A 72,089-nucleotide genomic window follows, 5' to 3' on the forward strand; every position below is an offset into this window, starting at 1 on the left:
AGGAAAGGAAGATGATCACGAGACGAGTGATCAAGAAACCAGCACCAGCTTCCCCAAGTCCATCAGAGCCCAGCACCAACCAGGTAACTCATCATTCTAAAACTTCTTCTTTATTGCGTACACATGTACTTCTGGTTGAACTGTAATTCTATTTTCAGGATGCAGCTGAAGACATCTCCAATGCAGAAAGCCCAGTACAGCATGAGATGACTGCAACCCGTAATGCACTGATGGAGGCAAACGAGGAACAAGCCGATACAGTCGATGTTCTTGACGTCAACACTAGCTCTAACAGGACAGTTGCTCTTGAACCGCCCAACGCTTCTTCTTCAGAACAGGTAACATCACAAAACCAATTCTGAACCAGCCGATAGCTCCATAAATGCATCTTGCTCTAACTCCAGATATGTCCATAGGGCTTTGATATTTCATGTTTACATTCCTTTGACCCGGCATCAATGGGTCTTACTATCCCTGGAGCAGAAACACCATCTTCGCAGCAATCGGCTAATTTGGCACATCAGCTTCAACTCATCAAGGATCTTCTATCTGCTCCGATTACTGCTCTGGTTGATGATTCCAGCAAGATAAAGAACATCTTCGAGCAAATAGAATCCCAACTCCCGGAGCCATTGCAAATCAAGCTCTGGCTAGCCAGCAACCTTCCATTCTTTCGGATAGAAGTGAGTAAAGCACAACAAAGGATGGAAGCACGTCGCTCTCAAGCTTCTCTGAAAGCTGACATTACCCAGAAGTGCAAGGCCCTCAACCAGAAGAAGGCAACTCTAGATATCAAAGCTGACGTGTCTGCCAACATGAACCGACTCGGCCTCCTGAAGAAAGAACTGGCGGAACTCGAAGAAAAGGTCCGCACCACCAAGGAACTCATCCATGCCGAGGAAGCTTCCATTGCAAACTCCAAACAAGAAACCCAGGAAATAGCCGAGTAGATACAAGTAGAGTTTGCAGAGATCAGCACCTTGAGTCGGCAGATAGTTACAGGCGATGACAAGGATGACGAAGCGATTGTAGCATGAGCAGACGCCGTCCATACTGAAGCCATCCATGCCATAGAAGAATTCCTGAACCAGTAGATAGGCTCAAGAGAAAATTAGTACTGCCTGTTAACCTAAAACTTGCAACTGTTTTAAAAACATCTTAAGTCGATGGTTACACATCGGCTATCTTACTTCTCATATGTATCTTTCTAGCCAACTCAACGTGTTGGCCTTTCATTCATTTTTTTTACTGGCCAACTCAACATTTTGGCCTGTCATGATTTTTTTTTATTTTCTTTTCTCTGGCCAACTCAACGTGTTGGTCTTTCTCAGTATAGCCAGATGGATTACATCGGCTCTTGTTACTCACTCTCCCACATGCTCGGAAAGTACTTCTTGAGGTGCTGACCATTGACAGCAACAGGAAACTTGACACCGTCCAATTCCTCGAGCATGTACGCATTCCCAGGCAAAACCTGATCAACCTTGTACGGCCCATGCCAAGTTGGAGACCATTTACCAAACTTTTTATCTTTAGTTCCCAATGGCAATACTGCCTCCCAAACCAAGTCTCCAACCTGGAAATCCTTAGGTTTGACCTTCTTGTTGTACGCACGAGCAACTTTAGCCTTATTTTCTTTGATCTTCTCTAGCGACCAAAGCCTTAGCTCTGTCAGGTCCTCCACATTATCGTTCATCAAGGCTGCATACTGTTCAGCAGATAGATCATTCTGAAACTCAACACGCCTTGATCCGGCCGTGATCTCCCATGGTAGCACAGCATCCTGGCCATAGACTAAATGGTACGGCGATGTCTTGGTGGACCCGTGACATGAAATACGATATGCCCACAAAGCTTCTAACAACACCTCATGCCAGCGCCTAGGATATTCATCGATCTTTCTCTTTATGAGCTTGATGAGGCTCTGGTTAGATGCTTCAGCCTGTCCATTAGCTTGGGCATAATATGGAGATGATCTGATCAGCTTAATCCCCATGTCATCGGCAAACTTTCTGAATTCCTCTGATATAAAGACCGATCCTCCATCGGTCGTAATGGTCTGAGGGATCCCAAATTTGTGAATGATGTGTTCTTTGACAAAGCTGATCACATCTCTTGACGCTACTGACCTCATGGGCACTGCCTCTACCCACTTTGTAAAATAATCTGTAGCAGCTAAGACCCATTGGTGACCTTTGCTAGATGACGGGTTGATCTGACCAATCATGTCCATGCCCCATCCTCTGAATGGCCACGGCTTGATGATAGGATTCATTACTGATGCTGGCACTATCTGAATTTTGCCAAACCTCTGACATGCCTGACATCCTTTATAATATTTGAAACAATCTTCAAGCATAATGGGCTAGTAATAACCCAATCGCCTAATTAGCCACTTCATCTTTTGAGCCGATTGGTGAGTACCGCAGGCTCCTTCATGAACCTCATGCAAGAGCCAATTTGACTCTGAAGGTCCCAGACATTTAAGCAGTAGTCCTTCCATGGTCATGTAGAACATGTCATCCCCTATCAGAACATACTTCATGGCCTTGAGTCTTATCCTTTTGGGTGCCCCCCGAGCCGAATCCTTCAAGTAATTGAAGATATCGGCTCTCCAATCTCCAGGTTCCAGAAACTGAACCCCTACATCGACTCCATCGGCTGTTTCCCTGTACCCGGAAGCCATCTGTGCCAAATCATTGGCTTCATTGTTCAGAGTCCTGCGTATCCAGTGGAAATTGATGTTGCTGAATCGTGACATCAACTCACGGCACTGCACCCAAATCGGGAAAAGAGCCTCGCTCTCACATCTATATTGTTCCATGAGCTGAGAAATCACCAACTTCGAATCTCCAAAAATTTCCACCGCTTCTGCTCTAGCTTCGAGGAGTAGTTCCATCCCTTTGCGAACGGCTTCATATTCCACCAAATTATTGGTGCATGGGGCAGTCATCCTGATGGAAAAGGAGTAAGTCGCTCCATGAGGCGATACCAATAGAATTCCCACACCGCACCCATCATCACAAGCCGATCCGTCAAAGAACATAGCCCAAGCACGAATAAATAATGCAGCAATATCAGTGCTGATCCTGTCTGCAACAAGATCCGCCAGTGCTTGTCCTTTTACTGCTTTTGCAGGTTGGTATCGGATATCGAACTCTGACAATGCAAACATCCAATTTCCAAGTCGGCCTTTCAGGACAGGAGCCGACAGCAAGTGCTTTATGACATCCGATTTGCATATGACAATTGTTTCCACCGAGAGCAAAATATGACGAAGCTTCGTACATGTAAAGTATAAGCAAAGGCAAAGCTTCTCGATTTCAGGATACCTGGTCTCGGCATCTAACATGCGTCACCCACGGATAGGTACATGTAAAACGGCCTATCATGCTGAGGAGGAACCAACACTGGAAGCTTTGACAAATATTCTTTAATTTCATCGAAAGCTTGCTGCTGTTCTGCCCCCCAGCGAAACTCATCATCGGATTTGATCTTCACCAAACCCATGAACGGCTCAATGCGTCTAGACAGATTAGAAATAAATCGTCTGACAAAGTTAATTTTACCAATGAGCTTCTGCAACTCTTTCTTTGTAGTAGGTGGCTTCATCGTCTTCACAGCTTCTTGACTCTTTAGGCCGATCTCGATTCCCCGTTCATGCACCAGGAATCCCAGAAATTGACCGGACGATACACTGAAAGCGCACTTCTTTGGGTTCATTTTGAGCCCAAACCTTCGAGTCCGCTCCAAAACTTGACGCAGATCTTCTAGATGCCCCCCAGCTGATTTGGACTTGACCACAACATCATCAATATAAATTTCTACCAGTTTGTTGATGAGATCATGAAAAATGTAATTCATGGTACGTTGGTATGTTGCACCGGCATTTTTCAGTCCAAAGGTCATAACCAAGTACTCGAACAAGCTGACTGCGCCTGGTACTCTGAATGCGGTCTTGTTCACGTCTTCCGGGGCCATGAAGATCTGGTTGTAGCCGGCATTGCCGTCCATAAAACTCATCATTTTGTGGCCAGCAGCTGCGTTGATCAATGTCTCTGCAATAGGCATCGGGTATTCGTCCTTTGGCGTCGCTCTGTTGAGATCTCTAAAATCGACGCAGACACGCCATCGGCCATCCTTCTTTTGTACCGGTACCATGCTAGAGATCCATTCTGCATACCGGCACGGCCTGATGAACCCAGCATCCAACATCTTCTCCACCTCTTTCTTGACTTCTTCTAGAACTTCGGCCTTCATCTGACGAGCTCGTTGCTGAAACGGCCGAAACCCTTTCTTGAGCGGGAGCCGATGCTCGATAATGCTTCTATCCAGACCGGGAATCTCAGTGTAGTCCCATGCGAAACAATCCCGGTACTCTTTCAGCAGTGCAATCATCTCCTCTCGCAAGACTGGATCCAACTTTTTTCTAATAAATGTTGGCCGTGGCTTATCCCCAGGACCGATGTCAACTTCTTCCAAATCGTCAGCTGACGTGAACCCGTATCCTAGCTTGCCGTCGTCTGAAAAACCAGCTGCGAACGCAGGCGAGTCTTCGTTATCCACAAGATCAGCGACAAACACAGGGAGATGATAAGAAAAATTATTTGGCCAACCGCACGGGCTGGCCGCTTCTATACTTCCATCATCATTCGAAACCAAATAATCGATGAGTGGCCAACTGCCAGAGCAGGCCATCGTATGTTCATGAAGTAACAATTCTGAACACAGACATGATTTTTCTATTTTTTGGGGCCGGTCGCTGGGACCAGCCTCTCTATTTCTACTACATCCCGCAGCATGCCAGGATGCGTCTACTCTGTGAGGCCAGTGGATAAGACCAGCCTCAGTCCGTTTTTTGTCGCTTCGATCCGATCACAATCTTCCAGGGCGATCCCTGAGATCGGCTCTTGCCCATCCGCATCCCAAGCGTTCATGTCTGCGAGCGAGACCTCGCTGGAATCATCTGCACGGACTACCTCCACTTCATCGCTATCCCATTGAACGAGATACTGATGCATTGTGGAAGGGATACAATAGTTGGTGTGGATCCAATCCCTCCCAAGCAATACCGTATATGTACTCTTGCTGTTGACGATGAAGAACGAAGTCGGGATCGTCTTGCGGCCAACTGTCAGCTCCACATTAAGAACCCCCATTGCCTCCGATGGTTGTCCATTGAAGTCATTGAGCATAACATTGGTCTTGATCAGGTCAGCAGAAAAACGACCCAGTCGGCGCAGCACAGAGTATGGCATCAGATTGACTGCGGCACCAGTGTTGACCAACATCCTGTTTACAGGCTTGCCATCGATGAAGCCCTTGAGATACAATCCCTTCAGGTGCTTGTAGCTTTTCTCCTTGGGCTTCTCGAAGATGATTGGCCGTGGGCCGAGATCCAGCTGCGCGATGGCCAATTCTTCCGGTTGGGGTGCCCGAAACTCCGATGGGAGCACGAACACCATGTTCACGTCAGCCGATGGCTTCTCATCGGCTTTTGTCTGCTTGGGGTGCCACTCTTTTCTTGGAGGGCGCCTCTCCTCCCTTCGCAGTCGCCTGACTTGCTCCGCGAGATCCGGACGCGCCTTCCTCAACACGTCGAGGTATTTTGTTTCTGCCTCTTCCAGATTGCGCAAGCGCTGCACTTTGCGTTTCTGCGAGCGATTAAGCCCGTCAGGACACCACCGTGGACGATGGTACCTGTCTTCTTCTTCTGGCTCGGAATCACCCCTGGATGGGCGCCTCACATGGTCATCTTGACGTGTTCTGGGCCCTAAGCGCCGGAACACCGATGTCTCGTCCTGCTGGCGTCCTCGAGGCCTGCACTCCAAGCAATCATCTATAGTAGGCAATCAGCTCATGCCGGAGTTCCAGCAATACCTGAAGAACGGGCAATGCAAGTGGTCGTGTATAGCCTGGCATCTCCCTAGTGTCCTCCCTGTGCGGCGCTCATACTCATCTTCTTCCGACTCGTACCGGCGGCGCAACTTGTACTGGTACTGGTACTTTTCCTGAAGCCGATTAGAAGCTGGAAGCTGGTTGCGGATGTGACGCACTTGCTCTTCAGTCACATGTCACTGTTCCAGCTTGTGTTCATCCTGTGGCCGTTTGCCAGAAGCGGCCTCTCTCCTCTGCTTGTCATGGCGGTGCATGGGTCTAACCATGTTGATCTGGAATGCTAGATCCTGGCCCTCGGATCCGACGTCTGACAGCTCCACAACATTAGCTTGCGGGAAGGGCTTTGTGTCAACCTTCATTGTGTGTTGAGCCAGGATTAATCGGCCTTGCTCGATAGCCGATTGGATCTAATGACGTAGCTCCTTGCATTCTCCCGTGGCATGAGTGAACGAGTGGCGCCATTTGCAGTACAGCCTCCCCTGCAGCTCTTGTGTCGTCGGTAGCTTGTGATTCTCTGGGAGCTTCAGCTGTTTTTCTTTAAGGAGCAGATCAAATATCTGCTCTGCTTTGGTCACGTCGAAGTCGAAGCCCTTCACAAGCCCCTGCTGTTTGATCCACTTGCACGGGACGGGGTTTGCCCCCCGAGTCCACTCTGCCACGGCCACTTCTTGCTCCTCGCCAGAGTCGTCAGATTCATCCGCCTGGGCCATGTTTACATGGCGCTTGAACTTATCTTGGTACAGCTCAGGATGGTAGTGTTCATATGCTGTAAGCTTCTGCACCAGGTGCGCCAGAGACGTGAACTCCAACTGAAAAGCCAGATCCTTGATCGGCTTAGCGAGTCCCAGAACAGCCAAATCGACTGCCTCCTTCTCTGTGATGCGCGATGAGTAGCATCGGTTCTTGACTTCTCTGAAGCGCTATATGTACTCCGACACAGTCTCTCCTCGCTTTTGCCTAACCTGGGCGAGGTCGGCAATTCTAGCTTCAGCAGCCTTTGAGTGGTACTGGGTATGGAATTGATCTTCAAGCTACCTCCAAGTTCGAATCGAATCCGGAGCCAATGACGCGTACCATCCAAAAGCTGGGCCTGTAAGGGACTGGCCGAAGAAGCGGACCCTCAGAGGATCCGATACTGAGATCATCCCAAGCTGTGTTAAGTATCGGCTTATGTGCTCTATAGAGCTGGCTCCTTCTGACCCGTTGAATTTGGTGAACTCAGGGAGCTGATACTTAGGTGGCAATGGGATCAAGTCATAATCACTTGGATACGGCTTGGAATAGCCGATCGCTTTCCTCTTGGGCAGGATGCCAAACTAGTCTCTCAGTATTGCACTGACCTGCTCCACGCTAAGAACTCCTGGGGTCGATGGCTCAGCACTCAGCCCAGTAGCGTACTTTGCCAGCCACGCTTTTTTCTCCGCGTCTGCTCCAGAAGCTCCTGGATTTACCATCTACACCGAGCATGTTGGATTGACGCTGTCAGGGATGTATGCGCACGTGTAGCCATGCGGGGTCTCCTTGGGTGGCTCGGTGAGGAATTGGCCTTCTCCAGGATCGCCGCCGATCTTGTGGATGATGTACATCAGCGAATTTTGTGGTCTTGGGGCCGCAAATGAGAACGGCACTTGCGGCCTAGAATGCAGTGCGGCTTCCTCTGTGTGACTTCCCAGGGTTGGTCCCGATGGAGAGTACTGGTTCTTGATTATCTCCTGGATGACGCGATGCGCCATGCGCTCGAGCTCGTTCATCAGGCTCTGAGAGTGCCGATGAAGCGAATGGGCCACCATGTAGTTCATCTCCTGACGCAGGGCCCTGGTGCGCTCCTCTGATGGTACAAACAAATCCACGTTTTCGAGAGCGCCTTCAGGCGAGAACCCCTTCCACTTAATGCCATGGTTGCGGGTCCTCTCAAAAGAGCCGATGAGATCGGCTTCCAACAGAGCTTTGATCTCATCATACTTCTTCTTGTGTTCAGGAGGGAGCTCTTCGTACGTGACAGGCTTGGGAGCGGGTTCTTGATCTTGAGCTCCAGATATTGTTGCCGAGAAGTGTCCCACCGGGCGTGCCAGAATGTGTTGTCGGTCGAAACCCACCGGCGAGCAGCGACAGGAAACACGAAGAGTCGGGAGGTCGCCGGGGCGCTGGCAGGCACTGCTCCCTCGTCGACGGCCCGCAATTCTGTCACGCGCCCGGAGGTTCTATGGAAAACTGGGCGTGCCACCTGACCTATACCCGATCAGGAGGGTGCGAACGTGCTCCAAACAGTTTCATGCGTACAAAGACACGTGTAAACATAAGTCCGAGCCGTGGTCGGCTCCCAGGGACGACTCTTGCATCGGCTTTAAAGAGCCAATCGAGTCCCGGTGTTAGATTGGATCTGATTGTATCCAGATATGATAAAACAAGCAAATAACTGTAAAGCTGCTTCAATTAAATCTAGTCAATCCAATCCACGATGGTAAAAGGCTTCACTGCTAGATCGGAACATCCTACACGTGATTGGGCCTAATGAACGTAACAGATAACTAAACCAAAACCCAAAACAGAGGCTTAAGAACTAGCAAGAGCCGATTCCCGGAACAATCCCTATTAAGGCTAAGATAAAGCATCTAATACGCCACCAGATCATCCAACCCATTTGCAAGGCCTAACCTAGCAGATATTACGCCAACTCTTAAAGATAAGAGCAAACCATAACAGATTAGATCTACTAGACATAAAAGAAGCAGGGTGTTGTCTCTGTGCGACTAATTCTATGCGACAAGTTTTAGCATAAGATTGACACGTGACTGCACAGAAACAACGTGATATTCGTAGATGATAAGCAACGAAGCACAATGGATCTACTAAAAGCCATGCTACGAACATCAGGATAACTAGCATTACTCGCCATAAAAAATGCTTCAGTACGAGTAATACCAAGGTAAAAGCAAGAACAATGCTACCCTGATCGCGAGAAGCGATCAGGGCAGCATGGCGCTTACTTGGATGAATCCCTAGGATTAGGGGTGGCGATGCGCCGAGAGTTGTTGTTTGCGATATGTGATGACGCTCTCCCTTCATGAATAACAAAGGGTACATATTTATAGTCCGGAGACTTGGGAAACAATCTAAGCTAATCTTGTCCCGATTGGACTCTATCTCTAATCTTGAACTAAATCTAAGATACATGGCCTATGTGGCCCAAATGCTCACGCAGGAGCCGATTTACAAGCCTTCTTCAATCTTCTGCTTTAAGCCCATCTTGCTTTCGGCCCATAAATTAATCCTGTTAATTTATGGCGATAACAATATTTTTTTACGCTTCCGCTGTATCAGACATTTTATCATTAATGTAATAAACAACTTTCGTACTCGCTTTATTATATCTTTTTACGTGATATGTGCTGTGACATACTATTCATTCTGTTGTATATATGTGTGACTTGATCCTGGCACGTATATGATTGCTCGGTTTATGTCCTTTTATAAACCGGGTGTTACAGTGCTGATATTAACTTAGACCTTGTACTCAGGATATAGTCTTTACTCTTTCAGGCTAATGTCACTTTATGTCTTCTTTTATTTTTGATTTGAAAGAAGACAGGGGTAGCGTATGACTGGTTTCTCCCTGCCGGAAAACTACACAGACAATCCAGAGAGGCTCATGAGAAGGGCATGACCTCGCGTCATTCCTCCTCTCGCTATCCTCCCGGCACAGGAACCCATTTCGGAACCACCACTCGTTCTTGAGGCTATGGCTAAAAAGACTCTCCGCGAGTTCTTCGTCCCCTCCACCGACAATGTGGCCACTGCCCCAACATCAACGTCGGGGACGTGAACTTCGAGCTGAAATCAAGCCTTATCAACATGGTGCAGGCTAGCCCATTCTGTGGCAAGCCGAATGAGGACACAAATGCACATTTACAGAACTTTCTGGAGTTCTGCGACACTGTTGTCATACGGGGTGTCGCCGCTGATGTTATCAAGCTTCGTCTGTTTCCTTTCTCCCTGCTGGGGATGGCGAAACAGTGGTTTTACAAGGAAGAGGACATTGACACCTGGGCCAAATGCTCCAAGGCGTTCCTCGCAAAATTCTTCCCGTTGGGCAAAACAAATGCCCTGCGTGGAAGAATATCAAGTTTCCAGCAGACAGGGATGGAATCCATCCCAGAAGCTTGGGAGAGGCTGCAGGAATATATCCTGGCCAATCCTCACCATGGCATGGATGAGTGGCTCGTCCTGCAAAGCTTCTACAGCGGGCTCACAATGACATCTCGAGCCAATATTGATGCCGCTGCTGGAGGAGCCTTCCTCGACCTGACCATAGCCAAATCCAAAGCATTGGCCGAGAAGATGGCCTCCAATCAGGGATAGAGCGATGAAAGACTCCAACCCCATATGAAGGGCACGCATACCGTCAATGAAATAGATATGATCGTTGCCAGGCTGGACCTCCTACTGAAGCATCTTGGCGAAAGGGCCGAATTCAAGAAGCACAAAGAAAACTATGCTCATGCCATGGAATCGCACTTCATGTGCGAAGTCTGTGGCAATGAAGGACATTCGGGGAACGACTGCCCCGAAACCTGTGAAGATTGTGCCTACCTCAACAACAACAACAACGGGTACCGTCCACCACAAGGAGGCTAGGGGTGGAACCAGCCACGTCCACCTTTTCAGGGAGGTAACAACTACAATCCTTCTTACAATTCGAATTTCAATTCAAACCAACCTCCCTTGAGAGATCTTGTTCTTGGCCAAGTTAAAATCAACAAAAATATAAATAAAAAAGCTTTTGGCCAATGACAAATCCCTGGAAAGTTTAAATGTTAAGTTCGAAACTTTGTCTTCAACTCTTAAAAATTAGTTAAGTTTCAACAAAATGATCGAAATCCAGCTTGCACAAATTGCTGCTTCGTTACCTGTTGTTGAGAACGGGAAGATCTCGGGGCAACCCGAGTCTCCCATTGAAAATGTTAGCATGGTGTCTACCGGACGGGATAACTCGTCCCGGAGGCTACCACGCAATAACCATGCAGGTAGGTACAATCCCCCAAGGAACAACATCTGGGATGGCATGGTGGCAGCCGTGCATGAAGATCCAGGGGTCCCCATGATCAGCTGCTCGATCTACATCAAACGCTTCGAGCGATGCCTTTGCGATCTAGGGGCAAGCGTAAACATAATGCCCAAGGTAATATATGAAGCGCTTGAATACTCTGCTCTTTCCCCAACAACTATGCTCGTACAACTTGCAGATTCAACTATCCGGTATCTAGAAGGGATAGCCGAACACATTTTCATACGAGTACGAGACTCCTTCGTCCTTGCCGACTTTGTGGTAACGGATATGGAGGTCGACCTCGTACTTGGGCGACCTTTTCTAAGGTCCGCCAAGGCAAGGATCGATGTTGGAAAGGGAGAGATCTGTTTCCGTGCCGGACGAGAGGACATGTTTTTCAGGTTTAAGAAGAGGGAAGAGCAGCGCTTCATGATCCAACAAGACAGTGAAGGGCAAGCACTCTGGGGTGCACCAGAACCCCAGCCAGAACACCGACCCTCCATACCTAGAAGAAAGAAGAAAGCAAACAAGGTGTGGCGGAAGGTCGAGAGTTCGGCCTCGTCCAGTTCTCCAGGATGAGCCGACCAATGGTAAGAATAGTGGAGAAAATTCGTGCACGTCGGACTTAAAACAACGCACCCTTGCCAAAGGTAAATTAGTATTTATCTCATATTTGCTTTTCCAAATTTTCTTTTCATTTCTTTTGATTTCTCCATTGCATGTTTGAGATTTTCAAAATTGTTTTATGCATGCTGGAATTTTTCTAGCACTTTTTCCTTTTCACAAAAAAAAATATACCAAAAATATTTTCTGAGTTTTAAAATCCTTTGGGAGAAAAAATTTGGACATCTTTTCGATCAAACTTTTGGCCGTGCACCATATTTTAAAAGTTTATAACCATTGAGGAAGCAACAGGACAAAGGGGGCACCAGGGGGCCCACCCTGGGGCCGGCCGACCCAGAGCCAATGGCTCCTAGGCCCCACCTTTTCCAACGGCTTCCTGACCGTTGTGGCTGGCCCCTCCTCGGGTGCACTCGCCCAGATTCTTTAAATAGAGGCCGAGAGAGGGGTGATGAGCTCTCATGCTCACTCTCTTCACTCTCACTCCCTCTCACACATTATTTCTTGGGTTTCCTTTGGATTTTGGCTCAAGTTTGAGTGCAAGAACACTCTCTCTCTCATTTCATTGCTGCAAGATTGTCTACGCATTTGGAAGAACAACTTTCGGGTAAGAGTTTCATTTTCTTTTCACTAACGTAACCTGAATCGAGTTGTTCTCGTTCGTTCTTGTTGCAAGCATGAGAGGTGCAGGACGTAAGATCTCCGGAGCTCTCAAGAGAATGATGGGGTTAGGCTCGTCCTGTTCACGAGGTGAGTCAAGCTCTCATCATTCCTCTGAACCTGCACCAACACCGACCACGATGGACTATGAGCAAGACGAACAAGAAGAACAGTTCGAGAAGCAAGCTGCAGAACCGCAAGCCGAGGACATGGAGATAGATGAGGATGATGTACCATACCTCGACTTGCGAGATGACCGCGAGTCTCAAGCCTACGCCATGATCAAGAATCGAAGCTTTGGTCATACCAGAGCCTTTGATTAGGACCTCCTCGAGAAAACAGGTATGGACGTTGACTTTCCTCGTGTTTGGCATGCGGTTGGATGGGATGGTTTTGTGCCCATTGAGGAGAATGGTTCTCGTCTCCTCACCATCCAGTTTCTTTGCACTCTTTGGGAGGTGGATGATGGTGTTTCTTTCCGACTTTTTGGAGTTGAACGCTATTTTAATTGGAGAAATTTCAGTCAGCTCCTTGGTAGCGCGCGCTTGCCGGTTTCCCTTGCAAAAGCTTGCCACGGTTTTGATCGACATGAGTTTTGGGGTTTGATTTCGGGTCAAGTTGTTCATGGCAAGTTTGCACCTCGGTGCAATGACATACAAAATCTGACTCTTCGTTTGATGCACAAGTGGGTGGCTATCACTCTCTTTCCAAGAGATGATCCACGACCAGTGCGTAACGATGAGATGATCATATTATACGCCATGGTCAACAAGATCCGAATCTCCCCCGCAAAAGCAATGGTTAAGCAATGGCTCACAAATTTTCGGATGACGGGTCCTATTGAATGCACTTTTTTGGTTACCCGCATCGCATCAAACATGGGAATCTTAGATGGGAACCCCGTTCCCTTCATTGAGGAGCCCCATGTTATGATCGATGAGGCGTACCTGGTTCAAGGCCACACACTCAAGGAAGGCCCGGATGATTCCTTAATTTTCTTTTCGCTTGGTTATGCAAATGAAATCCCGTTGCCAAATGCGGGGTATCATTTGTATAATTGCCATTCGCTAACCACCCCTCTTGTTCCACAAGAGGAGAGCCGCAGGCATAGTGTTTCTAGTCTTTCTGGCAGGGTTACAAGAAGCAGGGCCAGAAGGGAGGAGTTCATGCAGCAGCAACCTCAGCCTCAACCACAGCAATATGAGGCTGGAGGTTCGTCATGGCAGAGTGCCAGCTCCACTGAGTGGGCACGGCAGGGCTCAGGGCACCAGTCCACCAGTTCTAGCTCCAGTGGTCCCCCGCGACGTACAGCTTCGTCCAGAGGCTTCGCCACTCTGACTCGACAGATGGGCGAGCTGAACATGCGCACCACCAACATCGACGAGTCACTGAGCCAGCACATTGAGTCAACTCAGAACTGGCAGCGATACACATGCGAGAGGATCCGCAACCTGGAGCAGCAACAGCAGCAATCCCAGGAGGAGTGGAGGACCTACTACGATTGGGCTGGGTTTAATCCCAACCAGCAGCAGTGAACCTAAAGCTAGCTTGGGGGAGGACCCCCATGAGAGGTACCTTGTATCAAACACTATCTTTACTGCTTTCAAAACCTTGCATGAAACCAAACAAAAATTTGCAAAATTATGAAAATCCATAAAAACTTGCATAACTAAAATCAAATAAAAATTAGCAAAACCCATAAAAACCCAAAAATATTTACTTGCTTTCCAGTATGTGTAGTAAGCATGTGTAGTTTTTCCTTGTTGAGATGATGAATAGTTGCCCTGCTAGTTCCTTTCTTATGTCTAGTTACAACCTTGTGCTCTCCCTAAGTTCTGAGTTTGGTGGCTAGATGTTCAAACCTTAAGTTTGAAACTTGTGGGTAGCAAAAAGCAGAATTCGAATCTAGGTTGTTGTGGGTTATGATATGGCTGCAAAGAGTTGCTATGATCTTCTCCTACGTGATGCTTGATAACCGAAGTATTTCTTTTCAAATATACAAAAAAAATAAAGTTCCTCGGTAATATGCAATTCCTATCCAGAGCCATATGAGTTACAAGATTGAAAAGCCTTTTCTACATATGCAACTTGTCTTCTCATTGAGTTTTGTCAAATTGTTGAGACCCTTTGAGAGAATCACTTCATACGCCCATGATCAAGATCACGTACACATCCATTCACATGCTATACTTCTACACTTGGAAGATAGCAAGTACATCCATCCACCCATAAATAAAACTCCACTTTGTACCATGTCTATCTCTCTCCAAAGTTATCGTTATAATGTATGGGCTATACAAAAAGAAATAAAAGATGCATACCCAAAGAAGGTATGCCACATGTCCACAAGGCATGTCAAAAAAAGAAGAAGAAGAAAAGATGCATACCCAAAGAAGGTATGCCACATGCCCACAAGGCATGTCAAAAAAAAAGGGGAATATAGCCCATACCAAAAAAAAAATATATACAAGGGAGTGGGAATTCATATACAGGAGTTTCATCCACCATCCACCAAAAATATAAACACACTTGCACTTCTTGATTAAGGCTTATGACTTGTTTCTCCTTTGGATCCGGTCTTTGACTTTGCAAAACATGAGAAGCAGGTTGCCTTTACATCCTCCATACCTACAGATCCACCAAAAAGAGCCATTAGAAGTAGGATGGAAAAGAAAGGCACATAAAAAGGCCTTGGTGAGGAATGAAGCACATTTGAGCAATCCAAGAGATCACCCGAGGAACATACAAAATTTCTTTTCAAAAATTATATAAAACCTCCGGATTGATGGTTGAACAAAGGAGTGGTAAATGGTACTCTATAAAGCCATCTGACCTTCAACTGCCAATGATGAGGATGATGCTATAAGCCCCACAAAAGTAAGGTAAAAGGTGCGAATAAGGCCAACTTATTCAAAATGAAGGTAAGAACACTCGGTTGTACCTTGGGTATAAGTCAGGAATGCGACATTGTAGCAACTCCTGATCAACAACCTAAGTCTAAAACTTTGCTCGGGACGAGAAAAGGGCTAGCTTGGGGGAGTTGTTGATGGTGCTTAAGTGCCATTTTCACCGGTCAACTATACTCAATAATAAAGGAAAATGGCATATCTTACTCGCATATTTGTATCACTAACCTCGCTCCACAGTTGTTTTCAAGTTTTGTACATTTCAGATGAGCAAGAGCGGAACAAGACGAAAACACGCAGTAGACGCCATACAACTATGCAGAATATCGCATCCAGCATCACCCACTTACAAAGAGAGCCCATCTGGCAGAGCAAACGGGCGCGCCACGCATAATGCATACAAGGAAAGATATCAGGGCCCACATGTCAGCCTGCCAGCGAAGGATAAGGACGAGAGGCGGCCAGGTGGGGCCGGCCGACCCCCAGGGTCGGCCGAACCTGGCCGGCCTCCCGTCCAGGTGCATTTCGAGGAGGAGTCGCCCCCAAGTCTCCTGATCACCTTCCATACGTGCATTTGGCGGGAACCGACCTCCACTAGTATAAATAGGGCCCCCTGTCACCCCTCTCAACACACACACACACACTTCATTCCATTCTCTCCAAGAAGGCTCTCCTCTCTCTTGCTCTCTTAGCTAGGTAGTGGAGCTAGGCTAGTTCTCTTTAGTGAGCAAGTCGTCCTCGGGGTCGTTGAGCAATCCTTGGCTCCTGATATGGCTTTGTATCCGACTTGTCATACTTCTATTCATAATATAGAGTTTTGCCATGGTTGCTTTCTGTTGGCGCTCCTTAAGTACCCATTTTATCCTTTGTTTATCCTTGATAATGGCATGAATTTAATATCAAAATCACTAACTGTCCTAACCCCGGCCTAATTATTGGTCATTTTCACATTTGCACATATATTTTGGAGGAACTTCGTTTTTGCAGGTTTTTGGCCTATTTTGGAGCATGAAATGACGAGGCCCGTGATCGAGCGCTAACACGGAGAAAGACGAAGGCCAAACCCCAAAGGAAGGACCAAAGACCATGTTGATTCGAAGCCCATTCATGCACATCCATCCTCCAAGAGAGCCCAAAGGACCAAGCCCATAAAGATGAGATTAAGATACTTCGGGATTAAGCAAAGCAAATGAAGATTTAAGGAAGGATTCCCTATCCTATCCTTTCCTTGAGGATATCTCCAAGATAACTGTAACACCCGGTTTATAAAAGGACATAAACCGAGCAATCATATACGTGCCAGGATCAAGTCACACGTATATACAACAGAATGAACAGTATATCATAGCACATATCACGTAAAAAGATATAATAAAGCGAATACGAATGTTATTTATTACATTAATGACAAAAGTGTCTGATACAGCGGAAGCGAAGTACAAATACGATAAAACTCTCCGAAGCTGAGCAGGGCGCCACAGGGACGTCGACTAGGAGACGAATGCCTAGAAGTCCTCGTAGTCCTGGTAGCGCTGAGCGAACTCCCTCGCGTCGGCAGGAACTGAGCAGCAGTAGCGTATCCAAGATGAAAAAGTAGAGAAGAGGCAAGAGTGAGTACACAACTTGTACTCAACAAGTATAACACAAACTATGTGGCTCTAAGGTTGGCTGACTCAACTGCATTAGCTTTTAAGTCTTGGCAAAATTTTATTAAAGCTAATTACTACGAGTTGGTGAATTACCATAAACCCAGTTACATAGTAATTAATCAGAATTAATCATGTTACTACTGAGAACCAAACCGAAACCACCAAGGTAACCCCGAGAGGCACCTCCCTCGTCGGAAGGAGATAACCCCACTAATCAAAAGGAGGATCTGGGCCGCTCATGACCGTGAGCACGGCTAGTATACCAGTTTTACACTCTGCAGATGTTGCACATCTTTACCCACAAGTCGTGAGCTACGCTAGAGGTCCATCACGCTTCCTTAGGTGAGATGACTAGCAAACTCACTACGAGGCCGTTACAAAGGACACGTTTGTAAGGTGTAACCGCTAAGGAATCAGGCTCCGCAACGATGGTAACCACCTCGAGGGGTACGCACACCAAGCCTCGTAGCCTGGCCACCATTGAAGCTCACCACCCCCCATGCCCCGTCGGTAAGTTACTCCCGAACCAAAATGACCTAATTAGTAAGCCAAGACCGTCCCATTCCAGTCTTGTGGTAGCGCTGTTGTCCCAGGTTGTCGCTCTATGAACCGGTCCTTATGGAGAGTGGCCAACCAGGCAGTAAGCACCATGCCGGCCCCCTAAACCATGTTTCTAACAAAACCAATTTTAATGAGAAGTAAGCCACTCAAGCCACACAGAGGGCCACTCTCAGAATTAAGTTGCATATACCATTAATCAAATTAATTAAAAAGGACCATCATGTGTTGTAGCGCGGCACCTAGCACAACTAACCAAAATGCAACCCAAGGGATATATATAAAGGATATAAAGTGGCTAGGAAAGTCCTTATAGGCATACAATATTAAAATGCAGTATGAAATTGTATTTAAAAGTGATAGGTTGTTCCTGTTATACTTGCCTTCCTTGTACTGCTCCGGCTGTTGCTCAAACTGCTCAGAAGACAGCTGCTCCGGGTACTAGTACTGGGGCTCCTCCGGTAGCTCAACGTCTACTCACGAACACATGGCCAAAACAAGGCAACAACATAAACATACATGCAAACAAAGGCTAACACTAAGAAACAGTACATCAATACATAAAAACAGCACACTAAACTAGCCTAAAACTATTCTACACATTACAACGATCGCGTGGACATAAAGAGCGCCTAAAACAGAGCTAAAACGCAAAATCTAGGCCTAAAACAAGTTCTAGGGGCTTATCTGCGAGAAAAACTAAGTTCCAGGGGGTTTTCTGCAAAAACCAAGGGCCTAAACATAATTAAACTAAAACTCTGGGGTCTAACTCGCAAAAAGACTAAGCCTGGATGGCGGGTTCAATTCTGAGAAAACTCAGGGGTTAAAACGCTAAAAACTGGGCTCACATGCAAATACTTTTGCAAGTGACTGGACGGCGGGTTAAAAACCAAGAAACTGAGGGGCTCTTATGAAAAAGTAGCAGCGCTGACCGTTATTTCCTCAGTTGACTCGGGATCGGGTGTTTTCTAGGCCGTTGGATCAAAATCAGTCGGTTCATACGCGCTCCGAGCGCGGGGTTGGGGACGCGCGGCCGCCAGCGACCAAACTCGCGGCGGCGTGGCTCCGGTCTCACCGGAGTTGAGCAAGGTGGGCCGCCCGGGGCTGGTTTGGCTTGGTTTTTGGCCGGGAAGCACAAGCGCGGGATGCGCAACCCACTGGGGTGGATAGCGGGGTGTTGCGGGGCTGGGAGAGGGGGTCTCGCCGACATGGGCGGCTCGGCGGCGGTGGAACGGCGCCGGCGAGCGTGTTCGTGCCGCGAAGGTGGCCTACGGGCTAAACCGTCTAACGCAACAGAGAGGGGAGGTGGGGGTGTGGCTCACCGAGGCTCGAATCGAGCGTGGGGGTCGTGCAGGGGGTCCGGCGGCGAAGACCGGTGGCGAGGTAGATGCGGGCTCGTGGAGGAGGCGATGCAGAGGATCCTCGGGAGTCCCGGGCTTCACGGATCGATGTGCGGGGTTCCTGCAGAGATACTACAGGGGTCAGTGCGGGATGTGGTCTACCGGCGGCGAGCAATCGCGCAGGCGGCGCGTCTAACCGGCGGCGGCTCTGGTCGAAAATTCGGCGCGTGCAGGCTGGAGATCGAGGGCAGCAAGCTCGGGGAAAACTCCTGGCAGCCCGGCGGAGCTCCTGCGGTGCTCGGCGAAGGCGGGGAGGTGGTGAAGCGGCGTGGCCGCGGCGCCGCGGAGCTATGGCGCGGCGGAGCAACGTGGAGGCGGCGGCTAGGGTTCTGGGGTGGCGCTAGTGCGTGGGATAAGGAGCAGGGGTTCCGTGGGGGCCAATTAAAGGCCGGGCGGGATCTCGGCGTGCGGGTCTGGCGCGGGGGTTGCCGGGAATCTCGGCCGGACATCACGGCGGGGCGTTACACGCGCGCGGAGGGTGCGGGAGGAGGGAGAAGGAGGAGCTGACCAGCGGGCCCGGGCTGGCAGCGAGAGGAGAGGGACGCGGGCGATGCGGGGGAAAACGCTGCGCCGACAGGTGGGGCCGGGCAGTCGGGGCGGGCGACGCGAGCTGGGCTGGGCGCGCGGCTGCGCTGGCTGGCGAGCGGGGCCGGCGGGTCAGATGCTGAGGGGGAAGGCGTCGCGCGAGCGGGAGGGAGCGTGCGGGCTGGGCCGCCGGGGAAGGAAGGGAGTGGGCCGGGGAAGGCTGGGCCGCAGGGTTGGGTTGTTGGGCTGGGTTAGATTCTGGTTTTCTATTTTCCTGGGTTTTCTCTTCTATTCTATTTCCTCTCTCTTTTCTATTTCTAAATCAAACAAAGTTTGAATTCAAATACAAATTTGAATTCAAACCACACTCAATTAATTAAAACTATGCACCAGTATGAATGCAACACCAAAATTTAAACCTATGATAAAATTTTAATTACTTAAGGAACAAAATTTTAGATTAAATGCAAGTCTAACACAATAAACCTTAGAAATTTAAATAAAGCCAATTAAATTTATTATAAATTGCTGAAATTCAAATTAGGGTGTTACAATAACGATGTCCAAAGGGGTGCAATCGTGAAGGACATAAACTCTAGAAGATGTGAGGAGTCTACACGCGAAAAAGAAGACCGAGGCGGTCCCAAAAGTGGGTAGGCCGGCCAGCCTAGGCCCATGAGGCCGGCCGGCCTAGACCGTTTCCAAGGTGGTTCAGCCTCCCCTTCGACCGGTGGCTTCCTCGGCTTATAAATAGCTCGCACCGTATTCAACTCGGGGAATCAATCCACCCAGAACTCGACGAAAACCTAGGGCCAAGGCTGGAGGGAGACGACGACCGCCGCAAGTCTTTGAAGGTACCTAGGAGATGGCTTAGGCCACCCCTAGCTGCCATGGCCTCCCTGCGAGGTTGTGCCATGGTGGAGTTCAGGAGTCATCCCCAACATTCATCGGGGTATGTACACACACGATGGTGATATCAATCTACTCTTTATTCTAGTTGTCTCGACTTTGGTCTACTTCAATGCATGCTTTATTTCTCATATGTGATGCATCCATATGTTCATAGTAAGATTAGATCTATTCGTGGTGATTAGTCTATATCTTGCGGATATGTTGGGGTAGCGTGTTTTAGCTAGTTGGTTGATTACCCCGGTGTGGTGACAGCATGGCGGAGGAAAAAGTTCTAGCGACGACATGATGTGGAATAGGATCGATGGCGAGTACCATGGGAGTCGTTGCGCGGCCACCAAGAGGAGGAGCTTCGAGTAAGAGCACTTGGTGGGCGTTTGGGGTAAAGCTTTGGGAAACCTTAGGCGTCGACACGCACCTTGCACCGGTGACCTTGGGAAAGTAGGCCGCTTGCGAGCCGCCTTTCTGAGAGATGATTTCGTGTACCTTTAGTTGAGATGCAATCTATGTTTTGATCACCTTTTTGACTAGAACTGTACCTAGAGATGATAGGCCCTAGCTCCTTAGTTGTGTTATCTCATCTACGGTTGTGGGTGCGATGAACACATATGCTTCATTCATATCTATCAAATGTTCAGTTTATATGCAATCTTCGCTTCATGTTTAGGATAGGTTCGATAGATTAGATGGTAAACTCTAGTCAGTTCACTTTCGATCCACGGATTGATAAACCTTGGGGGAGTACTCTAAGGGAAAAGCTACCACGATCCATGCGCTTGCGGTACGTAAATTGGGGCTCTAAGGAGTGTCAACACTTTACTATCTTGATAGTTTATCAATCCATGCTTAGTTCGTTCATAAGTTATGCTACGGTCTTGGTTAGGCCAGATGATCCGGGTATGGATAGAGGTTCGTTGTGCTTTCGGGCTTGCTCTAGTGTTTTACTCGTCCATCCGAAGGGTGGGAGACCTGGGGGCACTTGAGTAGTGACTTCATACACGAGCGTGGTGCTCGGGTATGCGGGATCCTTCGGATATGACCTTGCTCCACGGTGTGACTGGGGTAGACGGCAGGTGGTGACAATCCTGTCTATCCAGCGTAACAGAAGTGTTGCGTTTAGCGTACTCCCCGACGTTCGAGTTCGGTGTAGGAGTTCATGCAAAGAGGTAACGGGACTGGATGTACTTCGGTGCGGGACCTTTTCCCCGCTATCCCATTTTCCTGGCACCTGTAGTCCTAACCATGTCCTAATGTGACACCCTAGGTGTCTGCACAGTAGAACTGTATTTATTTTATGCATCATGTGCTTAATTGCTTGAACAAGAGTCTTATTTTAAAAATATAAGGTTAATTGTGTAAATATGATTTAATGCAAGGTCCTTTCTATAACTTAATTTGAATAGGGAGAGCAAATATTGCTTTTGTGGAGGGTTTATTTGTAAAATTTAGTGTAATCATTACATGGCAGAAAATTTTACTTTTTAGTCTGAATTTGAGGTGAATTTGCAATGGAAAAGACAAAAGTCCATTAAACTCAAAATCCTTCCAATGTTTTCAAAATAACTCTTTAACCTTTGGTCAAATCAATTTTTGCACAACATCAAAATTATAGATCTTGAAAATTTGAACAACTTTCATGTTGGGCACTTTTTCATTTGAGCCCTAGTTTAGAAGTTATTTTAGTTTTACAGTGGGACCCTTGAACTTTTCAGAATTTGCAAACCAGTCCAGCCTCCTTCTTCCTCCTCTCTCCCTCTCTGCTTCTCTGCGCGCCGGCACTGAGCGGCGCTGCCCGCCGCTGAGGAGGGCCGCAGGACACCTCCTGCTTAGCCCACCGCCCCACGCGGCACCACAGCGACCTCCTGGACCCACTCCCCCTCGCGCTGGACCCCTCCTCCCCTTGCCATGCCATCCCGATCGAGCTCCGCGGCCGCCACCTCGCCGTCGCCGTGGCCTACTCGCTGCAGTGCCCCGGACCCCCATCTCTCGCGTGCCTCAGCAAGCAGAGCACCCCCGCATCCTATTCCGCTCACTCTTTCGCCAGCTCCCTACCCCAAACCTCCAGAACACCGCCGCCACCCACCCGAGCTCCGACGAGCTCAACCTCACCGTCGACCAGCCACTCTAGCCCTCCTCCGCCCACGCAGACCCTACCTCTAGCTCTGCCTCATCCTCACGCAGCTCGCAGACCTCTCCTCCTCGCCCAGTACCCACCAGAGCACCCTCGCCGCCATTCCCCGTGCTCCGACCGCCGCTGCTCGCCGTCGACAACCCACCTCCGGCCGCCTCCTCCTCGACCTGACCCCACCAGAAGGAAGCGCTTGCGCCCTGAAGCTCCCACGCCTCTCCACCCTCGCCGCCGGCGACCAGAGCCGCTGGAATGGGCCGGTCAACACCCCCCCCCTCTCTCTGACTCCGGCCAGGGACCTTTTTGCTAGGATTTGAAATCTTCTAGGGGCCTGGATGCAAGTCTTCAGTTCTTTTCCTTTTGTTTTTAAGCTGAACTTTGAAAATGCCTAGAAATTCGTAGAAAAATCAGAAAAATGCAAATCCAAATGTTTTGGAATCTTTGTTACAAGAACTAAAAGTTTTGTTACATGCACATCTTCAGTTTTGGTCTGTATTTTAATCCAAGAAAAAGAATTGAGTAATTAGGCTTTATTTGTTCTATGAGTTCTACTCAGTAACTATATGTGGTTTTTGGCTAGCTTGTATCTTGCAGTGTTACTCGTGCTTGGTAAAAATTTGAAATATTTTTGACATCATTAACTAGGTCAAAGTTTCAAGATTCCTAAATCTACTAGTTCTGCTAATGTATTTGTGCTAATAAAAATATTAAAGTCCTGAGTGTGAAACTTTTCCCACGCATGCATGTTACTAAAACCTTGTGTTGCCCAAGTTTGGAAAATTGTAGAGCTGTCTAACTATATCTTTGATTTAATGCTCGTTAAGTAGGCTTTAATTGTGATAAATAGTTTCCTTGCTTAGAAAAATCTGAGAAAATTTGAGGAATTCTATTTTGGTCATATGTTCATGTCTGTAAAATTTAGGATCCAGAAATGTTATAGAAATTTATGTGCTAATTAGTTTTACCATATGTGGACAAAGTGAAAGTTATCCAAACAAATCTTAAGGCAGCTCAATCCAGACAGAAAAGCTATGCAGATAAGAGGAGAAAGTCGTTGCAATTCGAAGTTGGGGATCACGTATATTTGCGAGTATGTCCAACTAAGGGTGTTCAACGGTTCGGCTTAAAAGGAAAGCTAGCGCCTCGCTATTTTGGACCTTTTGAGATTATCGAAACATGTGGACTAGTGGCTTACCGAATTCGACTTCCTTCTCGGTTAGCAGCTGTCCATAATGTCTTCCACGTCTCTCAGCTCAAGACATGTGTGAAAATCCCTGAAGAGATTATTGAGCAACAAAACCTAGAAGTAGAGCTAGATCTATCATACGTGGAGTACCCAATGAAAATCCTCGCCAGCAAGGAAAGAAATACCAGAAGGGAGAAAGTTAGAATGTACAAGATCCAATGGAACCATCACACCGAGGAAGAAGCTACTTGGGAAACCGAACACTATCTTCAACAAAATTTTCCCAACTTCCTTAGGGTGAATCCAGGTACCTAACATCCCTGTCCATTCCTAATCTGGAATCTCGGGCGACATTCTTTTAGGGGGGAAGGTTGTGACACTTCAGGTGTGTAGTAATGTAACACCCTAATTTAAATTCCAGCATTTGTTAATAAATTTAATTGGCTTTATTAAATTTTTGAAGGTTTATTGTGTTTAGACTTGCATTTAAATTAATTTTCTCTCATAAGTAATTACAATTTTTCTAGGTTTAAATTTGTTGTTGCATTCATGCTGGTGCATTGTTCTTTTGTTTGAGTGTTAGAGTGAATTCAAATTTGAATTTGAATTCAAATAGGTTTGAGTTGACTAGAATAGAAATAGAAAAGGGGTAGAAAAACCAGAAAATAGGAAACCCAGCCCAGCACCAAACCGGCCCAGCCCTTCTCCCTCTCCCTTTCCCGCGCTCGGGCCGACCCAGCCTTTCCCCGCGAGGCCCAGCCAGTGCCCCGCGCCCGCGCCCAGGCCCACACGTCGGCGCCGTTCACCTTTCCTTCTCTGTCACTGACTAGCCTGGCCCACCTGTCGGCTTCATCTTCTCCACCTTCCTTCCTCCCAGCGCCCGGACTCCTCTGCTCGCTGGACCACCGCAGCCCCACCTCCCTGCTGCGCCGTGGACCGCCCCGGTCCTGCAGGACCCACCAAACAGCCGCCCCGTGCTCGCCCGCCTTCTAGAAGCTGCCCGCCGAGCCCGGGATCTCGCAGGGCAGCGGCTCGATCCGCTATCCCTGCATGGCACCAATCCCGGCCGCGATTCTCGCCGGCCTTCCGTTCGTGGCACGCATGCCCAAACCCCTGCACGGCCTCCTTTATTTTAGCAAGCAGCCCCCTGAGCTTTTTAAATATAGAACCTGCCATCCTAGCTTGGTAATTTCGCGAGTTAGACCCCAGATCTAATCCTTAATTATGTTTAGGCTATAAATATGTACACTCGTCCATTGTAAAAGATTTATCACACGATCAATCAAACAAACCCTACTTTTTACCAGCAACTTACTTTTCAGCCACTTCGCCACTTTTCTTTTCTTTTCGACGGGTTCTTTCGAGTTGATCAAGGATGCCTCACATTCGAGCGACTTGATCTGCAGGAAAGTTTTCGTTTACCGAGTAAATCTGAGCTTTAGCTTCTGGGCGCATCGCTGTGGCTTCGTTCAGATCTATTCAAAAGTTATCGAATTATATTTAGGCTTTGACTTCCGGGCGTATTGTTGTCGTCTCGTCTAGATTAATTCACAATTTATCGATATTTGCTAGTTCTATAGGTTTTACCTGTAGTTTCAGCTTTTATCGATATCTATCCAGCTTGGAATACGTTTGATCGGCCGCTTATCGTGTTATCTTATTCAAAACATCATATAGCCGATTAGATCTATTCCAGGTGATTGTCTGATAGCGTTGTTTAGGTTACACATTCATAGCCTTTACATTGCTCCCCGCGCGCATCGGCTGATCTAGCCGATCGTTTATTTCAAATCGGCTCACCGAAGCCGATTTTGTCGCTTTTTGTATCGGCAATCGCCTGCCAATACGACCTGTGAGGGATATTCGGAACCCCAACCGATACACCCTCGAATTTAACATTTACTCTGTCTCCTTGTCAATCAACAGGTCAGATTGACTGGCATGCTTGGTCTACTTTCTGACGCTTGACGAACACTTGCCATCGGATTCCAGTGTGTTGATTTTTGCATCAACAGATTGAATCCGGGCCATTTTTTTTGGGGGGGGAGCAGGTCGAACCGGCCCGTTTCCAATCTAGGCCACCCAAAACGAATGGTGCTTCCGGGCCGGACCTGGTTTCAAATTGGGCCAATTTGATCCGGCTGGAATGGTGACCGTTCCGGGCCTTGCCGAACAGGCCTAAACGATTTCGCAATTAACTAGGATGATCCTTCCTATGCCGAGTTGTCGATTGGCGTTGGATACGGTACGATGACGAGTACAGTTGCATTTGGTCATCTTTCCGATTGACGTAGCACGCATAGGGTAGGTCCTACACATGACAAAGAGTGGCGGAGCGAACGGTATGGTGTGGCGAGGTATGGCTCTAGGTATGGCGAGATATGACCGATGAACACTCCGGCCGCCCAAGTACCCGCCATACCTCACGACCGAAGAACACTCCGGCCACACAAGTATAATTAATTAGTTAGAATACAGTAGATAGTTGGTTCATTATAGGTAAATTTTAATTCTGGCTCCTAGCTCTGCCCTTCAAGGACATGGGCTATTGATTAAAATTTCTACTTAAAATATTGATGAATATTGCATACTTTTGTTTATAACAAGTTAACAACAGTAGTTGAATACAATGATTTGTTATTATGGCAATTGGCAAGGCAGTGTCCATGGGATATCGCTCTCTATTTGTATCAAAATTGTCCACCTCATTCGACCTTCGGGTGAAGCCACCATTGCTAAGAGCTCCACCGAGCCTGCGCCATCGCTAGACACGCCGTCGCCTGACACCTCGCGCGCCCAAACAACCTGGCAGCCGGATCCCTAAACCCTTTAACCTATGCCTTTCCTGACAATGGCGCCAAAAATGTTTGTTTGCATTTACCAATGTCACTGCTAGGTAGGTGTTCCTAGGCAGTGACGCCCGCAAAGCCAATTTGGGTATTTCGTATATCACAAATAAATCCACAAGCGCACGGAATACCATTGTAGCATTTCACCCGGGAGTATTCCAGGGTGTCATTTATATTTTCGCAGGGAAGGCGGCCGTGTAAAGAATTTATTAAGTTAGGGAAAATATTATGAATTAATATCGAAGTCTGAGCAGGGATAATTGATGAAATGATAGGGAGGTAGTGTGAGACAAGACAATCCAGCTCAGATATAACTATTTAGGACAGCAGAGAGATGGGAGAGCATTCAAGGGTAACCTGAGTTACATACATTATTTAGCAAGCATGACTTGTACTTGAATATATTCACACACATGCATAGACTTGGGTTCTAGTTTCCATGACATCAGGTAGACCGCGTATGACCGACAGATGAGACTAGCGATTATTATGGTACTTTATGAACCTCCTATAGCCTTACCTGAATGTGGAGGATTTTGATGGCACTAACAGGACTGTTACCACCTACAAGCTACCTCTAGAAACTGTGGGATAAAGCCACATTCAAATGTAACCTTTAATCCAAACACCACATCTGCATTATTGATTGCCACTCTATCCTTGTGCAAGGTTATCCATCTCTATCAAGAGCTTTAGTTCTAGAGTGCCCCGTTAAGGGGGATGAAACAGAAGACATGGCACTAGAAGCTCTACTAAACATGCAAGATAAACAACTCAAACACACGTCATGAAAGGATCACACATTGCCACAAGCATATGAACCAAACATGCTAAATTAAATAAACTCTAGTACAAACTTAAGGCATTGCACAAAGAGAAGATACAAGACCATACGAACTCTTCATGAAGACTCTAAGACCTTGAAGAACTACTCCACACCTAAAGTCTGCTGGTCCTAAGACCTTTATAAGTGAAAGTGAGGTTACATGTTGGTGTCTTAGTGTGTCTTGAATTGGAGCCGGATCCACTGTTGGCAGTCGTTTTCAGTGATTTCTACCGCCAACATTCCTTCGGATTTCATGCTTTCAGGATCATAATACATCAATTTTCACTAACATTAATGAGTTTCACAAGTTTTGGTGATTATTTGATTTCAGGAACAAAATATACAAAATTGAGAAAAAATGGGAGAAATCCCATGCCGGCCGGCCTACCCCTATGTAATTTCATCGTGCAACTCCTTGGAGATGGTCCAGAACACAAGATCAAGCAAATATCAAGTGCTCTACACAAGTGCTACGAGTTAAGACCGAAAGGCGTACACCAAGTCCAATTGGGCCACTTTCAGTGACAAGACGATCAGTCAAGACCCAAACCAACTTGAGAACAAACGTGCAACTCGTGGTCAGCATGACAGAACAATGGGCAGCCGAGGCGAGCCAGAGCCAGGCCGGCCGGCCTAGGTAAGGCCGGCCGGCCCTAACTGTCTGCGTTGAAGCCAAGCAACTGCCATCGACTTTAGGAGGTTATCAGGAGCATCCATGAGAAGGCGGTGCGGGATCAGAGCCACTCCCAGGCCGGCCGGCCTAGGGGAGGATGGCCGGCCCCACCTGTCAGCCTCTGGTGCTCCCCCTTGGCGTGGAAATTAAGCACAATCGTCTTACCTGCTTGCAACTGACGCCAAGCTCTGAACTGACCCTGAAGCACTATAAATAGAGCTCCACCTCTCACTTGTAACACACACCATCCATTAGAGAAGAGTGTTCACTCTTGTGCTCTCTTTGTATTAGAATAGGGAGAGAGTGAGGTGAGAGCTTTGGTGCAAACCAAGCTAAAGGAGAGGACTCGAGTTCTCTCGGTCTTACTCCATATTTTATATCCACCTCAGAGGAATATATCTTTGAGTAAGTTCCTCGTCTCAACTTCAGTTTCTCACTAGCTTTACTTTCTGCTTTAGTTACTTGTTTAATTACTTTCTTTGATCTGCGGGATCCTGAGTCTCCGTAAGTAGCAAGTTCTACTTATTTGAGGTTGGTTTCTATCTAAGTACACGGTACGAGCAAGTAGCTTGATAGCTGTGGGCGTGGTACCCAAGCATGGCTAGCTATCTCGGGTTGTGTTCCACTCCACGGAACCGTTGTGGTAGGCGGCAGGTGGTGACAGCCCTGTCCGTCCCTTGTAGTACACCATGTTCGGGTGTTTTCATAGCAGTAGTGCCGACTGCCGTTGGACTCCCTTCTCACCCCAGTCTAAGTTCTTCCCTGAGTCCGCCGAAGTAGATCAAGTCAGTAGTTAGCTTGTCGCTAGGTAGAACAGTAGGTTATCTAGAGTTAGGCCCTCTTCCCTCTTACCTTTTCTATCTTGGTTTGTCCGATTGAGTAGTTCAAAATTTGGTCGAAGCTTTACCGTTCCTTGGATTCGATATCCTAGGTATACTCTCTGGTGAAGGCTACATCGGTCTCTGTACGCTTACGGAGTAATTCGTTTAGGCTAAGGAGTGCCAACAAGCTTTCTGGCGCCTTTGCCGGGGAACGGTAGCAACACTAGATTTAGAGTTAGTCAGCCTTACGACTTTTCATCTTATCCCATGGAGTTTTCTCCTAGTTATCCAGTAGTTCCATCTAGCGAGTATTTGGAACCACCACCATCCTGCCATCCCATACTATCTGATGGTTACGAGATCCGTCCCAGTCTCGTAGCCATGGTTCACGCTCAGTCCTTCTCTGGTAGAAAGGATGAATGCCCCTATGCTCACTTGCAGGTCTTTGAAAAAGAATTGTTTTCTTCTGATTATACCTGGTATGACTCAACACACCCTATGGTGGAAGCTATTCCCGTTCAAGCAAGAATTTGGTACAACCGGACTACAAGAGGAGTTGGAGGAGATTGGATACAACTGAAGGATGAGTTCTGCTTGTTCTTCTACGCTATCTCCAAAGTGATTGCTCATCGAAATCAATTGATGACATTTGAGCAAGGCGATGAATCACTTGGAGTAGCGTGGGCTAGATTCATGCATCTGGTAGAATCCGAGCCACCACATCAAATCCTAGAGGAAATACTGATGCAACATTTCATCTACGGTCTCAAGTCGGAGAGTGCACATTTTCTGAATGTGTCCTCCGAGGGGTCAGTCATGTACAAAACAGTGGCCGAAGTTAGGATTCTCTTGAACAAAGTTCTGAACAGCACCGAATATACCAGCATATATGATGATCCACCAGAGACAATAGAGCAGCTGTTGGTACTTTGTAACGTCACGAATAAAATCCGCAAGCACATGTATACCGCTGTAGCTTTCATCCAAGAGTATTCCAGGATATTGTATCCACTGGGGAACATGAGTGCACTATTTATGGGTTCAGGCTGTCCAAGGACACACACACTGGTGCAGGAGGATAGGAAAGAGAGGACTTTCTAAGATCTAGAATCTATGTTTAGAAGAAGAGATCATGTCACTATTATACTTCGAGCTACTGGTTTCGACCGGCTTATACAAGCCGATAGCTCCACTAATATGTGCTCTATCCGATATTCGAACGTGGAGGATTACTAGGGCTCGAATAGGGCTGTCACCACCTGCCGGCTACCTCTACAAACTGTGGGACTATTAGACAACTGAGTGGTATAGTCCAGCCTACACACCATGTCTACACTATTCCCTACTAACTCTAGAGGCGTACAGGGTTATCCTTTTCTATCCGGAGCCCAACTCTAGAGTCAAATGCTACTCTCTAAGCATACACTCATGTAACATAAGGCAGAGATGATAACTTGCAATCTAAACTCTAATTCTAAATAAGAAAGTCTCGAACACTTACAACCGAATAAGCATCCGTCGAGGTACAAGCGGAGAAGAGCGCCGACAAGCCCGGCACATCCCCCGACTCTTCCTCACTCTCTTGATGAGGTACAATTTGGAGAAGAGCGCCGTTACCGGCGCCCCTCCTGAGTACCTCTACCCTCTCTCCTACACTAAACACAAGCTAGAGAAGCTCTTCACTTGGAGGTGAGTGATGTGTGATGTGGTGTGTGGTCTAATTCTCAACCCCTCCCCATGTATTTATAGGAGGGAGCCAGCCCGGGAATGAAGCCAAACTGCCATGGAACACCAACTACAAGGCGCCACGTGTCTTCTCCAAGTCGGTGGGGCCCGTGGGCCGTTACCACATGGTCGGCCGACCATGGTGGTCGACCGGCCATGGGCTGCGCCCGTTCGGCCCGGTTCTTGGTCTAAAGGCTGCTAGGTGGGCCCTCATGTCATGTATATTGGTTTGAGCTTGTCTTAAGTCGGTTTGGTAGCTCTGGTGGGCCTGTAGATCCCCGTGAATGCGTCTGATTCGTCGAAAAGTTGTTGCCTCGGATCAGCGACGTGTCACCTTGCTCATGGGCTGCATTCTCTTCTCATTTCCAAGCATAAGCAACCTGCACATAAATATACACCAACACTTTGTGGAACTCATGAGCAATAACTCCTACCACTAGTATTGATGCTCGTCTTTCAAACACTCAAGCAGGAGCTGATAGCTTGCTCTGATGGTCAGGTTTGTATCTTGACGCTTGAAGCCTGTTTTACCTGCATTTCTGCCCGAATTCCTATAGGGTAATATTTCTAAGAGGAAATGTGGAATTAGCTCTTTCTGGATAACATCAGCAGGTATGATACTTTATTCTCTTGATTTTAGGCTTAAGATGATGCCTAAAATTAGTCGTTAGCGAGCGACAACAGCAGAACAATGAGACGCAGCAACTTCAGGTTCTATCAGCTGCATCCTCTCCACCTCCACCATATACAGAGGAAATTACCGAACCACCAAAGCCCTCAGATCAAGAGCCTCTCCATGAAGATATGCCAATGTTCATACCAGACCTCTTCACAGAAGAGGAATACTTGGAACTCGGCAATATTTCAGGCATGCCGAAGGAGCATAAGTGCGTATGCTCAGGATCTAAGGCGTTCATTCCAAAAGCAACATCACAGATAGAGGGTCTTTCTACGATCATCAGTAAGGAATTGACAGAGGAAGCAGAGGCCAGCAGTAGTATCATCCAGATCTACCACCTACCCATAATACTCCTCTATTCTATTGGGGACGCCGTACCGCAAGAAACTTTTTACGATCCGAAGGTCGGGGTGAATGTGATGTCCAAAACCTTGGTGAATCACATTGCACCCGAAGAACCCCTAACCTTCTCTCATAAGCACCTGAAGTGGATCGACGACCAGATAGTGGAAAGTCATGGAATTCTGCGAGTAGTGACCATGAAATTGAGTGCCAACAAAGTCTTCCTGGACTTCCACATCTTCGATATCCCGGAAGGTGAAGAGTTTGTCTTGATCGGACGGCCACTAGAACCACTTGTCAACCCAAATGGAGACCGAACAGCCCTCAAGGTTAAGGTTGGCAAAGATAAGATCCCGGTCAGTCTAGTTCGTTCATGCAACACCATTGCAGAGGCTAGACCAGAGCAAGGCCCATTAGAGGAAGCAGTGAACATCAGTCAGCAAGAGCAAACTTAGCCCATTCCTGAAGAGGATGTCTCACACTTAACCCAAGAATCAGATCCGGCCGGCAAGAGTAAGCTCAGTGAAGAGGAGACACCATAACCTCCTCTCCCAAAGCTAAAGCCGTTGCCTCCTGGTTTGAAGTACGCATTCCTCCACAACAACAGAGTCACCCCAGTCGTCATCAGCTATAAGCTAACAGAGAGTGAGACTCGGCGGCTCGTTGCAATCCTGGAGAAATATCAGTCCGTCATCGGGTATTCTCTCCAGGACTTGAAGGGGATCAGCCCCAACTTATGTACCCATCGCATCCCTATGGAACCAGAACATCAACGGCGGCTCAATGATGCGATGAGGGAGGTAGTCAAGAAAGAGGTACTAAAACTACTACATGATGGTATCATATACCCCGGGCAAGATAGTGAGTGGGTTAGCCCAGTCCAAGTGGTCCTAAAGAAGGGAGGCATGACAGTTGTCCGGAATGAGAGAAATGAGCTCATACCTCAGCGTACAGTCACTGCATGGGGAATGTGTATCGATTACCGGGTGCTCAACAAGGCCACCCGGAAAGATCACTTCCCTCTGCCCTTCATCGATGAGATGCTTGAACGGTTGGCAAGACACTCATATTTTTGCTACCTCGATGGATACTCTGGTTATCATCAAATTCCTATCCATCCTGATGACCAGAGTAAGACTACCTTCACCTGCCCCTATGGAACATTCTCCTACCGGCGAATGTCATTTGGTCTTTGCCATGCACCGGCTTCCTTTCAAAGGTGCATGATGGCGATCTTCTCAGACCTTATTGAGAACATCATGGAAGTGTTCGTGGATGATTTCTCAGTCTACAGTAAGGATTTCGATCAGTGTCTTGAGAATTTGGACAAAGTTCTCAAGAGATGCCAAGAAACACAATTAGTCCTTAATTGGGAGAAGTGTCATTTCATGGTCAGAGAAAGGATAGTCCTCGGACATAGAGTATCTGAAAGAGGGATAGAAGTGGATCGGGCGAAGATCGATGTCATCGAGCAATAGCCACCCCCGACAAATGTCAAGGGAGTCAGAAGTTTCTTGGGTCACACTAGCTTCTACAGGAGATTCATCAAGGACTTCTCCCGTATAGCCAGGCCCCTGACAAACTTACTGGCAAAAGATGCCCCATTCAACTTTGACGAGGAATGCCTCGTAGCCTTCTATACCCTCAAGAAGGCACTCATATCAGCACCCATCATTCAGCCACCCGATTGGAAACTTCCATTCGAGATCATGTGCGATGCAAGTGACTATGCTGTGGGAGCAGTGCTGGGTCAGTGCAGAGTTAAGCAGCATTATGCCATATCATATGCCAGTAAGACGCTGACCGGACCCCAGCTGAACTATGCAACAACGGAGAAGGAACTTCTGGCAATTGTATTCGCCATGGATAAGTTCAGATCCTACTTGGTCGGTGCAAAAGTGATTGTATACACGAATCATGCAGCACTAAAGTACCTCTTGACCAAGAAGGATGCTAAGCCACGACTCATCCATTGGATTCTGCTCCTCCAAGAATTCGACTTGGAAATAAGAGATAAGAAAGGAGCAGATAATCACGTGGCAGATCATCTCTCGAGAATGCAAATACAAGGGTCGGACCTACCGATCAATGACTATTTGAGAGATAATACTCTTCTAAAGGTTACGACAACCAGTCCATGGTATACAAATATGGTGAATTTCATGGTGACTGGGTACATACCTACAGGAGAAGATAAGAAGAAATTGACACACCTCAGCCGATTTCACCTATGGGATGACTCATATCTATTCAAAGTCTGCGCGAATGGTCTACTTCACCTCTGTATCCCGATGTGTGAGACCCGCAAAATTCTTGAGAGTTGTCACTCCTCACCCTATGGAGAACATTACGAAGCCTTCCATACCATGCAAAAGTTTGGCAAAATGGATTCTTCCGGCCAAACATGTATGGAGACGCAAAGGAATTTGTGCGGTGTTGCCCAAGATGTCAAAAGCATGGGAATATCAATTCCCGAGACGCAATGCCACCGAAGAGCAATCTTCAAGTGGAGATATTCTACGTATAGGGAGTCGACTTCATGGGTCCCTTCCCAATGTTAGAGCTGTGCGAGTTTTGACGGTGCTTAAGTGCCATTTTCACCCGTCAACTATACTCAATAATAAAGGAAAACTACATGCCTTACTCACATATTTGTATCACTAACCTCGCTCCACAGTTGTTTTCGAGTTTTGTACATTTCAAACGAGCAAGAGCGGAATAAGACGAAAACACACAGCAGATGCCATACAACTACGTAGAATATCGCATCGGGCGTCACCCACTTACAAAGAGGGCCCATCTGGCAGAGCAAACGGCCGCGCCACGCATAATACATACAAGAAAAGACATCAGGGCCCACATGTCAGCCTGCTAGAGAAGGATAAGGACGAGAGGTGGCCAGGTGGGGCCGGCCTCCCGTCCAGGTGCATTTCGAGGAGCAGTCACCCCCAAGTCTCCTGATCACCTTCCATGCGTGCATTTGGTGGGAACCGACCTCCACTAGTATAAATAGGGCCCCCTCTCACCCCACTCAGCACACACACACACACTTCATTCCATTCTCTCCAAGAAGGCTCTCCCCTCTCTTGCTCTCTTAGCTAGGTAGTGGAGCTAGGCTAGTTCTCTTTAGAGAGCAAGTCGTCCTCGGAGTCGTTGAGCAATCCTCGGCTCCTGGTTTGTATCCGACTTGTCAGACTTCTATTCATAATATAGAGTTTTACCATGGTTGCTTTACTATCTTGATAGTTTATCAATCCATGCTTATTTTGTTCATAAGTTATGCTATGGTCTTGGTTAGGCCAGATGATCCGGGTACGGAGAGAGGTTCGTTGTGCTTTCGGGCTTGCTCTAGTGTTTTACTCGTCCATCCGAAGGGTGGGAGACCTGGGGGCACTAGAGTAGTGACTTCATACACGAGCGTGGTGCTCGGGTATGCGGGATCCTTCGGATATGACCGTGCTCCATGGTGTGACTGGGGTAGACGGCAGGTGGTGACAGCCCTGTCCGTCCGGCATAACAGCTGTGTTGCTTTTAGTGTACTCCTCGACGTTCGGGTTCGGTGTAGGAATTCATGCAAAGAGGTAACAGAGCTGGACGTTCTCCAGTGCGGGACCTTCTCCCCGCTATCCCATTTTCCTGGCACCTGCAGTCCTAACCATGATCTAACATGACCCCAGCTTTGGATCGAAGCACTAGGACACCTAACCTAGCCTAAGCTCTAGCTGACTTGACGTAGGATAGAGTAGTCCTTTGTTTATAGTTTCTCTCCTTTATTCCTTCCTCTTGGAGTGTGGATGTGTGCTGTGTCACATTACCCTTGCTTATTCTTTATCTGGACTTACCCCTTTTAGAGTATTGCCTATTGCTTGAGGCACAATGTCATGGCTAATGTTGAGTACAATACCTTTGCCGCTGCCGTCCTTTGGGACACAAATAAATGACGATACCCTTACTCTCCGGGTGAAATGCTACAACGGTATATTTGTGTGCTTGCGGATCCATCTGTAATCATATTTATTATACCACGAGAGTGGCACCCCTTGAGTGCAGTTGCTAGGATGGGTTCGGTGCCCTCATTTCTAGTGATTGCACTAAGGACCACCAACAGGCATTTCTGGCGTTGTCGCTAAGGATTAACCATCCCTAGTGATTGCACTAAGAAACACCAACAAGCATTTCTGGTGCCGTTGCCGGGGACGGCATGTGAACAAAGATATTGTGCTGATATTAACATAGACCTTGTACTCAGGATATAGTCTTTACTCTTTTAGGCTAATGTCACTTTATATCTTCTTTTATTTTTTATTTCAAAGAAGACAGGGGTAGTGTATGATTGGTTTCTCCCTGCCGGAAAACTACATAGACAATCCAGAGAGGCTCGTGAGAAGGGCACGACCTCGCGTCGTTCCTCCTCTCGCTATCCTCCCGGCACAGGAACCCATTCAGGAAGCACCACTTTTTCTTGAGGCTATGGCTGAAAAGACTCTCCGCGAGTTCTCCGTCCCCTCCACCGACAATGTGGCCACTGGCCCCAACATCAATGTCGGGGACGTGAACTTCGAGCTCAAATCAAGCCTCATCAACATGGTGTAGGCTAGCCCATTCTGTGGCAAGCCGAATGAGGACGCAGATGCACATTTGCATAACTTTCTGGAGCTCTGCGACACCGTAGTCATACGGGGTGTCGCCGCCGACGTTGTCAAGCTTCGTCTGTTTCCCTTTTCCCTGCTGGGGAAGGCGAAATAGTGGTTTTACTAGGAAAAAGACATCGACACCAGGGCCAAATGCTCCATGGCGTTCCTCGCAAAATTCTTCCCGCTGGGTAAAACAAATGCTCTGCGCGGGAGAATATCAAGTTTCCAGCAGACAGGGATGGAATCCATCCCAGAAGCTTGGGAAAGGCTGCAGGAATACATCCTGGCCTGTCCTCATCACGGCATGGACGAGTGGCTCATCCTACAAAGCTTCTACAACGGGCTCACAATGACATCTCGAGCCAATATTGATGCTGCTGCTGGAGGAGCCTTCCTCGACCTGACTATCGCCAAAGCCAAAAGAATTGGTCGAGAAGATGGTCTCCAATCAGGGGTGGAGCGATGAACGACTCCAGCCCCGTACAAAAGGCATGCATACCGTCAAGGAGACGGATATGATTGCCGCGAAGCTGGGCCTCCTAATCAAGAAGATGGAGGAAGGGAGCAAGCAACCGATCCATGCTCCTGTTTACAACATGGGTTCGCACTACACGTGCGAAGTCTGTGGCAATGATGGACATTCGGGGAACGATTGCCCCGAAACCCGTGAAGACTATGCCTACCTTAACAAAAACAACAACAACGGGTACCGTCCACCAGAAGGAGGCCAGGGGTGGAACCAGCCACGTCCACCTTTTCAGGGAGGTAATAATTATAATCTTTCTTTTCATTCGAATTTCAATTCAAACCAACCTCCCTTAAGAGAACTTGTTCTAGGCCAAGTTAAAATCAACGAAAATATAAATAAAAAGCTTTTGGCCAATGATAAATCCCTGGAAAGTTTAAATTTCAAGCTTGAAACTTTGTCTTCAACTCTTAAAAACCAGTTAAGTTTCAATAAAATGATCGAAACCCAGCTTGCACAAATTGCTGCTTCGTTACCTGCTGTTGAGAGCGGGAAGATCTCGGGGCAACTCGAGTCTCCCGTTGAAAATGTCAGCATGGTGTCTACCGGACGGGGTAACTCGTCCCGAAGGCCACCACGCAATAACCATGCAGGTAGGTACTATCCCCCAAGGAATGACATTTGGGATGGCATGGTGGCAGCTGTGCAAGAGGATCCAGGGGTCCCCATGATCAGCTGCTCGATCTACATCAAACACTTCGAGCGATGCCTTTGCGATCTGGGGGCAAGCATAAATATAATGCCCAAGGTAATATATGAAGAGCTTGATTATCCTGCTCTTTCCCCAATAACCATGCTCGTACAACTTGCAGATTCAACCATTCAGTACCCCGAAGGGATAGCCGAACAAGTTTTTGTATGAGTACGAGACTCCTTCATCCTTGCCGACTTTGTGGTAATGGATATGGAGGGCGACCTCGGAGTCGACCTCGTTCTTGGGCTACCTTTTCTAAGGTTCGCCAAGGCAAGGATCGATGTCGGAAAGGGAGAGATCCATTTCCATGTCGGACGGGAGGACATGTTTTTCAGGTTTAAGAAGAGGGAAGAGCAGCGCTTCATGATCCAATAAGACAGTGAAGGGCAAGCACTCTGGGGTGCACCAGAACCCCAGCCAGAACAATGACCCTCCGCACCTAAAAGAAAGAAGAAGGAAAAGAAGGTGTGGCGGAAGGTCGAGAGTTTGGCCTTGTCTAGTTCTCCAAGACAAGCCGACAAATGGTAAGAACGATGGAGAAAAGTCGTGCACATCGGACTTTAAAAAACGCGCCCTTGCCAAAGGTAAATTGATATTTATCTCATATTTGCTTTTCCGCCTTTTCAAATTTTCTCGCAAAAGACGGTCAATGCCATGGGGAAGGGATGGCGGAGCAAACTACCCGAGGCACTATGGGCCTATCGGACAGCTTTCAAAACTCCGATAGGGATGACACCGTACCAACTTGTCTATGGCAAGACTTGCCATCTTCCAGTTGAACTCGAGTACAAGTCCCACTAGGCGATCAAGAGGTGGAATATGGATCTCCAGTCAGTCGGGATCAAACAACAAATCCAACTAGCTGAACTGGATGAATGGAGGGAGAAGGCATACCACAGCTCCAAGCTCTACAAGGAGTGGACGAAAAGATGGCACGATAAGCGAATCAAGATCAAGCACTTCAAAACGGGAGATAAGGTACTCCTCTTCAACTCCCGCATTTGTTTGTTTGGTCATGGTAAGCTTAGAAGTAAGTGGGAAGGCCCATTCTTAGTGCTTAACGCCGCCGACCATGGCGCTATAATCCTTCAGGACGATGACGGGAATATTTTCAAGGCCAATGGCCAAAGATTGAAAATATTCCTCGAGCCTGAAATATCGAAACTCTAAGAGGTAGATGTCTACGAGTTATCCGAGTTAGAGCACACATCTACGGTCGTCGCTGTACCTTAAACGTGTTGTATCCTAGGTTAGGTGTCTCTTCTCTTCTCCCCCATGCTTTTCTTTCCTTTTGTGGACCAAAGCACCCAAATGCCTGAAAATAGAAAGACCAAGGAGGAACATTAAGGTGGGGCCGGCTGGCCTAAGGGAGGCCAGCCGGCCTGGCTCCGAGCCCGTTAGCCCTCATCCTTTCGTGCAACGTTCCAATCGTTGTAAACGATCATCTCCTGGGTGTTCGGATCGAGTGGAGATGATTTAAACCAAGATGCTCCCCCTTCCTCCTCATTCCAAAACTCTCCACGAGATCTCTCTTCGTCCACCGACTTCTCCATCGAGATCACACCCATGGACTCACAAACCTCTCCAAAAACTCCCAAATCCGTGTCCATGGAGACTTCCACTCCAAAAGCGCCCTCAAAGTCCAGCCATTCGCGAGAGTCATCCAGCAGCATCAGGATCCTTGGATCCCTGGAGATCACCATCCTCCCTCTGTCGCCGCCTGCCGGACAGGGGGGCCAGCCCCAGGCCGGCCAGCCTAGAGGAGGCCGGCCGGCCTCACCTCGAGGCCGGGCATCTCCCGGTTCGGCAGAGAGCGCTGCCCACGGGCTAGGAGCAGGGGCCTATTGGTGTTTCCTATGCTCAATAGAATATAGATTCCACAAGTGCACAGAATCACCGCTGCAACACTTCACCTTGGAGTATTCTAGGGCATCGTAATTTTCCTCAGGGAAGCACTATGGTAAAGAGTATCGAAGAATCGAATGACAAACTTTACTAGAGATATCAACTAACTAACTTAGTGGGGGTAAGCCTAATATGATAGATAAGATAATGGCCATGATGACCGTCTAACACAGGAGACTCTAATCCTTAGAGAGGCAAGCGGCTGGGAGGACAACGAGTGAGAAAGACTCCTAAAACACTTCTAAACTAGTTATTGGGAACCTAGAGCTTACTTCGGCGGCCTCAGGGAAGGACTCATACTGGGGTGAGAAGGGAGTCCAACGGCATTCGGTACTACTGCTATGAGAACACCCGAACGTGGTGGACTACAAGGGACGGACAGGGCTGTCACCACCTGCCGCCTACCACAATGGTACCGTAGGGTGGAACACACTTTCTACCTAACACTAAGATCGGACACCACATTCGTACTCGGTGTAAGGATTTCTCTTGACGCGTTCAAGAGAAATCCCCCTCAACCTAGGGACCTAACTTGAGTTCCCTAGCCCAGGCGAGAAAACCCGTAAGGTAAGATCCCGATAAACAAGAAAGATACAAAGACTAAGCTAAAGGAATTACTTCCGCACACAAGTAAGATAACTGGAGAAGATAAATAAGTGCGGAAAGTAAAGCTCACTCAAAAAGATAAAGAATATAACTATATTGATAAATGTCAAAGGAAATGATACAAGAGCTTATACCGACTTCTGATGACGATTCCGGAATCCCGAGACAAGCTCGACTTGACTCTAACTCCCAACTACCTAACGTACTCTAGAAAGGAAAAGTGAGAAAAGAACTCCTTTTGGTGTGTGTTGAGAGTGAGGGTGTTGCTCTCTATTTATAGATGCTAGAGGTCGGTGTTTGGCCGAGGCATCGGGGGTACACAAGAGGGTCGGTTGACGTAGCTTCCACGCGAAGATGAGCTCAAGACGCTGCAAAGTGGGGCCGGCCGGCCTCCCTTAGGCCAGCCAGCCTGTGATTTCCTCCGTTTGCGCCGACCTTCTCGTGGATGCTCCTGATGTCCTCCTGGTGTCGGTGTAGGTTGCGTTGGATCAACGCTGAAAGTTGCAGGCCGGCCGGCCTCCCCTAGGCCAGCCGGCCTGGAGTTGGCACGTCTCGGCCCTCTGTTTCACAGGCTTGCTGATCAACATGTGTATGAAGTCCATGGTGGTGCTCCGGTCCAAAAGATCTCGGCAAGTGCTGAAAATGGGTCCATTAATCCATATGTTAGGCCTTTCGGTCATAACTTTTGTATTTGCTTATATATCCAGTTCATAGGGGTCCATTGGAGGGTCCCTAGTGGTCTTGTGGCAAGGCGAGATGTGTTCTGCAAAGGTGCCGGGCCGGCCGGCCTAGGTGAGGCCGGCCGGCCTGCAACCTCTGCAGAACACGAGTCCGAAATTTGTAGTTTGCATAACTTTTGCATCCGGACTCCGAATTGTATGATCCAAGTGTCCAATTTGATCATCTTGACGGGCTCTTCAACATGGCAAAGTCAAATTTGGCATTTGACAATGTTTGTAATGGTGTCATTTTATATCCATGTTTCACCATCCTTGTAGATGCTCCATTTAATGTTGTTTCTTGCATATTCTGAGCATAATCCTGCAAACCATCTCAAACCACCACAACTTGTGGAATTTGTTAGGATTAGGTAAAATATGTATGGAACATGGTGCAAAGCTCAATTTATTCCCGAGAAGTTGACGGTCAAAATGGGAAATAATGGTCGTCAACACCCCCCCCCCAAGCTTAAACTTCTGCTCGTCCTCGAGCAAAGCTAAAGCTGAGGCTCGGTGGATCAGGAGTTGCATCAATGCTCATACCCCGTAAATACCTTATGCACAACATATTACTCTAACCCATATGTACTGTGAATGAGTTGGCTCATACCTTGGTTTCTGGTAGATGGTGCTTACTGGCATTTCATCCCTCGTCTTGGGCAGTTGAGAGACTGAACAACCTTTACCGAAATATTTCCTGCTTACTGTTCAGGTTCCTATCTCAGAATATTTTTCAAGTTTTCAAAAAGTGGTTTAAGATTCCCCAAAGGTACTCTCAAGTCGCTCAAGGTGTATGATCCTCACCATGGTCGGAAATTTTGACCAACTTTTTCCTACTCTAGGGCTGATATGTGGAGTTTTGGGTAGGAAGAGTATAGCATACCTTGGTTACTTGTGTTGCCGAGCCGAAGAGTGGTTCGCAAGAGGTTGGTACTCGATCAAATCCCGATCTTATGGAAGGTAAAATGTACAGGGGAGAGGGAGGAAATGGACTCACGCTTAGAACATCTCTGGTCTTTTTATTTGAGCTCCTTATTTGAATTCTCTTGAGTGGAGGTATGGGTCTTGTCTTTCATTTTCTTTTCTTTTTTGCTTCAATTGTTTTTAAAGAAGATGACACATACTCCATGAGGATAGAGTTATTGGAAGGGAGCATTGCTTGGATAGACCATTTGAGATGGATAGGCTCACTGTGGAGATTTTGGGTTTTGTTGTGAGGGGAATTGTCTGACGCAGGTGGATATCAATACCCGGAGTAGGTGATTGACATGCCAGACATTTTGAGGCTAGCAAAACAATGGGTACGCAAAGGAGAAAGATCAGTAGATGACAAGTACCTTCCTCGAACGGACTCACCATTCGGCAAAGCTCAAAATAACTCAAGATAGCTTATATCGGTTCATATGATAAAATATTATGGCTCTGGATAGGACATGTAAACCAAAGGGGAAATCTTTACCATGTTTTATTTTTTTAAAGAAATTCCGAGAGGTTCCCTACTAGAGCATGCAGTTTTATTTCGGTCTCGGCTATCTCAAATCTCACAACAACTTAGACTTGAAAATCAAGCTCATGCTCCCACTCAAACTAGAATTTTAGTGAAATTTCCATGAGCCAACATTTCAAGCACTAGGAGAGTAAAAAGTTGGATGTGAGGTACTTGCAAAGCATGAACAGAGCAACTATTCATCATCTCCATGATAAGGGCTTACATGGATTTCCACACATATGTGTTGGGAGTATTATTCAAAGCATGAAACATTTTTTTTTGTGTTTTACTTTAATTTTTTTTTTGTTTTTATTTTATTTTACTCTTTTTTTTGAATTTTGAAAGACTCAAACTATTTTTTTTTGAAGGACACAAGATCAAAGGGCAGGTGAGATGACTTACCTGGATACATTGGCGTCCCCCCCAAGCTTGAATGAAGCTCAGTAGGTCTGCCATCTTGACCGATTTTTTTTTATGCAATGTAGAATTGAAAGAATGCATCTGCGAGAATTTAAACATGCCATGATGCGAAATGGAAAACTATGCAACAAGATAAACTATCCTATATGCAAATGCAGGAATGGATAACTACCACGTACCTCATGGCAAGGGCTCGAGTTTCTCGTCCTGAGCGGGATTATCCATACCTTGGGTTTGGTCGTCGTCACCTGATGGAGATGGTGGCGACACTTTCTTCTGCCGTAGGCAGAGTTACTTCGATCTCTTTCTTCCCAAATTCCAGAAATTTCTTACGTTGGATATTTCGCATCGCGTTCCGTTGGTTATACACCTTGATCTCCTCCCGAGTTCGAAGATTCTCCACGAATTCGATGAGGGTAGAGTTGGATGGGGTATATGGCTTCTCTTGCTCTTTCACAAATTCCTTCCGGTTGCAACTTTTGATCTGTGAGCATTGTTCATCATTCGGTCTGAAGCCGAATCTCTATTTCTGCCCATTGATGTTGAGTTGGATTACTCCAACTCCCGCATCAATGTGTGTGGTTGTCATACTCAAGAATGGCCTCCGCAATATGAGAGGGATCTTGGTGTCGACTTCCATATCGAGAATGACAAAATCAACGGGCACAAAGGAATTCCGTATTTTCACCGGAATATCCTTAGCGATCCCCGCGAGATGACGAACCGATTGGTCTGCTAGCTGCAAACACATGGAAGTAGGGGCAAGCGCATGATGGTTAAGTTTATCATAAATTACCTTTGGCATGACGCTGATGCTTGCTCGCAGATGGCAAAGAGCGTGCTTAAAGTGTTGAGCTCTGATGGAACATGTGATGGTGGAGCATCCTGGTTTCTTCTTCTTCTCCAGGAGAGGGTTGAGTATAGCTGTGCTACATTCATCTGTAAGCTGCACGACCTCGGTGGGCGGCAGGACCCTCTTGTTGCCAAGGATATCCTTGAGATACTTGGCGTACGTGGGAACTTGCATAGTATCAAGAGGTGGTGTGTTGCCATAAAGCTTCTTGATTACCTCGACGAACTTGCCGAATTGCTCGTCGGCCACCGGCCTCCTTTTCCGATCTAGAAACGGTAAGGCGGTTGTATCATGACAGACCCGTGAAGTTCTAGGGGGTTCCACGGGGTCTTCCTGGGTAGCAATGTTGTTGGATTCTTCGGCCTCCTGCAGCACCCCATCTTCAGCATCGGTATTCCTGGCGGTTACGGTCTTCTGCCATGTACCTGCATCCTGCAGAAGATGTGGTCTCTGTGTGGATTGTCTTGCCCGCATAGCTACTGCATTCACGCTTTCTTTCGGGTTCACTCCCGGTTGCTCGGGAGGCTCCCCCGTGTTATGGTTACGACAGGATGAGGCCAGCTGAGTTACTTTAGTTTTTATCAATTCATTGAAACTCAACTGATTTTTAATAACAGAGTCAAACCCCTCTAGTTGCATAGCCAAAGACTCAAGAATTTTATCATTAGCAAGAAATTTCTCACTAATGTTGTCATTCATTTGCTTTTCGCCGTACATGAAGTCCTTAAGCGAGGGTTGCAAACTGTTATTAAAACTGTTACCTTGCTGTTGGCCGAAGGGGAGGTCGGGCTTAGAATTCCAACCTTGCTGAGGACGGCAGTCTGTGTCATCGGGAGTGTTGTTCCCAATGGAGTTCTCGTCCTTTTGAGTGAACGGGCAGGAGTTGCCCGAGTGTCCAATCTTGCCACATTTCTCACATGTCATCCGAAACTCAGTCTAGTTAACCTCCTGGTGTGGAGATTCCAGCTTTTTCATGAGAAGATCCATCTTGGCCACCAGCCTGTCGACACTGTCGATTTCATGTATTCCTTTTGCATGGGCTGGCTACCTATCTGCCTTCCAATTCTGGTTGAAAACAATCTTGTTGATGAGCACTCTAGCTCCTGCAACATTGAGGGAGAGGAATGCTCCTCCCGCTACTGCGTCCATGTGATCTTGCGATCGCTGGTTCGGGCCATGGAAGAACTTCTGAATGATAAGCCATTCTTCCATGCCGTGGTGTGGGCATGCTGCAATGTATTCCTGAAGACGTTCCCAGGCTTCCTAGACTGTTTCGTCCTGGAGTTGTTGAAAACTGGTAATTCTGTTCCAAAGGGTGTTGGCTTTGCCCACCGGAAAGTACTTGACCAGAAAAGCATTGGCGCACGCATCCCAAGTGTTGAATTCTTCCTTGAAGGCGTAGAACCACATCTTTGCTTTCCCAAGCAAAGAGAATGGGAACAACTGGAGACGAATATTATCCATCGTAGTGCCTTTTGAGTTGATTATGCTGCTCACTTCCAGAAAATTTTGAAGATGAGCGTTGGCATCCTCTGATGCCTTTCCGCAGAAGGGACTTGCTTGGACCATATTGACAAGCCCAGTCTTTATCTCAAAGCCATCAGTGCCTTGGTCATTGACTAGTCCAGTAGGGATATGGCTATTGGACGGAGCTGAGAATTGACAGAGTGTCTTCTGAGCCATGGGTATTGAAGCTGGTGTTGTCAAACCTCGATCTTAAGAAAATTCCTTCTGGTAGGACAACTATGCGTCAAATAATTCACCCAATTCTTCTGGATCTGAGTTGAGGTGATATGGTAGATCGAATCTGGTCGTGCACTGCTCAGCAGAAATCACAGATATCTGAGAGTAATGGTAATCCCGCTAAAATTAGTGGTGATAAACTAGTAAATTTTATCAAACTATTCTACGATATCTTTAGCCAATTGCTTCCCTGGCAACGGCGCCAGAAATGCTTGTTGGTGTTTCTTATGCTCAATAGAATATAGATTCCGCAAGCGCACAAAATCACCACTGTAGCACTTCACCTTGGAGTATTCCAGGGTGTCGTAATTTTCCTCAGGGAAGCACTATGGTAAAGAGTATCGAAGAATCAAATGACAAACTTTACTAGAGATATCAACCGACTAACTTAGTGGGGGTAAGCCTGATATGATAGATAAGATAATGGCCACGATGACCGTCTGACACAGGAGACTCTAATCCTTAGAGAGGTAAGCGGCTGGGAGGACAACGAGTGAGAAAGACTCCTAAAACACATCTAAACTATCGAGCTAGCCTCTCTAGACTAAATCTTGCCTCTAACTACTTATCAGAAACCTAGAGCTTACTTCAGTGGCCTCAGGGAAGGACTCAGACTGGGGTGAGAAGGGAGTCCAACGGCAGTCGGCACTACTGCTATGAAAACACCCGAACATGGTGGACTACAAGGGACGGACAGGGCTGTCACCACCTGCCGCCTACCACAACGGTACCGTGGGATGGAACACACTTTCTAGCTAACACTAAGCTCGGACACCACGTCTGTACTCGGTGTTAGGATTTCTCTTGATGCGTTCAAGAGAAATCCCCCTCAACCTAGGGACCTAACTTGAGTTCCCTAGTCCGGGCAAGAAAACCTGTAAGGTAAGATCCCGATAAACTAGAAAGATACAAAAACTAAGTTATAGGAATTACTTCCGCACACAAGTATGATAACTGGAGATGATAAATAAATGCGGAAAGTAAAGCTCACTCGAAAAGATAAAGAAGATAACTATATTGATAAATGTCAAAGGAAAAGATACAAGAGCTTATACCGACTTCCGATGATGACTCCAGAATCCCAAGACAAGCTTGACTCGACTCTAACTCCAAACTACCTAACCTACTCTAGAAAGGAAAAGTGAGAAGAGAACTCCTTTTGGTGTGTGTTGAGAGTGAGTCTGTTGCTCTCTATTTATAGATGCTAGAGGTCGGTGTTTGACCGAGGCGTCGGGTGTACGCAAGAAGGTCGGTTGACGTAGCTTCCATGCGAAGATGAGCTCGAGATGCTGCAAAGTGGGGCTAGCCGGCCTCCCTTAGGCCGGCCGGCCTGTGATTTCCTCCGTTTGGCGCCGACCTTCTCGTGGACAATCCTGATCTCCTCCAGGTGTCGGTGTAGGTTGCGTTGGTTCAACGCTGAAAGTTGCAGGCCGGCCGGCCTCCCCTAGGCCGGCCAGCCTAGAGTTGGCACATCTCGGCTCTCTGTTTTACGAGCTTGCTGATCAACACGTGTATGAAGTCCATGGTGGTGCTCCGGTCCAAAAGATCTCGGCAAGTGATGAAAATGAGTACTTTAATCCATGTGCTAGACCTTTCGGTCATAACTTTTGTATTTGCTTATATTTCCAGTTCATAGGGATCCATTAGAGGGTCCCTAGTGGTCTTGTGGCAAGGCGAGATGTGTTTTGCAAAGGTGCCGGGCCGGCCGGCCTAGGTGAGGCCGGCCGGCCTACAACCTCTGCAGAACACGAGTCCGAAATTTGTAGTTTGCATAACTTTTGCATCCGGACTCCGAATTGGATGATCCAAGTGTCCAATTTGATCATCTCGACGGGCTCTTCAACATGGCAAAGTCAAATTTGGCATTTGACAATGTTTGTATGGTGTCATTTTATATTCATGTTTCACTATCCTTGTAGATGCTCCATTTAATGTTGTTTCTTGCATATTCTGAGAGTAATCCTGCAAACCATCTCAAACCACCACAACTTGTGGAATTTGTTAGAATTAGGTAAAATATGTATGGAACATGGTGCAAAGCTCAATTTATTCCCGAGAAGTTGACGGTCAAAATGGGAAATAATGGCCGTCAACAGGTCCATCGTGTGCTCCCGCGCGCGCAGCCTGGTGCGACCTACAACAGGGGTTCTTTCCCCTAGAAAGGTCATTACCAAGCGCGCGGGAACATACTCCGCGGGTCGTGTTGCACAAGTCACTGCACTCCAAGCGGTGCAGATTGACTCATCCACATACTCCCCGGAGTACTCTCCCGCCAGTCCTAGCCGTCCACGCTATCGCGTGACCGGGGCCATGGTCGGGCGAGGGAAGGTGCTCACCCCGCCATTGGATCGCAGCGGTGTGGACTCCCCACCGGATACGGTGCGGTGCCACATCAAGCCGCCACCGATCCGTGGTCCGTTAGAGATCCATGCCTACACAGATACCAAGGACAAGGAAGAGGATGAGGAGGAGGTGCCCATCGACGTCGCCTCTCTCCGTGAGCAGCTTGCTGCCCTTCGGCTATGCCTCAACAACATGGATCAGCGCGCAGCCGAGTCGGAGATCGATCGGATGGAGTTGGGTGATCGGGTTGACACCCTTTGTAAGGCCGTTTGTTCAAAGATCAAACGCCTTGTGAAGGCGGCTGGGAACGAGGATCTTTACCGATCCCCGAACCAAAAGTAGGTGTTAGGTCTAGGAAGAATCGTAGGTCTAGGTGTTGGTGCTACAATTTAAATTCTTTTATTTCATTTGTTTAGTTCATTCATTTGTATGCAGCAGCACCCCACTCTGTTTTGAATAAAAATAAAAAGTTGTTCCTCCTTGTGCTCTTGTGGTTGGGACACATGTGTGTGCCAACCACACCCCTGCTTTGATCTTTTGCTGAGTGCGTAGTGAATTCAAACGAGGAGAACTGAACCAACGTTCCAGAGAAATTTGAATGAATTCTGAGGGGAATTCAGGCCGAGCGGCCTACACCAGGCTGGCCGGCCTACATTTGCCATCAAATCGACCAAGGCAACCTACCTAGAATAGTGTACACCGAGCCTGCACGTCTGCAAAAGTTCCACGGAATTTGGCCATAGGTGCAGGCCGGCCGGCCTACCCTAGGCCGGCCAGCCCCACTTGTCGGCCTCTCTCCGAGAGCCTTTGCGTGGTGCTGGTTCAACCCCTCTACTTCCCTATCCTTTCTATTTTTGTTCAAATTCACCCTGGTTAATTTCAAATAAAATCTTGAACGAATTGCATAGGAAGAGTGAAATCGTTTCATAGAATTGACATGTGCTAAGTTTTATTTCATATACAAGTACCTGTCTACCTCGGAACTCATGTTTAGGATCGCTTGCCATCTTGCTTATTGATCTCTGCGATATGATGAAACGAGGTTGTACAAGTTCCGAATTCAAAGTCTTGGAAGTTTTTATTTCGAAAATACAAAACAAGGCAACTCTTGTGCTCAGCTTGCCATTTACCCATTCCAAAGCCTTCATATCATTTACATACAAGTTCAAACCTATAGCTGTCTTTCCCGTTCTAAGCTCGTTCAAACATCATGCCTCTGAAGTCAGTTATGGTTGCTCATCGTTGTGGGTTATACACATACACGGTCATCACTCCAAAGTCCTCTAAGTGGTTGCATAAAGCTCTTCATCCCCCTGAAATAAAAAGAAAAGAAACATATGAACGGCATTCATGCTAGTTCAAGTAAAAAAAATGAATGAATGAGGAAGGGGAGAAATGGAAGATGCTTGAGTACCACTAAGGACATACATTCCCATTCACACTTGCACATGACCCGAGTGATGAACACTTTAACTACCAAGAGACATTACATTTGCGCTTGCAATAGGATTGTGTAAAATATGCAATCACCCTTAACCGAGCTCCACATATGCCTGGCATGGAAAAAGTTAGGACTGGTGAGGTTTGAATAGGATGAGCAAATGAGTGGTTTGAGCAAAAGAGTATGCCTTGATTTTATAAAATCCCGAAAAACCCTTCCATGTACTGCGAAGCAGGAACTGGTTACAATTTTTATCGACTCATTCCGGAGATCAATGGGTGAAGATGGCAGCGCTAGCCACCTGAAATCCAAGGTATGAAGGGAAAGTTTTGAAATAACGCTTATGCATACCCGATCTTATGATCCCTGGACTTTGCTTGATCCTCAGGATCTGTTTCGACTCTTTTTGCTCGGGACGAGCAAAGTCTAGGTGTGGGGGTGTGTTGGCGGTCATTTTTAGTGATTTCTACCGCCAATATTCCTTCGGATTTCATGCTTTCAGGACCATAATACATCAATTTTCACTAACATTAATGAGTTCCACGAGTTTTGGTGATTATTTGATTTCAGGAACAAAACATACAAAATTGAGCCAAAATGGGAGAAATCCCAGGCCGGCCGGCCTACCCCTATGTAATTTCATCATGCAACTCCTCGGAGATGGTCCTGAACACAAGATCAAGCAAATATCAAGTGCTCTACACAAGTGCTATGAGTTAAGACCGAAATGCGTACACCAAGTCCAATTGGGCCACTTTCAGTGACAAGACAATCAGTCGAGACCCAAACCGACTTGAGAACAAACATGCAACACATGATCAGCATGACAGAACAATGGGCGGCTGAGCCGAGCTAGAGCCAGGCAGGCCGGCCTCGGTGAGGCCGACCGGCCCCTAACTGTCTGCGTTGAAGCCAAGCAACTGCCACTAACTCCAGGAAGGAATCAGGAGAATCCACGAGAAGGCGGTGCGGGATCAGAGCCACTCTCAGGCCGGCCGGCCCCACCTGTCAGCCTCTGGTGCTCCCCCTTGGCGTGGAAGTTAAGCACAACCGCCTTACTTGCTTGCAACTGACGCCAAGCTCTGAACTGACCCTGAAACACTATAAATAGAGCTCCACCTCTCACTTGTAACACACACCATCCATTAGAGAAGAGTGTTCACTCTTGTGCTCTCTTTGTATTAGAATAGGGAGAGAGTGAGGTGAGAGCTTTGGTGCAAACGAAGCTAAAGGAGCGGACTCGAGTTCTCTCGGTCTTACTCCATATTTTGTATCCACCTCAGAGGAATATACCTTTGAGTAAGTTCCTCATCTCAACTTCAGTTTCTCACAAGCTTTACTTTCTGCTTTAGTTACTTGTTTAATTACTTTCTTTGATCTGTGGGATCCTGAGTCTGCGTAAGTAGCGAGTTCTACTTATTTGAGGTTGCTTTCTATCTAAGTACACAGTAGGAGCAAGTAGCTCGATAGCTGTGTGGTGCCTAGGCTTGGCTAGCTATCTCGGGTTCTGTTCCACCCCACGGAACCGTTGTGGTAGGCGGCAGGTGGTGACAGCCCTGTCCGTCCCTCGTAGTCCACCACGTTCGGGTGTTTTCATAGTAGTAGTGCCGACTGCCGTTGGACTCCCTTCTCACCCCAGTCTAAGTTCTTCCCTGAGGCCGCCGAAGTAGATCAAGTCAGTAGTTAGCTTGTCACTAGGTAGAACAGTAGGTTATCTGGAGTTAGGCCCTCTTCCCTCTTACCTTTTCTCTCTTGGTGTGTTCGGTTGAGTATTTCTAGATTTGGTCGAAGCTTTACCGTTCCTTGGATTCGATATCCCAGGTATACTCCCTGGTGAAGGCTACATCGGTCTCTGTACGCTTGTGGAGTAATTCATTTAGGCTAAGGAGTGCCAACATCCACCTTCTTCTCGGCAGAGTATAGCAGCTCTTTGACCTGAAACCGACATTGTGAACCAATAAGGAGCTGCCACGTCGAAGCTCAAAGATGGTCGAACCCATGGGCCATCGGCCGACCTGGCCCTGGCTCCAACCGCCTTCCCCTTTGGCTAAGACACTAACATGTGGGGCCTTGTGCCTCTGGTTGATGACTCGGCTCAAGGTAGGTCGGTTTGTGTCACTAGTGGGCCCTCCAATCTATGTGATGCTCGTGTGGCGGCATATGATTGGATGACGTCTTGCTCCTTGGATTGAAGGAGATTTCCCTTCATTTTTAGCCAAAGCCTTGTACTGATAAATTTCTACAAGGACATGTGGAATTCGGTGATTTATTAGCATTATGAGCATAAGAAATGTTAGTTCATCCATTTATTTTGACCAAATTGACGCTCGAAAATGGTCCATAGCGAGCGTCAACAGTCTTCCATTGATTGTAGCCCGTCCCATCAAAATAAGGAGGCTTTCCCATGTGAATTGATGCATTGTGCTCACTTGGAATTTGAAAGATGTAATCATGATAAACTCGGCAATTGTTGACGCTCACTATCGACCATTTCCAGGCATCAACTTGATCAGAAAATCATGAGAGTTTATATTTCTTACACGCATATTTATCCAATAAAGTCCCTAAACCACACTTCACCTTCTAGAAATTGCAAGTTGTGTTTTTGAGCTGATATGCAGGTTGCAAGCACACTTTATGCAGGTTGCAAGCACACTTTGGCCACTTTATATCCTTTATATATATCCCTTGGGTTGCATTTCGGTTAGTTGTGCTAGGTTGCTGCGCTATAACACACTTGGTCCTTTTTAATTAATTTGATTAATGGTATATGCAACTTAATTCTGGGAGTGGCCCGCTTGAGTGGCTCATGTCTCGTTTAAAATTGGTTTTTCTAGAAACTTGGTTTAGGGGGGCTTGCACTGTGTGTTGTGCTAGCTACTCTCCATAAGGACCGTACGTCATTAGAGCGACAACCTGGGACAATCGCGCAACCACAAGATTGGAATGGGACGGTCTTGGCTTACTAATTAGGTCTTTTTGGTTTGGAGTAACTTACCTGCGGGGCAGGGGAGGTAAGCTTCAATGGTCCCTGCTCCTCCGGCTTGGTCTGTGCTCCGTGTCTTGTACCCCCGTGAGGTGGGCCCCATCGTCGCCGATCCACCCTCGCGGTTACTCCTTACCAACGAGATTCTTTGTAACGGCCTCGTAGTGAGTTTGCTAGTCATCTCACGTACGGAAGTGTGATGAACAACTAGCGTAGCTCACGACTTGTGGGTAAAGATGTGCAACCTCTGAAGAGTGTAAAACTGGTATACTAGCCGTGCTCACGGTCATGAGCGGCCCGGATCCTCCTTTTGATTAGTGGGGTTACCTTGGTGGTTTCGGTTTGGTTCTCAGTAGTATCATAATTAATTCTGATTAATTACTATGAAACTGGGGTATGGTAACTCATCAACTTGTAGTAATAGCTTTGATAAAATTTTGCCAAGATTAAAAGCTAATGCAGTTGAGTCAGCCAACCTTAGAGCCTTATAGTTTGTGTTATACTTGTTGAGTACAAGTTGTGTACTCACACTTGCCTCCTCTACTTTTTCCTCTTGTTCTTTTTGGGATACTCTACTGTTGTTCAGTTCCTGCCGACGCGAGGGAGTTCACCCGGAGCTACTAGGAGTACGAGGACTTCTAGGCGTTCGTCTCCCAGTCGACGTCCTTGTGGCGCCCTGCTCAGCTTCCGACGAGAGTTATCGTATATGTTTTACGTTTCTGCAGACTCTGCATCAGACATTTTGTCATTATTGTAATAAATAACATTCGTACTCGTTTTATTATATCTTTTTACATGATATGTGCTGTGATATATTGTTCATTATGTTGTATATACGTGTGACTTGATCCTGGCACGTATATGATTGCTTGGTTTATGTCCTTTTATAAACCGGGTGTTACATGGGGAGAGCGAAGCAGTGGTTTTATGCTAACAAGGCTGCTGTGGACACTTGGGACAAATGTGCCAAGGCGTTCCTCGCGAAGTTCTTTCCGACGAGCAAAACCAATGCTCTTCGTGGACGGATTTCGAACTTTCACCAGGCATCAAATGAGTCAATTCCTGAAGCTTGGGAGAGACTTCAGGAGTACATTCTAGTGTGTCCGCACCATGGAATGGACAATTGGCTCATTCTTCAGAACTTCTACAACGAATTGACTAAATCATCCCGTGATCATGTGGATGCCGCTGCGGGTGGAGCTTTCTTCTTGCTGACCATTGAAAGAGCTACATCATTAATCGAGAAGATGGTGTCAACCAAAGTTGGAGCAATGATCGCCTCCAACCACGCCAGCGAGGCATGCACTCCGTTAAGGAGGCCGACATGCTCGCTATGAAGATTGATCTACTCCTCAAGAAATTCAAGGATTATTTCCAAGATAAGGCTCAAATGCAAACACTTCAAGTCTTGGAAACTCACATGACGTGCGAGGTCTGCGGGAATGTTGGATATTCGGTCGACAACTGCCCAGAAATCCAAGAAGAAGCGTTATATCTAAATGGTAACAACAATGGGTTTCGTCCACAAGGAGGTCAGGGGTGGAATCAACCATGCCCATATTATCAAGGAGGTAATGGAAATTCAAATTCTTTCAATCCTAACCAACCTACCTTGAAAGATCTTGTCTACGGCCAAGTGAAGATCAATGAGTCCCTTCATAAGAAGTTGGCCGCTATAGACAAATCTATGGAGACCATCAATGCCAAGATGGACGGATTCTCCACTGCTATCAAGAACCAGCTGAGTTTCAATAAGATGCTCAAAACTCAATTGGCTCAACTAGCTGCTACCACACCTGCTGCTGAGCTAGGGAAGATTTCGGGGCAACCCGAATCAACTCTAGAGAGCGTCAATGTTATAAATGCTATGTGGAAAGAGCCACTTAGCAGGACACCTCTCAGCTACGCAGAGAAGCTCACACGCCCAAGAAGAGGTGCGTGGGGCAAGTTAGCAGCTACAGTAAGAGAAGATCCTGGAACCCCAGTGATCAATTGCTCAATCTTCGATTGTGAATTTGATCACGCCCTGTCTGACCTTGGAGCCAGTGTCAACATCATGCCCACGGTAACGTTTGAAAAGCTAGGCTATCCATCAATTTCCCCTACTACTATGTGTGTTCAGCTGGCGGATTTCACTGTGAGATATCCCGAAGGAATCGTGGAAAATCTTATGGTAAAAGTCAAGAATACCAACATATTAGTGGACTTCGTAGTTCTTGATATGGAAGGAGATCTTGGGATCCCGCTCATACTTGGGTGCCCATTCCTCAAGAATACAAACGCCAGAATTGACGTAGGGACAGGAAGAATCAGCCTCCGTATCATGGGAAAGACCATGAAGTTCAAATTTCAAAACAAGAGGGAAGTATTATTGATACATGAGGATAGTGAGAAACAGGGGTTATGGGTAAAACCCAGTTGGAATGATCAAGATTATCACTCCCCTTCTAAGCCAGCTTGGGAGGATTGGGAGATTCATACTCCCCCAACCGAGCCAGTGGAAGACGACCAGAAGATCCCCAATTTCATCACCAATACAGTATGGGAAGATCTAGAGATCGTCTATCCTACATCCGAGAATCCTATTCCTATGTCGTCTATGCTACTAAAGAAGAACAACAAAATATGGTGCAAGAAGAACAAGACGTCATCGACCGCTACTACTTCTCCAGGTACGAACGAAACAACCTCAACCTCATTAGGTATGGAAAAAAATCCTTTATTTGCTTTTTGAATAAAATTTGATAAAAAACTTCCAAAACAAAATAAATATTTACTGCTTTATTTCCCTTTCCATCATGCGTGGTAAGAATGTTTTAACTCCTTATGAAAGTTGAAAAGATGAGTTTTGCTTTGCTCTATCATATCTGTTGTGCTTAGTTCGGAAATAAGAGTTCTCTTGAGTTTAAATCTATTGGTTATGTAAATAACTTGCCAATGAACCTGAAAGTTTCGTGGGTTGCATATGCTTGATCGAAGTCTAAGTTATTGTGAGTATAGATATGGAAAATAAAGTGGTACATGTTTGTTCTAGAGATGCTCGAAATCTGGAGTTGTTTTCGAAAATCTAAAAAGGCAAGTTCCCCAGTGATAAGCAAAGTCCTACCAGAGCCATATGTTACATTCCACGAAAAACCTTACACATATGCTGCTTAATGTTCTGTTGAGTTTTGTCAAATTGTGTGACCCTAGTGAGATGTTTTTCATGCTTTCTCGATCATAAGCACGTACACATCCCATTCATTTGCTACATTCCTATATTAGGAATTGAGCACCATCATCCATCCATTTTCCATCAATAAATGCTCCATGTCTTGGTAAACTCTCTCGTAGAACAACCTTGAAATAAAATAAAGTCAGATTATGGTTGCCCCAAAAAGAAAAAAAGATGGCATGCCAAAGAAGCATGACCCAAAAAAAAGAGAAGAAGAGAGAGAGAAAGAGGTAGCCATGTCTCAAAAAAAAGAGAGAGACAGGGATGATTCTAGAGAGAAAACCAATGCCTTAAGGAGTAACTCACATTCATCCATCCATCCACCCATCCACTCATACACTTGCACCTTTTGATCGAGATTGCATGACTTGTTTCTCTATGGATCCTCTCTTTGACTTTACAATATATGGAATGCAAGTATGCCCTGTTCTTATTCATCCTTGAGCTCCACAAAGGCTTTTTAGCAGTAGGAAAGACCGAAGGCAGATACTGCCCTGGTGAGGATAGTAAAAGTTGAGTGCTTCGAGAGAATCATCCTGGGAACTTTGCCATATTTCAAAAATCTTTCAAAAAGTATCTCTAGATGGATTGCAGATCTATGAACAAGTAAGTACTACTCTACGCACCGTTCTAACTCTCAACAGCCCAAGGCCGGGAGATAGCTAAGAAGCCCCATGAAGGAGTAAGGTAATTGTGCAAAGATATGAAAGCCAACTCATTTAAGCTTATAGATGAACATTTTTGCTTCAGACTATGACATGACAGGTAAGGTACGAGTCAAAGTGATTTTCTGATCAACAACCTGATTTGTCCTACTTTGCTCGGGACGAGCAAAGCACAGCTTGGGCGATCTTGTTGACGCTCACTAACGACCATTTCCAGGCGTCAACTTGATCAGAAAATCATGAGAGTTTGCATTTCTTATACGCATATTTATCCAATAAAGTCCATAAACCACACTTCACCTTCTAGAAAATGCAAGTTGTGTTTTTGAGCTAATATGCAGGCTGCAAGCACACTTTGTGTGACACCTCAGGTGTCTATCATATTAGGACATAAAATAATGTGTGAAAGTTATATTTGTTTTTGTGTGCAAGTTTAAATTTTCAAAACAAAATTAGGGGTATTTCAATAATTTTAAAAAATTACAAGTCCCTTTGTGCAAAAATTTTTAATTTAGGGAGCAAATTCAACTTTGTGAAGGGCATTTTTGCAGATATTCTAGTAATCATTACTTGGCATCTTTATTGCAAATAAGTCCCAAATTTGTTGAAATTTGCTACCAAAAAGTATTTTTCTTTTATTAATTAGAGCTCTTTCAAACTTTTCAAAATATTTCAAAATCCTTTGATCTAGTGAAAATTTGCACAACATGAAAGTTGTAGGTCTTGAAAAACTGAACAACTTTCATTTTGGGCACTTTTTCATTTGAACACTAGATCAATGGGAAATTTTAGTTTACAGACAGCCCCTTACACTTTTCTCTGTTTGCAAAATGGTCCCCCCACTACTAGATTTTAGGCCTATTGCCACAGAAACCTTTGCAACTACACCGATTTAGTTGCATTAGATAGGTGCTATTGCATCCATTGTATAATTTGGTTGCAAAACATTGATGCTCTTGCCACCATCAGAAACTTGGTTGTGAGAAGATGATGTTTTTTGCCACAATTAGGTTGGTGTTGTCATAAAGATTGTTTTCATTGCAATATATAAGTGTTTTTGCCACAAAACTTAGAGTCATTGCGATTCGTAAATAATGTTGCCACCAATGTGTTTTGTTGCAAACCTAGTGGCCATATTGCAACTAAATACATAAGTGGTTGCAAGAAAGAACATGATATTGCCACGACTCATAAATAATATTGCCACCAATGTACTGTGTTGCAAAACTAGTGGGTATACTGCAACTAAAGACATAAGTGGTTGCAAGAAAGAACATGATATTGCCACTAAACTTTTTTTGTTGCTATATGGTTGCTTGGGTCGTTGCAATAGATGTGGCTACATTGCCACCAATGTGTTTTGTTGCAAACCTAGTGGCCATATTGCAACTAAATACATAAGTGGTTGCAAGAAAGAACATGATATTGCCACGACTCATAAATAATATTGCCACCAATGTACTGTGTTGCAAAACTAGTGGGTATACTGCAACTAAAGACATAAGTGGTTGCAAGAAAGAACATGATATTGCCACTAAACTTTTTTTGTTGCTATATGGTTGCTTGGGTCGTTGCAATAGATGTGGCTACATTGCTTCGCAATTGATGTGGAACAATAACTGAAAATGAGAAGAAAAAAAACCTACATGGAGCTTGAACCGTGGTCTCAAGGATCAAACTTAGAATTTTTTTTTTGCTAATGTGTGGCATTAATTTTTTGTACATAGTATGTTAGAGATAAAAATATTGTTTAAAAAATCTGGGGAGAGGGGGATTTGATCCCACAACCTCTCCCTCCAAAGAAGCATGTCTTACCACCACATCACAGCTCAATTGTGATATATTTATGAATTTCAATCTATATGTACAAACTATAAGTCATGTTAACTGCTGTGGGTCAAATTGGGTCGACCCAATTAACCAAGTGGGCCTGAAGAAGGAAAAAAAAGATGCGTGCGGGAGGGACGTGATCGGCGTGGAGGATCGCGAGCTAGGGCGGACGGGCGAAAACAAGCGGCGGTCGGGCAGGCGGGCAGCAGATCGTCTTCCTCCTAGCGCCGGGGCCTGCCTCGATCTCTTGAAGAACAAGCTGCGTGCAGACTCCTCTACCGTCGTCACGGCCGGCGGCTGTCTCTGCTTGTGGGCGTGCAGCTCAACCTCGGCCACCAGCAGGGATGAAGTGAGGGGCTTCATGATCTTATTTCTATTTCATAGTAATGCATGTCTCATGGCTGATGATTTGTACAAAACAGTTGTCCAATTTGCTAGCAGTAAGACTAATTAATAATCAAAGGGTTGGGGCTCGGGCATGGCTTCAATGCAAATCTGGACTATGATTTTGGAGGTTCGATTGTTATTCTAGGCAATATGCATCAAATAGGAAATAAAATAAACATGGATCCAATTTGTGTGCGTGTGTTAAATAAAGTGATTGTTATCCAATTGAATTGAGATATATGTAGTACATGTAATCAGCATTAAAGATCCAATTGGGAATTTATGAGAACAGCTCTATATATTTCATCATCTGTTGTGCAGATCATTAATTACAGTATATGCCTTTTTCATTGTCATTTGTGCAGGCGATCTTGATCGCTTTAATTAGTGTGTGATTTTAATTGAAGATATTGGGGAGCATGTCTTCTGGCAATGATAGGTCTTGGATGCGCTTGCCACAACAAGAAGAAGAGTGGCAAAAAGGTTTCAAGAAATTTATAGATCATAAATTTGGTGGAACACTGAGAGGAGAAACGGCACCCTGTCCATGCACGAGATGTCGTTCAATGTCCTACAAAACAGTTAACGAAGTTAGATCTCATTTGCTTCATAGAGGCTTTTCTGAAAGTTTTATCCTAGGGGAAGGAGAAGAAAAAGATTCATTTGGGGGCATCAGTGAAAGGGTTGACAATGAAGGTGGAACCGGTGACCGTGATTCTGTAAAGGATATGATGGAGTCACTAATCCGTGGTTCGATACATGGAGAGATCATGGGTACTGAATCTGAGGAGCCGAATGAAAGTGCCAAGACATTCTTTAAATTATTAACAGAGGCAAAGAGGGAACTTTATCCAAGTTGCAAGGAGGCTACTAAGGTATCTTTCATTGTCAGGCTATTTCAGATTAAGTGCAAGTATGGTCTTAGTAACAATGCATTAGAAGCTATTATTGGGTTGTTCTCGCTTTTGCTCCCTGAAGGCCACTGTGTTCCTGACACTTCAGAGAAGGTCCAAAAGGTAGTACGTGATCTTGGCCTGGACTATGAAAAGATACATGCATGCATCAATGATTGTGTTTTATTTCGGAAGGAATATGCTGACATGGATACATGTCCAACATGTGGTGAGTCTAGATGGAAAACATCTAATTCAGATGAGAAGGAGGGGTCATGTAGTGATGATGCTGCACCAAAGAGGCGAGTCCCACAGAAAATCTTGAGGTATTTTCCGGTTACTCCTCGTCTGCAAAGGTTATACATGAGAGCGAACACATCCGAATATATGCGTTGGCATAAGGAGGGACTGGTCGAAGATGGAAAAATCCGACACCCTGCAAACTCAATGGCATGGAAGCACGTGGATCAACAGTTTGAGGATTTTGCTTTGGATCCACGTAATGTAAGACTAGGTCTTGCATCCGATGGCTTTAATCCATTTGGGATGCTAAATGTGACATACACTACATGGCCTGTGATCCTAATACCCTACAATTTGCCTCCTTGGTTGTGCTTGAAACAATCGTTTTGGATGATGTCAATGTTGATACCAGGGCCAAAATCTCCGGGCAATAACATAGATGTATATCTGCAACCCCTAATTGATGAGCTAAAAGATCTTTGGTTAAAAGGTGTACAAACGCGGGATGCGAAGGTGAAGAAGAATTTCACTCTCCGTGCAGTGCTGCTTTGGACAATTAATGATTTTCCTGCTTATGGCATGTTATCTGGTTGGAGCACAAAAGGCAAGTTTGCATGTCCATACTGCAATAAGGATATAGATTATTTATGGTTGAAATATGGGTCGAAGCACTGTTACATGGGTCATCGCCGATTTTTGCCAAAGGGCCACAATTGGCGCCGGAACAAGGTTAGCTTCAACAACAAAATCGAAAACAGAGATCCTCCAGTCCCCTTAACTGGTGAGCAGGTGCTGCAGCAGTATGAAAGCTTTGAGCAAGTGACATTTGGGAAGGCCTCAAAAAAAAGGAAGCAACGTGACGAAGAAACCAGATGGCACAACTGGAGGAAGAAAAGTATTTTCTTTGAACTGCCTTACTGGGAAACATTGCTTCTAAGGCATAATTTGGATGTCATGCACATTGAAAAAAATATTTGTGAGAGCTTACTTGGGACTTTGCTTGACTTGGCTGGCAAATCAAAGGACAGCGAAAAGGCTCGGCTTGACATGGAAGAATTGGGCATGAGAAAGGATCAGCATCCTTTGGTCAAGAATGACAAATACACTTTGCCTCCTGCATTGTACTCTTTGGATCCAGAGGACAAGACATATTTATGCAAATTTCTTCACGGTGTAAAGATGCCAGATGGATATGCCTCTAATATCAAGAGATGCGTGGACGTGTGGAGGTGTAAGATTTCTGGACTTAAAACTCATGATTGTCATGTTATATTCCAAAAACTATTACCCATTGCAGTACGTAACATTTTGCCAGAAGAGGTCATTATCCCATTGATTCAGCTTAGTAGGTTCTTCAATGCAATATGTTCAAAAGAGTCGACCATTGAAGAGTTAGAGAAATTGACTGTTTCGATTAGAGAAACTCTTTGTCGTCTTGAAATGGTCTTTCCACCAGCTTTCTTTGACATCATGATGCATTTGCCGGTTCATCTTGCTGAAGAGGCTAAACTAGGAGGACCTGTATGTTATAGATGGATGTACCCGATTGAGAGGTACTTGCGTACACTTAAAGGCTATGAGCGGAACAAAGCTTACCCTGAAGGTTCAATAGCCGAGGGATATATCTCAGAGGAGTGCATGACCTTTTGCTCTCACTTCTTGGAAGACATTGACACTAAGATTAACCGTCCAGAGAGACATGAAAGTGCCGCTATAAATGAGCCACCATGTGGTCTCAGCATATTTGGCAAAGTTGACTATACTAAGAAAGGATTTACCTTGGAGAGCATTCCTAAGGTAGTTATGCAGCGTATGAGGCACTGGATATTAACAAATTGTGATGAGGCCATTCCCTGGGTCAAGTAAGTTGTAATTAACTGGTTGCTTTGGTGCCATCTTTTGATTTTTCTATTAACTGATTGCCTAAAACTGTTTTTTATGAAACTGTAGTCAGCACTTGGATATTCTCAGGAAATAGTCACCTAAAAATGTTGAGCAGCGTCACAAGGAACAGTTTGTAGGCTGGTTCGAGCGTACGGTGAGCTTAAATTATTTTCATATCTTTTGGAGTGCACATGTGTACTAGCTGGTTGATGCATATTTTTTTTATTGCTTGCAGATCAACAAATTATATGCAGACGGAAAAACAAGTGCTGAGATACATGAACTTTCTCAAGGGCCAGACTATCGTGCACGTGTTTTCAACAGATGCTTGATAAATAGTTTTTTGTTCCGAACAGCTCACATAGAAAAGAATCTGACTACGCAAAATAGTGGTGTTGTAGTGAAAGGTGATGATAGTGCTGCCGACGTCTCATGGTATGGTGTTATTAAAAAGATTTACGCACTTGATTTTCCAAGAGAGAAGGAAGTAGTCCTGTTTGAATGTGATGGGTATGACGTACCTGCTACTAGTAAGAGCAAAGGCAAAGGAATTAAAAGGGATCAGTATGGGATAATCGACATTGATCCAACTCGAAAATGATATGTGAATGATCCTTACATTTTGAGCACGCAAGCGGAGCAGGTCTTTTATGTGCAAGGCAACAAGAAATCAAATTTGTTATCTGTTATAAGAATGAAGCCTAGGAATTTGTTTGCCATGCCAGAGTCAGCACGTACAGAAAATGAGGGACAAATTGATGTTGACTCACTAGACGTCGGAGTGGAAGACATGGAATATTTATGCCGGGATGAGGAGTTGACAAATTGGACTAGGTCGGGGATCGAAGGTGTTACTGGTGATGCATCTGTTATTAAAAAAGCACTTGCTGATTTTGTTCCTGAACCACCAGCAAATGACTTCTTGGCTGACGAAGACGAAGATGACACATGCGACAACTACATTGATGATGGATATGTAGCACCTGTGAATTCAAAAGTTGAAGGACCGGATGAAGCATTTTTCATATAATTTTTGGTAATAAGATTTTACGATTGTGCAGCACCTATGAAAATATCTTCAGTTTTCTCTTAATATCTTCAGTTTGCTCTTACTGTACTTCTTATGAAGCTTATTTTAATATTTGTGTGTATCAGGAGCAGTTTGTCAGGAACAAGAGGAATTTAGTATCAATGCTTTTGAGGAACAGGAGCTATTTTACAAATCGTGAAGCTTTTTTTTGCGACATTCTACAAATCAGAAGCTGCACACGCCCATTTGTAATAAAATAATCATACTTCATTGTCACCAAAGTGTGCCCATTTGTAATAAAATAATCTTACTTCATTGTCACCGAATTGTTATGCACAGCAATCATTGCAATTAAGAAACAAAGTTCCAGATTGGAAGATACAATTAAGGACCTGCATTGCATATTTCATAAGCAACATTGCATGGAAGCAATGCAGAGTCATAAATAGCTAGCTAGAGACCCTTACTGAGCATACAAATATGGTACGACTGGCCACTACTGCAAGGGAGCATCAAATATGGTACGACTAGCCACTACTGCAATAGGGAGCATCAAAGGTGCACATTAATTTCTAGTATTATACGGGTTCATTCATACAGACCCTAACTGACCATAGAAGCATATATACACATAGATGCACCATAAATGGAGCAACTAACCAAAATGCCCACGCAGGGGCACCCTAATCCTAACTACACTTCATTTATTCTTCTGTTGCTTCTTTTTGCTGATGGATGGACCTGCTTCATCAGACAAGGACAAGTCCACATAGATTACCTCCTCCTTTTTGTGCTCGAATTTGTTCACCTCGATTGGCTCATTTATTTGCACTCCCGCTGGACATCGCTGTTTCTGAAATACAAATTAAAATAGGTTACTGATCATGTTTGTAAGTACCAGCACTGACCCAATTTACAAAGACGTTATGTCAGAAATGAAAGTAAGTGAGGGAAAATTACCCAACTCACGGCCTTGCATCTTCAAAGTAATCAGATTGCATGTGCCAAGTAAACAGGAAATAGCATGGATGAAATGTTCCATTGTAGGTAGGGGAAGAACATCACCTGATAAGTGGATACTTCTCAAACCTTTGGTGAAAACTGTGGATCATGAGTTCTGGGATATTCAGTTTGGATAATGAGTTATGGGATATTCAGTTTGGATCATGATAAGTGGATACTTCTCAAACCTTTGGTGAAAACTGTGGTCCTATGAGACATATTCTGATTTAAATGATGCATGTTGGCTTGTTGAATTCTGGTTAAATCAAAGTTGGGTGCCCTACATGTTTGAAATATGTGTGCTCATGATTGGCCCTTAAGCAACATGTGGTTAGTTCCATAAATATCTAGGAAGTAGTTAGAACCTCAACTCTGGAGTGTAATTAAGTGTGGTTAGTTGTCATAACATGTGGTTAGATCTGTAGAAGAATAAATTGCATGCACTGTTGCTTAAGAAATATGCAATGCAGATTCTTAATTCATCCTCAACTCTGAATTTTTGTCCATTAGAACCCAAATTGATATGGAACGTTCATCTAGTCAAAATCTCTGCAAAACTAATGGACTGAAATAAGAGGAGATCGAATCAATTCACCTTCTTGACCTTGGACGATGCGGGTCCCTTTCCTTTGTAATTGCTAGGGCTGGCGCCAGGAACCGTGGTGGGGTAAGGGTCGCGGGATGGCGACGGCGATGGCGACGGGAGACGGGATGATGACGGCGATGGCGAAGGCGACGGCGACGTCGAAGGCAATGGGGAAGGCGACGGCGATGGAGAGAAGGGGCGGAAGAAGCGTCCTTCCTTGTTGCGTGGCTGCGTCCTTGAGTTGTGGTTCCAGCGCTTGCGGCCCGCCATCTTCAATCCGCCGGCGATTTGTGGGAGGAGATCGTGGGGGCTGGGAGGAGACACCGCCCTTGCGCCCTACGCGACGGGAAAGGGGGAGATGAACGGGGGAAGAAGAGACCCCAAGGATAAGTCCAAGCCGCTTACACGTGGGACCCAATGATCGGTTAAAAAATTGATTACTCACTGACATCCCGGTCCCACATGTAGGCGCTAAGTTCTTATCCCTTGTGTTCAGCTCAAGGATATATTTTGATCCATATCAAAAAAACTTTAAACATGTTTAACTTTCTGAATTTTTGTTCAAATGCGGTGGTTTTTTTTCTACTTTCTTGGAAAAAAAATTCTTGAACTCGAAATATTTTTATATTTTTAATGGACCCCATGTACTAAACAATTTTGGGAGTTTGCCCACTATTTAGTAACTATAGAATGAATTGATAACCTTTCCAATGTTTGATTTGTACGATATATGTTGTAATCTCAAAATTTTCAATAGTCACATATACCCAACATAATTAACCAAGTTGATTTGGACGACGATGATGTGTCTTTCGCTTGGGAGCTAACCATGTGTGTATCATGTCATGTAGCCTTGTGTATATTATTTAGCCAAGTTGATCTCTTCACATATATGATCATATCATTTGGGAGCTAAGACCACATTTTGGAACAAATGGGTGAATGAAACCACGAGTTACAGTTTCAATCTACTGAAACCAGCAGGTACGCTACGTCTTGGAAGTTTACATCTACCAATTCAATCTACTGAATTCTTTTAGGGAAACTCCTATGACTGAGAATTTCGATCTTGACTGAGAACGCCTAGGGTTTGTCATAGAAATCACCTATAGGGTTATTCTGAATTCTCTTAAAAAGAAGAAGAAACAAATTTCTGGAGGAAGGGTATAACTGTGTTCTTTGCCATGATGGGGTAGGAGAAACCTTGGAACACTAGTTTTTTGAATGTCCCTCTGCTGTTAGTTGGTGGTTTGCTCTGGGAATTACATGGGAGGAGAATGCTAATGTGCATCAAAAGATCTATCTGGCCAAGCAATCTTTAATTCCTAAACATATTTAATTACATGGGAGGAAATTTTTGTTAGATTTCACCTAGTTATTTTCTACTACACTGAACATATTTAATTCAACATTGCAGAGCCCCAACTGATGGAAACGACGGCGACCAAAGGATCAAGAAGCTCCAACGTCGTCTTGCTGTACCCCAAGGGCTCACTGATGACAACGAGCTACCGTTTCAACCTATTGAACCAAGCAGGTGCGCTACATCCCTGATAATGAAGTCTATCTGATTATGTTGATTCACTTAACTTAATTTTTTATATCTCAGAATTCCAGATTTAATATTCATTCATGGAGTACTAGTTTGGTCAGATTTCAACTGGTTTATGTTGCATACACTGAACATAATTTGTTAGATCTCATAATTCCAGATTTATTGTTCGTTCATGGAGTTCTAGTTTATGTTCAATACACCGAACTTAATTTTTTATATCTCAGAATTCCAGATTTATTTGTCCATTCATGGAGTACTAATTTGGTAAAATTTCAACTGGTTTATGTTGAATACACTGAACATAATTTGTTAGATCTCATAATTCCAGATTTATTGTTCATTCATGGAGTTCTAGTTTATGTTCAATACACTGAAATTAATTTTTTATATCTCAGAATTCCAGATTTATTTGTTCATTCATGGAGTACTAGTTTGGTAAAATTTCAACTGGTTTATGTTGAATACACTCAACATATTTTGTTAGAACTCATTTATTCCAGATTTATTGTTCATTCATGGAGTACTCAAAAAAAATATAATATGTTGTTGCAGTCTCACTGGTGAGACGTGGACTATAATTTTGCAACGCTATGGGGCAACAACAGCGGATACAGAATTTGTTGAGCTCGTTTGTGATAGGTCCTATATCACATTGGCCAACTTAGTTTTACTAAAAAGAAAGTTGGGGTACAGTATGCGGGACTTCATGTACTATCTGAAGCGATGTGGCAACGACTCAGCAAGCCTCATCTTGCTTGATTATGACCACCAAACAGAATCTATGATGGCTGCCAATGAGGTTGAGAGGAAACTCAGACTATTGATATCAACAGAGCAACCGTCCGAATTAATGAAGTCTATAACGCCCATGAAGCGACCAAGGGGGACAACTACAAAAAGTCGTATAGATGTACCTACTGCAGAAGAACCAATTGATGAATACAAGGAATGGCTTGAAATCCTACAACAAGAGCAACCTGAAACGAGTAAGTTAAATTCTCCCCCCCCCCCCCCCCCCCGCCCCCATCAAAGATAATGTATGATATAAATGCTAATATCATTACTAACACTTTGTTGATATGTAGAATTTAGAGATGATTACAGGGACGAAACCATCGAGACATATAAAGAATGGTTGAGGCGTAAAGGCTATCTTAGAGACATCTGTAAAATCTACTCTCCTGCTCTCCTATTTATATATAAATATATTGTAACTACCATGTGCAAACTATAAATTTGACAAACTGACCATTCCATTATATGTAGATGCATATGCACAAGATGATGATGCCAATGACAATGTTCGAGTTGCTGCTAATGAACACCATACACATAGCCCGTCACCAAAAAAAGAATGGCCATCTCATGCAAGGCGTAGATCAAGAAAAGGGACAGGTGTGTACTGCATCCAACAATTTGTTACAACATCCTCCATGTTTAAATTGACTGACCATTATGAACATATTTGTTTCCTTATAGGTGCAAATGAAGGTTGTAAAAAAAAGGGCGTGGTACCCTCAAGGGTTTATCAGCAGCTATAAAGAGAATAAAGAGTGGCTCCCAGAAACTAAAAATTGATTTTTCATCAAGCCTGGGAGGCCCCATAGGGCCTAACTATCGTGCATTTGTGGATGAAGTAGTGCTGTTTACGAGAAAAAGGGCTCCGCTTATTGGAGTGAAAGTTTGGAAAGACATAGATGAAAATGTGAAAAATTCTATAGCACTCAATGTAATGGTACGCACAAGAAATTAATTTTATTGGCTAACAGCAATATCATGTCATACATGCAAATGCTTCACATTCTTAATGATTTTGAAATTTACAGAATCGATGGGAGGTTGAAAACACTGAGGATGGTAAAGAAAAAATATGGGCTGTGGCCAAGGAGCGGTACAAAGGATGGCGCTCAACATTCAGTGCGACTTACAAGGCATACGAAAGTTATGATGAAAGAATGAAGAACAAGCCTGACGACTTGGACCTTGTTGAGTGGCATTATTTGATCCTGTATTTTGGAAGTGAAGCTTTCCAGGTATTTCTTTTCTATTGAAATACACGTGCCAACTATATCTGTTTACTGCACTACTAATTCATTTTGTTAATTCAAACTTTTTGCAGAAGGTAAGCAACAGGAACACTAACAACCGTGAGCAAAAAAGGACCAATCATTGCACAGGATCCAAACCATTCTCCAAACTTAGCGATGATCAGGTATGCTATAACATACTTTTTCATATCTTACCAAATGGCAGGCTATATATTTAGTTTTCCACAAGTGTCAACTGATGCAATACATTCCTGCCATCCAGAGAGATCCCGGAACAGGTGAAGAACCAACTGATGTTGACCTTTGGAGGATTACACACGTGAGGAATGGAGTATGGTCTGATGAAGCTTCTCAGGCTGTCTATGTGAGTAATGCAGTTAGTTCAGTTCTCACATCATGATTCATAATATTATTGCTTTAATTTTCATAATTCAATAATAACTCCATTGTTGTTGTATCAAATAGGAGAATGCAGTCGTCAAAATTGCAGAAAAGTGTGAAGAAAAAGACACTATTATATCAAATTCAGAAGAAAATATTATTTTCCAAGCAACCTACAAGGAAAGCACAGGATGCAAAACATCCACTGTTCATGGTCATGGGTACATGTCTACACGTCCAACAGAGAGGGCATCAATGAAGTATCAACTCGAAGAACAAGCCCGTGCTACAGTTGCAGCCAACTAGAAAAATCAAGAGCTACAAGAACATATTGAGAAGCTAAATGACAAACTTGAAAACCAAGAAGCTGAGAGTGAAAGGAAATTAGAAGAAAAGTTGCAGCAGTTCAAAGAGGAAGAGAGTAGGAAAATCCAAGCACTTAGGGATGAATTCATGGCAGCACTTCAAGAAAATACACAAACCACGTTAGCTCAGGTAAAAGATATTTGAATATCTATTTCTAACAGCAGAGATCAAGTAAGGTTCTGAACCAATTAACAACTTGGCTGATTTGTTACCCTTGCAGACTGAACCAAATAACTCAAACATCCAACAGGAAGCTACGCCACCTATTGACAAAAGAGCTGCCACTACTCCAGATTCTAATGCAACTGAAGCTGCATCAGTTCAGGTACAAAATTTTCTTCGTATTTGTCACACAATTGATAATATTAGCACATGGCCTAAGTTAGTTTCTTGCACCATTTTTTCCTATTCAGACTACACCAAAAAGTGCATCCATCCCAGAGGCAGCAAAGCAAGTGGAGATACATGCAACGAAAATACCATCCTCTAAGGCCAAGAAAAGTCTTTCTCAAACCAACAAGAATTATATTAGTTCACATAACTTGATGAATGCTGCTGTGAAACGTATACGGACTAGAAGCCAGCAGGTATGAACATGCTCCTAATTATAACTTCTCTTACATTTTTAGCTGCTCAAGCTAGTTGATAACAATGGAACTATTATAACTTAGTTTTCCAAGATCAAAGGCTGCTAGCACATACTGTGGCTACCTAAATAATTCATATACTATCCTTGTGTTCTTTCTGATGCACTTACTGAGTTCCTGTGTTCTTACTGTCCTCTTGAATTCAAACTTGCTATAACATTTTATCTAACACTGAATGAAGAAACATCAAATCTGATTTTGAAATGTTACCAGATGTAGCTTTACTCATAGTTTACTAGTGTTCATTTCCCTAAGAATTTATAGTCTTTCCAATATATTGTAAATGAATTTGCATTGTCAAATATTGAGTCCATTTTACTACAACCTTGCTATATGAAAACTGCAACCCATTCGAACTTTTTAGGAGTAGAGATTTGTGGCTAGTCGTGTTGCTCCTTATCCATATGTCTCTTAATGGCAAGTGCTAATTTAATCTTTTCCTAGAGCTTTGTTTAGTGGTACTGCAGCACGATTCTTTTGCTTCAATGAAGAAATAGTAAATCTAATTTAGTCACATGTTGCTTGCTTCAATGCTATCTGATGATGCATTCATTTACTTTTTTCCTTCAACAGGATATTTGAACTTGCTAAATGGATCAATCGCACACTGATGCCTTCCATGATCAACACAAAGATAGTCTGCATCAATGTCAAACAATGTTTCTTGGATCCTACATAAGACAGATGTAGTTGTGTTGTTGACCCAACAGTAGCTAGCTAGCTATCTATGAACTATTCTCAATTCTGAAATTGTACTGCAATTTGGCACTTGGCATTTTATTATCTACTCATTAGCAGAGTTAATGTTGGATTCCTTTCAGTTTCATGTTGATTTGAAACGTGATTTTGGGTATTTATCGTTTATTGTTTATGATAAATTATGATCCAAAAAATAAAATGCAATATCCATAGCGACAGGGATATGCTGGTTGCAATAACAAAAATGCAATGGTTCTTCGATGCTATAATTGATTGCAACAACTGTATTTTAGTCTCCATACAAGCTGTTGCCACCTATAATGACTGTTGCTAAAATAGTTAATAACCTCAAACTACACCTTGCGGCAATATCACTTGTTGCCCACAACTATTTTCTGTTGCAACACTTCTTTTTGCCACCACTATTTAGTGATGCTATAATAGTTACAAACCTCGAACCATACCTTGATGCGATTTCGCTTCTTGCTTCTACAAATTTTATGTTGCACAACTTATTCTTGCAACCACTTGGTGTTGATGCTACAATCTTGACTAACCACGAACAATAACTTGTTGCAATATTATTTCTCGCTTCAAAATTATTTTCGTTGCACAACTTATTGTTGCCACCAACAATTTTCGTGGCTACATTCTCTATTGCCACAATATTGGTCCTGGCCAAAAAAAATGCCACAATGTTAGTGCATTGCAACTATATGTTATGGCAACATTTAATGGTGTGGCAATACATGCTAATGCCATGACATCAGCCGTTGCCACTTCTCTCTAAAGCAATGGTTTATTCCGTGGCATTTACTAGTATTGCAACATGACCAAAAAGTAGTTGCACTGCACATATTACCACAAAGCTACTTGCAACGGCTTGCAACCAAACTGATTTAGTTGTATGTTCAACCTATTGCATCTATTTTTGCCCTATTGCTACTATTTTGAGACCGTTGCAATAGGCCTAAAATCTAGTAGTGCCCACTTCATCTTCTAGCTCCAGCCTCCCCGGAGCTCTGGTGCGCCACCGCCGCCGCAGGTTTCCCCGCCCACAGGCTATCCTGCACCGCCGTTGCAGCACCGCCAGGCCTCCCTGCCTCTCCCTGGTCCCATCTCTCCCCTCTGCAGGCCCTCCCTCCCCTTGCCACGCAGCGCCCCCAGATCGCCGCCGCTGTTTCATCTCTCCGGCGAGCACGCCACCACGGGAAGCCGCCCCTGCCCCTGTTCGACACCCCCACCGCCTCCACGCGTTGCACCTGGAGCACCGCCACCACCCAAACCGCCTATGCTGGTGCCCCTTCACCCTGCCACGCCGCCCGAGCACCTTCCCTGCGTGCCACCTCGCTGGCACCCGTGGAGAGACCACCGCTGTTGACGATTTCGCCTCTACTCAGGCCGAACTCATCCCTGAACCTCCTCTTTTGCTAATTCCCTCCACATCTGGGCTATAAATAGCCCGCTCGAGCTTCTTCGCCGACGTACATCACAGCCACACCATTTCCTTCTCCGGCGAGCTCGACTCCGCCGTCGACCCGCCGCCACAGTGCTATCCCAACCACCCCGACCCCCGTGCTAGCTTCGCAGTGACTCCGTGAAGCTCACCAGCCACTCCTCGCCACCAATCCTGCACCGGAAACCCCTCGTCGCTGTTCATCCCCACCGCCGTGTTCTATGCCCACGCCGACGAGCCTCCTCTGGCCACCATTTCCAGCTCCCGAGCCCTCCAACAGGTGCGCCATGGTTCAGTGAACCTCTCTGGCCCCTCGGCCCTCACCGTCGGCGACCGGTCTCGCCGGAATCCGGCCAGTCAATGCCCGTCCCCACCTCTGACCCGACGCAGGGACCCAATTGCTTTGATTCAAAAACTTTCAGGGTCCTTTCTGCAAAAAGACCTTCATCCTTTTATTCTTTTTGCAGTGAACTTCAAAAATTCTTAGAAAAATGTAGAAAAATCAGAAAAATGCCAAACCAATTTTGTTGTTTTCCTTATAATTAGCTCTACAAATTTGATGTTGTGAAGTTTTACTGAATCCTTGTGTATTTAATTTTAAAAATATGGTTAAAATATGGCTCTTTTTAATTATAACTTTTATTCTAGAGCCATGTTTCAAATGAACTTTGAACCATGTATTCTTTGCAACATGTCAAGTTTTATAAAACTTTTCAAAAACCATTAGTGAACTTTACTTCTTGCTTTTAAAATTTTCTTCTCTGTGTTTTGTTTATATTTTAAAAGATTTATTTAAAAACATTTATGTGGTTTATTTTGTTAAAAATAAAAACTCCCTTTTCATGTTATTTTATGAAATTCCTTGTGTTCCCTTTTACTCCATAAACTTTTGCCCAGTAAAGTAAAACTTTTAAGTTTAATCTTAAATGTTTAACTTTATTGGGTTTCACCTTTTTAGTGAAGGAAAGCTATACTCAAGAACTTCACTAAATTCTAAATATTGCATTGCATATAGAAACATCATCGTTAATCGACGGAACGTACGAGCTCATCCAGGAGCCAGACGGGGATTTCTCTGAAGCCCAAGTCAATGCTGTAGAGTTAACTGAAGTCACAAACTTTGATTCGGAGGAACCAAAGCCTACTGACTTCTCTGATCCTACTAAAGGCAAGCCCCGGTGCATAATCCTATTATTTTAAATTATGCAACTTATAGTTATTATTTACTTGTGCATTTAAGTCATTGGAGTTGATTGAAAACCTTAGATGCATAATTCTAGGTTCCTATTTATTGAACACTAGATCTGAGTCCGAAATAGTTGCTATGCTAATAGGACCGGTAAAAGTCGAGTGATTGCCTATCACTCGCGAGCTTATAGGAGTTGATTGTTTACTTTCTGCAATCACTATAAGGACCATGGACGGATTTGGTTACAAGCTTC

The 72,089-nt window shown here is 45.4% G+C and overlaps 3 non-coding genes across 3 annotated transcripts; 1 reads left to right on the plus strand and 2 right to left on the minus strand.

Annotated features, from left to right (window-relative positions):
- Positions 1-36,233: 36,233 nt before the first annotated feature.
- Positions 36,234-36,342, minus strand: LOC120639406. The gene has a single exon (XR_005661409.1). It is a non-coding gene; the product is annotated as a small nucleolar RNA R71 (small nucleolar RNA).
- Positions 36,343-44,458: 8,116 nt separating this feature from the next.
- Positions 44,459-44,565, plus strand: LOC120639392. The gene has a single exon (XR_005661395.1). It is a non-coding gene; the product is annotated as a small nucleolar RNA R71 (small nucleolar RNA).
- An 8,206-nt stretch (positions 44,566-52,771) lies between these two features.
- LOC120639422 lies at positions 52,772-52,878 on the minus strand. Its single transcript, XR_005661425.1, has one exon. It is a non-coding gene; the product is annotated as a small nucleolar RNA R71 (small nucleolar RNA).
- Positions 52,879-72,089: the final 19,211 nt, after the last annotated feature.

This window comes from Panicum virgatum, chromosome 6K (assembly GCF_016808335.1).
Source record: "Panicum virgatum strain AP13 chromosome 6K, P.virgatum_v5, whole genome shotgun sequence".
Taxonomy (NCBI): Eukaryota; Viridiplantae; Streptophyta; class Magnoliopsida; order Poales; family Poaceae; genus Panicum; species Panicum virgatum.